Raw genomic sequence first — 72,089 nt, 5'->3', positions numbered from 1 at the left:
CTCAATGATGGTGGAGCAATTGGAGGGTTCTTTACAGGCTTATGAAGAAACGATCAAGAGGAGACAAGAAGTGTCACTGGAGCAACTTCTTAAAACTCAGGCATCCTTTAAGGATTAGGGAGGTAAAAAAAGTTATCGAGGGAATGGACGAGGACGAGGCCGTGGCGGTCATGGACGAGGAAGAAGTAATGGTAACAACTTCAACAATGAAGTCAAAATCCACCAAGCATTCAAAAGTTGTGCTCGTGGACAAAGAGGAAGAGGACGTGGCTACTACCAAGAAAATAATGGACAAAGGTACGAAAAATAAAAAATTGAGTGTTATAATTGTCATAAATTTGGCCATTACTCTTGGGAATGTCGTAGCAATGTTGAAGAGAAAGCTAACCTTGTTGACGACAAGAAAGGAGAAAATGAGTCAACGTTATTACTGGCACTCAAGGAAGAAGACAGGGATGATTGCAGCTCGTGGTATTTGGACAATGGAGCAAGCAATCATATGTGTGGATGCAAAGAAAAGTTTGTAGAGATCAATAAAATGGTGAGAGGTAATGTGTCCTTTGGAGATACCTCAAAGATTCAAATCGAATGGATAGGTACGATTCTGATCTCCTGTAAAGATGGTAGTCACAAGCTAATTCAAGATGTTTATTATGTGCCAAAATTAAAAAGTAATATTTTGAGTTTGGGCCAACTTCTTGAAAAGGAATATGATATCCACATGAAAAATATGCATCTTTGGCTTAGAGATTCAAGTGGAATAGATTATTTTCTCTAAATCTTAAAACAATTGATGCAAAGTGTTTGAAGGCTAATGTGCAAGATAAATCATGGTGTTGGCACATGCGATTTGGGCACTTGAATTTTGAAGCGCTCAAAACAATGGAAGAAACGAACATGGTGCATGGGATACCATCAATCAACCGTCCCAATCAATTGTGTGAAGCTTGTCTTCTTGGAAAACATGCAAGGAGGAGTTTTTCGAAGGAGGCCATGTCAAGATCAACCAAGCCGCTCCAGCTTGTTCACACTGATGTGTGTGGACCAATCAATCCACCTTCTTTTGGTAAAAGTAAATACTTTCTGCTCTTCATTGATGATTTTAGTAGAAAGACTTGGGTTTATTTCTTGAACCAAAAATCTGAAGCTTTTGCTGCTTTTAAAAATTTCAAAGTACTTGTGGAGAAAGAAAGTGGCTATGAAATTAAAGCTCTAAGGTCCGATAGAGGAGGCGAATTCACTTCAAACGAATTTAATGACTTTTGTCAGTCTCATGGAATTCCTCGCCCTCTAACGGTACCTTATTCACCCCAACAAAATGGAGTTGCAGAGAGAAAGAATCGAACGATTCTTAATATGGCTCGATGTATGTTGAAAGCTAAAAGTATGCCCAAGGAATTTTGGGCCGAAGCTGTTTCTTGTGCAGTTTATTTGAACAACAGGTCTCCAACAAGGAATGTTAGAGATCAAACCCCTCAAGAAGCATGGAGTGGAAGAAAGCCAAATGTCAAACACTTGAGAATCTTTGGGAGCATAGCATATGCTCACGTGCCACAGCAAGGGAGAGCGAAGCTTGACGATCGAAGTGTTAAGCATGTGTTTGTTGGCTATGATACGAGTTCAAAAGGCTACAAGTTATACAACCCAAGCAGCGGTAAGATGGTGGTAAGTCGCGATGTTGAATTTGATGAAGAATTGGCATGGATTGGGAAGCTCAGGAAGAAACTTCATATGATTTTCTTCCATATTTTGGTGATGAAGAAGAACCAGAGACCGTGGAACCTGTGCAGGATACAACTCCACCTCCTTCTCCAACCAATGTTGCATCTCCCTCTTCTCAAGAAAGTTCAAATGAACAGCCACAAAGGACAAGGAGTATTCAAGATCTCTATGAGGACACAGAAGAAGTTACTAATTTTGATTTTTTATGTTGTCTCTTTGCTGACAGTGAACCAATGAACTTTGATGAAGCTGTTACAAACAAAAAGTGGAGACAAGCCATGGAAGAGGAGATTGAGTCAATAGAGAAGAACAACACTTGGGAGTTAACAACTCTTCCCAAGGGTTATCGAGCAATTGGAGTGAAATGGGTATACAAAATAAAAAAGAATGCTGATGGAGATGTGGAGAAATACAAGGCACGACTTGTGGCTAAAGGATACAAGCAAAGGCAAGGCATTGATTATGAAGAAGTCTATGCACCTGTTGCCCGTATGGAGACGATTCATTTGCTGATCTCTTTGGCGGCGCAAATGAAGTGGAAGATCCATCAACTAGATGTCAAGTCAGCCTTCTTGAATGGCTATCTTGAAGAAGAAGTCTATGTTGAACAACCATTGGGCTTCGTGGTCAAAAACCATGAAGATAAAGTGTTGCGGTTGAAGAAAGCTTTATATGGATTAAAGCAAGCCCCACGAGCATGGAATAGTTGCATCGACAAGTATTTTCAAGACAATGGGTTTACTCGTTGTCTCCATGAATATGCTCTTTACCTTAAAGTTCATACTAATGGAGATATCTTGCTTGTTTGTTTTTATGTTGATGATCTTATTTTCACGGGCAATAACCCAAGTTTGTTTGAAACTTTTAAGAAAGATATGTCCCGTGAGTTCGAGATGACAGACGTAGGGCTCATGTCATATTACCTGGGCCTAGAAGTGAAGCAGATGGAGGATGGAATTTTTATCTCTCAAGAAAGCTATACAAAAGAGATATTGAAGAAGTTCAACATGCTCGATTGCAACCCCGTGAACACACCGATGGAGAGTGGGACAAAATTGTCCAAGTTTGATGAAGGAGAAAAAGTGGATCCCACATTTTTCAAAAGTCTTGTGGGAAGTTTGAGGTACTTGACTTGTACCAGGCCAGATATAGTCTTTGCAGTTGGAGTAGTAAGCCGCTTCATGGAAGCTCCTACCTCCACTCATTTGAAAGTCACTAGAAGAATTCTTCGGTACCTAAAAGGTACGACTGACTTTGGGTTATTTTATTCTTCTTCTAATGATTTCAACCTTATGGGATTTTGTGATAGTGATTATGCCGGAGATATTAATGATAGAAAAAGTACAACTGGTTTTGTATTTTTCTTGGGTGATTATGTTATTTCTTGGAGTTCAAAGAAACAATCCATTGTTATTCTCTCGACTTGTGAAGTTGAATATATAGCAGCACCATCCTGTACCTGTCATGCTATTTGGCTAAGAAGATTATTGAAGGAGCTCAATTTACCACAAATTGAAACTACAGAGATTTGTATTGACAACAAATCCGCACAGGCACTCGCGAAGAATCCATTGTATCACGATCGAAGCAAGCATATTGATACAAGGTATCACTTCATCAGAGAATGCATTGCCAAGAAGGAAGTCGAGCTCAAATATGTGAAGTCTCATGATCAAGTTGCTGATATTTTTACGAAGCTTCTCAAGTTTGATGACTTCCAGATATTAAGATCAGGACTTGGAATGAAGAAGAAAAATCAAAATTACGGGAGAGATTTGTGGGACCCATTTAAATAAAAGAAAAAGAAAAAGAAGACAACAAGTTGCTTAAACGTGCAATTTGCAAATCAGATTTTGCAAAAGACAAATCTGATTTGGAAAGATGCAAATCTGATTTTAGAAAGCCAAATCTGGAAACTTTTCCTATAAATAGAAGCTTTCGTTCTTCATTTCAGACACACCAAATCAGAGAGCGCGCAATAGAGCGTAGAGAGAGTAATCCACAGATTGTAGTCTGTGAGATAAATAGTGAGTGAGAGTAATATTGTAGTGAGGTGTTTAAAATAAAGAGTGTTATTTCTTTCGAAGTTGTAGTAGTCTCTTGACACTACTAAGTTGTAATATTATAGTGGTAATATTGCTCTTTACCCCGTTAAAATATTTGGTGTCGTTGTTACTCTCTTGTGTTATTGTTATTTACCGTGGGTATTATTTCTGGGCGGGATATTATTTTTTCATTCCCAACAGACATCATTGTGATGGTCACTCAATCTATATAAAACAGATAGAGAAAAGGTAGCCGATTCATAATGTCAACACAGTTGACAGTTTTCCAAAGAAATAAAAACATCAATCATTAAAGTAAATATTCAATCATGAGATTAATTGACATATGTACAAATCAAAACCAAATGGAGAATAAAGAAAATAAATCACCTCACAAGTAACATCCAGCTTATTGAATATTAACTCAAAATCATCTTTGGGAATTTCTGGTATCGTCCTAAAAAAGACATTTAAAACAAAATGTGTTTCAATGTCTACTGCTAGATTGAAAACTATGAGAGATATACATGAAACAAAAAGTCGATCACATGAGGGAAATGACTGCTCACATGTCAGTACTGAAAAACCAATGTCTAAAATACAGTTTCAGTACATTGTCAGCTAGAAAGCGTACATGCTGGTCCAGATTTTGCCAAATAACCTCATCTAGTTGCAACGTACAGTTAGGTCAATTTCAGTTTTAAGAATGGCAGTATGCCAAAGTAGAAAAAGAATACAACAAATGAGAAGAATTTTACCTGTATTTGTTAAGTTCTTCAAACAGAAGGATACATTGGTTTTTGTTGATGAATCCATTGTTCTGGCAATATTGGAACAACTCTATTAGGAGTGGAAACAAAAAAGATTTAAGGTTGCACATGAAATCACTTATACCGATAAGCTCTAAGATGGGATTTAATTTCCATGAGGAGAGACAAACAGTATGTGCATAACATTATATATATCTCTAGATAGAGGTAGGGGAAATAGGTTTATATAGTTTCAGAAAATGTACTTTACCAATTAAGTTTTTGTATAAATTAAAACAAATAAAAATCAATGGAAGTAATTTCTCTTTTACCATTCCTCCCCGGCCCCCCTATCACTCACTCGCTCACCGACACACATATATATGTAGGTATATATATATATATATATACATAAACCAAGCTAAAGGGGAACAACATGTGACTTACAAGGTGCCTATATGAGATATGAAAGAGAGATTTTTATTAACAGCTGTCTCTACTGGGAAAAAGATAGAACAAGGATATAAGCTTCCCTTCCTTGTTTAAAAGGAATAGAAGCATATTCTGCATGGAAACTATAGAAGCTTAACTGGAGAACATACAGGTTGTCAAGTGTCCAACTCACGGCATTATATATATTATCGATCACGGTAAATGCTTTTTTCAAAATCCTTAGCCTCATTTGTTCCTTTTCAGCCACTTAATTGTTTTTCAAGCTACAACGAGAAGAGAATAAATTAATTAAAAAATAAATATGCATGTGATCGAGAGGTGCAAAATCTACACAACATATCAGCGCTATGGCAAATATAATAACATGGTAGCAGTGCTTTCTGCTATAGCTTGTAGCTAAAAAGTAGAAAATGTTACCTCACTTATGAAGCTTGTATTGGGTGATACCCTTTTTGCTTGAGCCCGACCGGGTTGGGTCCGGTCCGGGGCAAGTCGGGGCCATCGAACCCGACCTGGATGCAAGGTAGAACGACGGCCACGTCAACAACCGAGGTCGAGTCATTTCGAGACCGTTGCAGAGCTCGATATGAGTCACCACCGGATGGAGAAACACACAAGGTCGGAAGCCGGACTCGTAACGGATAACCAAGCGTCGCCGGATATCTCGCCCAAACGTGATTTTCTCAACCACTTCAGGCCATTAAGGCGTAATTACAGGGATCCACGATTTACTAATTTACCTACTACTTTTACCTTAATCAGANNTAAAGAGGGGATCGGAAACCATTACACTACGGTACCATCTCTCTCAATTCTTGTACGCTATCAAGCACAATTGTTCTAAGCAATATTATATTTTGCGATTATTTACTTTAGCAGCAATTGTTGAGTCTTTATCTTTTATTTTCCTCAATCCAAACCTTTTGTATCTTTTAGTTCACGGATCCTTAAAACCCCATATAAATTCAATTGTTATCCGGATTCCAGGGTAAACAAAGCTGTCATATACACCGGCGAGAATTGAATTTGGTGACAATGTAAATGCTCAATAGCACTTAGAGAATAAAAAACAAGCAATACCAACGTGAGTCCCTGAAAGGAAAAAAAATACACAAATGCAGGCTTCAGAATCAGCGAGACTTGAAAGAATTAGAAAAAAAGAAAAAGTAAGTCAAACCAACATTTTTAAGAAAATTTATACAGACAAACATTAAGTTAGAGAATTTATACAGAAAAAAAAGGAGTCCAGCATTAAGATTAGTAAGAGTAAAAGGCTCAGTAAGAATGCTTGGCAACGAGAAAAGATGCATGATCTGCTCAGATTGTGAGTTATTATGGCCTTTTCTAGACTATGAAGGTGGGGTTCACTATGTTTTACTGTAACTATAAGCATAACCAAAACTCAGAGCTTTTAATGGCAAATTACTAGCTTATAGTTTATAGATTATAGATCTTGTCAAACTTCAATGGTTTTATAGAGAGTAAAAGACAGTTTTTCAAGCCAACTTACTTGTATGCAGGGATCCAGACATCTGGATGGTTCGATGCAGTAATTAAACAAAAGAAACATTTGGTATAATATAATGTCGCACCATATATATGAAGTAAACGTGGTTTCTCCCTGCCGTGTGTCTTTAAAGAAGGCGTACCCTAACCAGCTGCTCGAGAATAGAAGAAATAAAGTAGATAAAGCCTGCAAATTAGGGTAGATAAAAAGAGGAAGGCTTAATTAGGTCAACAAGATGATAAGAATTCAGGTGTTAAAACTTAAGTTTATCATATCAAATTGCATAAAATTAAATGTCTGTTATACACTACAAAAATGAACCATTAAACCCCGAAGATAACGATAACTAACCACAACATTAAGGTAGGTACCAAGCATTCCTGCAAGGAGGAGGAAGCCATCTCGTAATTCCCTATTGTCAAAAAATTGGAATTAAGATCAAATTAGCAACCACAGCTAAGAAAGAATTCTGACTTCATATATATGCATTGCTATATGATAAACAGCTAGCGGAATATATAGCCTACCAAGATGAACCGGCAGATGCATGGGTCCATATGAAACTTCATGTACCGTGTTGTCTAATTAATTTAGATCAATTTAAAAGGGGGAGTTGGTCTTTCCTGTACTATCAATATCTTTGACTTCATATGCATTTGTTAAAATAATACAGAAAACTGTATAATAGATTACAAAGATGCATCATCGGCATCCGAACCTTCATATTTTCATCAACTAAATGTAACTATAATTAAAGCATGCTATATCTGAGAGGTTTATTCTTATTATCAGAGGAAATTTTGTGATTACTAGCACCCATACAATGTAATATACGCAGACAATCAATTATATTCATCAGGCTTATTAGGAATGTACATGCATTTATATAATGTAGGAATCTCTTTTATTTCTTTCCTTAGTTAGCACCTGATGTACATGCATTTATATTGCTCACCCCTTAGAATGAGAACACAAGTTATTCTTTCTATTTCGTGCACATGGTATTAGAGCAGGGTATCCTGCTTTGTCAGACTTTGATAAAAAACAAATAAGTGATGGAGAATCCAACTGAAAGACCCAAACAGACTATATTCGAAAGCAAAATCAGTCAATACTTGAAAAAGACAGTAGCCAGCGCAATCAGAATAGCCAAACTCAAGGTTGCACTCAAAAGACAAATTTTTTGAAATCTAACCAAGCTTCAGATAACATCAAAGAGACAATATCAAATCACAAATTGGTGAGCAACAATCCAATTCACTATTCCACTTGTAGAAAACCTCAACTAACTCCCAAAATCAAAATAACAATTAGCAACTAATAAAAAAGTTTCAAACCTGACAAAAAAGAATGTTCACAGATTCACGTTTCAAGGCTCTTCTTCTCCAAAATGTGGTCCAATCACCACATGACCACCACAATTCAACCAAACTTCGAGGCAAAGTCGTAACGGGAAGTTAGACCAAGATTGGTCCACGAACGCGCCTCCACACGCAGCTTAAATAGAAGTATCTCCGGCAGTTTTGTCGGCGCGTGAGACGCACGTGCTTCTCCTCCGACCACCAGATTTTTGGGGTTCTGTAGATCGGGGGAGTTTCTTGAGTTCCTTCAATATCATAAATCAATTAAGGAATCTTTTTCAGCTACTGCTTTTGCCGGGTCAGATAAGACATGTCTTATCACCTCTTCAAATAAATGGGTGATTGACTCAGTTGCGACGAATCACATGACAGGTAATCCAAATATTTTTTCTAACTTTCGATCACACAAAGCACCCTCTTCAGTTACTGTAGCTGATAGAATAGCTTGTAGCAGTGTTGGATCTGGGACTGTTAAACCGACTTCCTCTATTACCCTGTCATCTGTATTAAGTCTACCAAACTTGGCCTTTAATTTCATTTTTGTTAGTAAAATCACCAAAGACCTTAATTGTTGTGTAGCGTTCTTTCCCAATCATTGTTTGTTTCTTGATCTTACGACGAAGCAAATTATTGGTAAAGGGTATTTATCTGGTGATCTCTATATCCTTGATGACTCGGAGCCACATTCTATTGCATGCTCTAGTGTCGTGTCTCCTTTTGAAGCACATTGTCGACTGGGGCATCCCTCTTTACCTTTGTTGAAGAAGCTCTGTCCTCAGTTTCAGAATAGTTCTTCATTGGATTGTGAGTCATGTCGATTTGCAAAACATCATTGCATCTCGTTAGGTCCAAGGGTTAACAAGCGAGCTGAGTCAGCTTTTGAGTTAGTTCATTCTGATGTTTGGGGACCATGTCCTATTGTTTCTAAAACTGGACATAAGTATTTTGTCACTTTTGTAGATGATTTTTCCCGAATGACTTGGATTTACTTTGTGAAGAGTCGCTATGAAGTGTTTACTCACTTTTATGCCTTTTGTGCTGAAGTAAAAACTCAATTCAATGCTTCGGTGTGTATTTTAAGGAGTGATAATGCTAAAGAATACATGTCAGAGTTATTTCAGGCCTACATGAGACAACATGGTGTACTAAATCAGTCTTCATGTGTTGATACACCCTCTCAAAATGGAGTTGCTGAAAGGAAGAATAGGCATCTACTTGAGACAGCTCGGGCACTTCTGTTCCAAATAAAAGTTCCTAAACAGTGCTGGGCTGATGCGGTCTCCACGGCTTGCTTTTTGATTAATCGCATGCCATCTACTGTGCTTGGAGGTAATATGCCTCACAGTATTCTTTTCCAAATAAGTCATTATTTCCTGTGAAACCTAAGGTGTTTCGAAGCACATGTTATGTTCGAGATGTTCGACCATCTATTACCAAGTTGGATCCCAAGGCATTGAAGTGTGTTTTTCTTGGTTATTCTCGTGGTGTTATTCTACTGAACTTGGCAAATATCTGGTGTCAATTGATGTGGTGTTTTCATAGACTATACCATTCTTCTATGCACCTCCCATTTCTACAAGTTAGGGGGAAGAAGAAGAGTGGCTAGTATATCAGGTTACCCGTACTTTGACAGAACAATCAAATGATGTTCCTTCATCTCCTAGATCTTCTATCGAGCACCAATCGACTATTGTGCCTTCAACACCTGCTCCAACTATGTTAGCAAGACCACCAATTGTTCAAGTTTACTCGCGCAGACGTGAGACAAATGATACGTCTCCTGCACCAGTTCCTTTGTCATCTATTCCTCTTCCGCCTGATTCTCCAAAAGACCTTGACCTTCCCATTGGTTTATGCAAAGGTACACATACTTGCAAATCCACATATTCTATTGCTAGTTTTGTTTCCTACGACCACTTATCCCCGCGTCTAGATCTTTGATTGCGTCTCTAGACTCCATTTCTATACCCAAAACGGTGAAAGAGGCTTTGAATCATCCTGGATGGTCTGAAGCAATGTTTGAGGAAATACATGTCTTAGAGGAAAAGCATACTTGGGATTTAGTGAATTTACCTAGAAAGAAATCAGTGGGATGTAAATGGGTCTTCACGGTCAAAGTTAATCCAGATGGCTCTGTGGCAAGACTTAAGGCCAGACTTGTGGCCAAAGGGTATGCTCAGACTTATGGAATGGATTATTCAGACACATTTTCTCCGGTTGCCAAACTTACTTTTGTCTGCTTGTTCATTTCTCTAGCAGCTTCTGAGAATTGGCCTTTGCATCAATTGGATATTAAGAATGTATTTCTTCATGGTGATCTTCATGAAGAGGTGTATATAGAGCAACCACCTGGTTTTGTTGCTCAGGGGGGTATGGAAAGGTCTGTCATTTAAAGAAGTCCTTATATGGCTTGAAACAGAGTCCTCGGGCTTGGTTTGGTAAATTTGGTGAGGTAGTTCAAGAATTTGGGCTAAAAAGAGCAAATGTGATCATTCAATCTTCTACAGGCAATCAACAGCTGGATCTATTCTCCTTGTTGTATATGTTGATGACATTGTGATTACAGGAAGTGATTATGTAGGAATCTCTTCTCTCAAGTCTTTCTTGCATATTAAGTTTCATACAAAAGACTTGGGATAACTGAAATATTTCTTGGGAGTAGAAGTAACTAGAAGCAAGAAGGGGATTTTTCTATCTCAGCGAAAGTATATTCTTGACTTACTGGCAGAAACTAGTAAGTTGGCTGCCAAGCCATGCAGTACTCCAATGGTTCCTAATTTGCATCTTACGAAAGATGATGGTGAGCCATTTAATGATCCAGATAGATATAGGAGTTAGTTGGGAGATTAAACTATCTCACTGTGACTCATCCAGATATTGCTTTTGCAGTAAGTATGGTTAGCCAGTTCATGTCCGCGCCCACAATCAAACATTGGGAAGCTTTGGAGCAAATCCTATGTTACTTAAAAGGAGCTCCTGGACTTAGCATATTATATAGCAATCACGGGCATTTCCGCGTTGATTGTTTTGCAAATGCAAATTGGGCTGGATCCAAGATTGATAGAAGATCTACTACTGGTTACCGTGTATTTGTCGGTGGAAACTTGATATCATGGAGAAGTAAGAAGTAGAATGTTGTATCTCGGTCCAGTGCAGAATTAAAGTATAGAACTATGACACAATCAATATGTGAGATAATGTGGATACAACATCTTTTAACTGAAATAGAGTTGAAGCATCCTACTCCATCAAAGCTCTGGTGTGACAATCAAGATGCGCTCCATATTGCCTCAAATCCAGTGTATCATGAAAGAACCAAGCATATTGAAGTTGACTGTCATTCGTGAGAAAATTCAAGAGAACTTGATTTCCACTGGCTACATGAAGACAGGAGAGCGACTAGCTGATTTGTTCACTAAAGCATTGAATGGTACTCGATCTTGGTTTCCTTTGTAACAAGCTGGGCATGATCAACATATATGCTCCAGCTTGAGGGGGAGTGTTACAGAATGAATCTAGACACTTATTATAGAATGAATGTAGTTTGTAGGAATCTCTTTTATTTCTTTTCTTAGTTAGCACCTGATGTACATGTATTTATATTACTCATCTCTTGGAATAAGAACACAAGTTATTCTTTCTATTTCGTGCACAAACATAAACATGAACAAAGAGTCAAAGAGATCATGACTAAACTTGGAAAGAAAAAGAGTAGGAATCCTACTATTGCGTACCTATTGTTCAAAATAAAGAACGCCATCCTGAGATAGGGTGCAATACCGAATGGGAGATAGTAGTTTACGCGGAAAAGAAAGTAGACGACAATACAATATCTGCAACCAAGATAAACAGCAAAATGACCTGAAAAATCAAGCTAAAAATGAAAGAAGTTACTAAAGAAAATTAACTATAGTTTCCGTGAGAGTTTTAAGCAAATTGATTCACCAACTCCAACCTCTGGAAATTCTTTTCTCAAGATGCTTTATGGAAAATCCAGTTATAGGTCAGTTTTTTATAGAAAAAGTGCAAGCAGCATACCTAGAGTTGACACAGTTGACTTCGTGGGTTTATCAGAGAACTTTTACGTGAGACTTACCCTCTGATTGTGGACGAATTGGAAGGGAAAGTAGAAAGTGTTAACAAGTGAATCTGGAAAAAAATTCCACAGCGATGAGTAGATGAAGAACTATAGGATATGTCCGTAGAGAGAGAGAGAGTTCGGAGAAAATTGTAAAAATCTATTATTACTCAAATATGTACAACTAATACAAATGGGTCTCTCATATGTACATGATAACATTGGGCCTCTCACTTAATGGGCCTCAATAAGAATAACATAATTACAATAGATGGGCTGGCCCATCTTGACTACTTAATACTACTAACTTTACTATCTTTAATACTGCTAACTTCAGCTCCAACACCCGCAAGCTGGAAGGCCTGGCCATTCCAAGCTTGGGAAGAAAAGCCTGCTGCTGCACACCAAGCAAAGATTTAGTGAAGATATCAGCAAGTTGAGCAGAGGTAGAAATAGAATGCAATGAGATCAAACCAGCAGACAAGGCATCCCGTACAAAATGTCAGTCCACCTCGATATGTTTGGTCCGCTCGTGAAAGACAGGATTTTTGGCTATATGGACGGCAGCTTGATTATCGCAGTACAGAGCAACAGGGCTGAGATTATCCACACCCAGCTCACCCAGCAATCGAACAACCCAAGTAACTTCAGCTACCAACAAACGAAGAGCTCTATACTCTGCTTCAGCAGAGGACAAAGCAAGAGTAGGCTGCTTCTTGGACTTCCAAGAAACTGGGCAGCCTCTAAGGAACAGCACAAAACCAGAAACAGACTTCCTACTATCAGCATAGCTAGCCCAGTCAGAGTCACAAAAACCATGCAAAGAGAAATCAGGAGTGCTAGAAAGCAGAATACCCAAATCAGATGTGCCGGCTACATATCTAAGAACATGATAAGCAGCCTCCAAGTAAGGGACTTGAGGAGCAGACATATATTGACTCAAATGTTACACTGTATAGGAAAGATCAGGTCTGGTGTGCTGCAAGTAATTGAGTTTGCCTACCAGTTTTCTATAAACGAATGGATCAGGTAGTAAATCCCTAACCTCGGCTGACAACTTGACATGAGAGTCTATGGGGGCTACCACAAGTGTAACTGCAGAACATTGAAAATCAGAGAGCAAATCCAAAGCAAACTTATGTTGACTGATCAAGTATCCTTGAGGCAATTTAACAATCTCAAACCCAAGGAAGTAATGAACCTCACCAAGATCCTTGATCTTAAACTGAGAATCTAGGAATGCTTTCAAATTATTCAACTCAGACACTTCATCCCCAGCCAACAATATGTCATCCACATAGACTGCTACTACAGTAAGATGAGGTCCATTCAATTTCCTGAATAAAGAATAGTCATTCAAGCTAGGTTGAAAACCCTTAGATTGAAGAGCAGAAGAAAGCTTAGCATACCATTGCCTCGAGGCTTGCTTAAGGCCATAAAGGGACTTATTTAATTTGCAAGCTAATGAAGAAACATGAACAGAGGTAGGGGTAGAAACAGTTAAGCCTTGAGGGATTTTCATGAATACCTCTTCATCCAAATCACCATGGAGGAAAGCATTGTTGACATCAAGTTGATACACTACCCAATTTCTTTTAATGGCTACAGATAAAAGACATTCAATAGTTGTCAATTTAACTACATGAGAGAAGGTTTCAATAAAGTCTACCCCTTCTAACTGATTATCACCCCTAATGACCAACCTAGTTTTGTATCTTTCAACTGAACCATCAGCCCTCTAGTATGGCTTTCTTACCAGGAGGCAAAGGAAGAATATCCCAAGTATTGTTGGCTTCCAAAGCTTGAAATTCTTTCATCATAACCTCCTGCCAAGCAGGATTGGAGGCAGCTTGATGGTAAAATTGTGGTTCTTGCAAGCAAAGATCAGAGGTTGAAGGAACCTTAGAACTAGAAACAAAGGAGCAAACATAATCATCAAGGTAGGAAGGAGAATTGTGAGTTCTTAGAGATCTTCTCAGAACAGGAGAAAGAGCATGAGAAGGAGAGGAAGGACTAATAGTATTGCTAGGCAAATAAGAAGGATTAGGAGAGCTAGGAGGAGAACTACTATTGTTAGGATGACTAACAGGAGTTGGAGAAGAAGGAAAGACTGAAGAAGGGGTAACAACAGAAGGAGGAAATAAATGAGTAGAATCAGGAGAAGAGTAAGGAAATACAGTTTCATGAAAAATAATATCCCTGGAGTGGAAAACACTGGAATTGGATAATGACAGTAGTTTATAACTCTTCTTCCCAGCACTGTACCCAAGAAAGATAGAAGGAATGGATCTTGACTTGAATTTGTCTCTATATGGTTTAGGGACTGCAGCAAAACAAAGGCAACCAAATGCCCTAAAGTGAGTGACAGAAGGAGCAGCACCATAAAGTAACTCAAAGGGAGTTTTGTTATTTAGCAAAGGTGAGGGAAACCTATTAATGAGGTAAGTGGCAGTCAAGATACACTCACCCCAATATTTAACAGGGAGTTTGGACTGAAATAGAAGTGCCCTAACAGTTTCAAGAAGGTGTTTATGTTTCCTCTCCACAACACCATTTTGTTGTGGTGTATGTGGACAGGAGGTTTGGTGTAAAATCCCATGAGCAGAGAAGAAGGACTGAGCTGCTGAGCTAGAACCCAGCTCAAAAGCATTATCAGACCTTACTACTTTGACCAAGGCATCAAATTGAGTTCTAATCATTTGCACAAAGGATTGTAACAAGGTAAAAGCATTTCTCTTTGAAGATAGTAAAAGAGTCCAGGTAGCTCTAGAGAAATCATCCACAATAGTCATGAAATATTTGAACCCATTATATGTTTGTGTGTGATAGGGTCCCCAAAGATCTATATGTATTAGTTGAAAAGGAGAAGCGGAATGTATTTTACTCTCAGGAAATGGATGTCTTTGTTGCCTAGCCATGGGGCAAATAGGACACAAGAATGTTTGTTTCTTTGGCAGTTTATCAGACAAGAATGGGGACTTCATTTTATTAAAGGGCATGGGTCCAAGCCTCAAGTGCCAAGAATGGTCAAAAGACAACTCAGGAGATTGGATAGCAGAAGAAACATCAGCATTCACAGATACAGAAGATGCAAGATTAGAAGTAGAACTACTGCTCTTATTCAAATCATATAAAGTGGAGGCAGTAATGGTATTTACAAATGAAGGATGAAAATTAGACTCAGAAGTAGCAAGATTTGCAGGATTGAGAATGTAGATCCCATTCTGAAGACTACCAAGACCCACTGTCTTCTTCAGAGAAGGGCCCTGCAAAACACAAGCAATAGAAGAAAAATAAGCCAAACAATTCAGCTGTAAAACTAGTTGAGCAAGAGAAATGAGATTATACTGGAAGGAAGGCACTAAGAGAACATGAGTAAGAGATATTTTAGAGGACAGGGTAAGAGTACCTGTACAAGTCACCTTTACCTTATAACCATTTGGTAAAGTGACAAGATAAGGTAAGACTAGAGGTTTAATGTCAGTTAGAAAAGAAGAGTTTGGGGTCATGTGATGAGTTGCCCCTGAATCTATGATCCAAGTGCTATCTTCTACCCTAGAAAAATTGCAAGCAAGCAGACCACAAGATTTGAAATCAGGATTACCTATCAGACCTGCAAAATTAGCAGAACCAGCAGAAATCTCTTGTGATGTTCCAGAAGCTCGAGAATGCAGAAGGCTCAGCAATTGATCAAATTGTCCTTGGTTATACTATAATTCCCACCATCAGATTGAACTATTTTGGTATCACCAGCAGAATTTTCAGAATGTCCAACAGGTGGAATATCAGACACTTGAGCAAATGCTGCAGTCCGTTTGAACTTAGTCTGAAAACTAGAAGGGTAACCATGAAGCTTGTAGCATTTCTCAATCTGATGACCAGGCTTCTTGCAATAACGACAAGCAATGTTGTTATTTCTGGAAGGGTCAAAACTAGCTCTTTGAGTGTCAAAATTAACTCTTTGAGAGTATGGCTTCTGAACACCAGCAGAGAAAGCAGTAGAATCAGAACTAAGAGAAGGCACATTAGCTTGAACACTAGACTGGCTCTCATCATTAACAAGCATCGAGTACACACTATCTACATCAGTAGAGGCTTCTTCATAAGTATGTTCCTCCTAATAGTGAAATATGATTCGTTCAAACCCATTAGAAATTGATGAACCTTCTGTTCTTCATCTAACCTTTGGTAGGTATCTTTGCACCCACAAACACAATTAGGATATGATACAGAAAAGGAAAGCTCATCCCAAAGCTTTCTAATTCTATTAAAATATGATGAAATGCTTGATGAACCTTGGCTAATCGAGGAAATTTCCTTACGAATCTGAAAAATCTTAATTCCACTAGCTTGACCAAATCTGCGCTCAATCTCCTTCCAAAGTTTCTCAGCACTTTCAGTGTACATCACAGTCTCCCTAATCTCCCTATCCAAACTATTCAGAATCCAAGCCACAACCATGTCGTTACACCTAATCCAAGGTTCGAGTAAAGGAGAGGTGGAATTAGGTCGTGCGACTGTTCCATTGATCAGGCCTAGCTTATTCTTGCATGAAAGTCCTAATAACATTCCTCGACGCCAACTTCCATAGCCAGTGCCATCAAAGGTTGTGGTGACCAAAATTGTACCAGGTGAATCAGAAGGAAGTAGATATAGTGGAGATGAAGGCGTTACAGCAGAATTATCAGTTACACCAAAACTACTAGATATATCTTCGACAGTCGAACCTGTAGCAAAGGTAATTACAGGAGAATTCGATATGAATCAAAAATTAGGGTTTCAAATTAGGAGAAAAAGTACCAGATCTGCCTCAAATCTCTAAAGAACAAAAGCTTTAACAGAAATCAAACCAGATAACAGCCGAAAAGTTTACCGAAATCTCAGAAATAGAAAAGACACCAGAAAATTGAGTAGATCGCCGGAAAAATTGAAACTCCTCCGAAATCAAAATGCGAACAGGTCTGACGAAATCGTAAATCAAAATTCATCGATGTGTAACGTAACTAACGCGATTAGCTCATCCCGCGGCTCTGATACCATGTTAACAAGTGAATCTGGAGAAAAATTCCACAGCAATGAGTAGATGAAGAACTATAGGATAGAGAGAGAGAGAGAGTTCGGAGAAAATTGTAAAAATCTATTATTACTCAAATCTGTACAACTAATACAAATGGGTCTCTCATATGTACATGATAACATTGGGCCTCTCACTTAATGGGCCTCAATAAGAATAACATAATTACAACAGATGGGCTGGCCCATCTTGACTACTTAATACTACTAACTTTACTATCTTTAATACTACTAACTTCAGCTCCAACAGAAAGGGGGAATTTTAACGTTCGAACCTTGCAGCAGGGCGCAGGCAAAAACTTGGTATTTAAATGAAGGGTAGAGGGGCGGGCCAGTATCCACAAAGTTTGGAACCGTGCGCCACTGGCCCTCGAGGTTTTCTCAGTTATCAAAAAACATTTATCTTCACAAACTAGTGATACATTTACGAGGAGGAAAAATGAGTAACATTGAAAAAATATATGAAGATCATAAGGAAAAACGCGGAAGTTTGGTTCCAAATACCTTCACTCTGTTAAGAAAACTTTTCCAGTAGAGATGGAAGCCTTCATATGATATTGGAAATAAAAATGTGTATCACAAGAATTAAAAGAGTAACACCCTGCAGAAGACAGTTTGAAAGGAAAGTCAGCGAAGCCAGGAAGAATAATGTAAGCTAGCCAGCTATACACAGATCTCTAGTGCTAATGTTTTTACATTTTACACCAGTCTCTTATAAGTCACCAAAGAAATGCCTCTTCATAAGATACTATACCTCGCCAAGTACATATATAGCTTTAGTAATATATGCGTCCAAAGTAGGCCGCTATTACTTAATAATGGACCAATGACTTTTCCTCGTCTGGGAAACCAGTAAGCAACAAGAATAAGAATGAAAAGGAAGAAGCTCATGGCGCATATATAATAGAACTGTCTATACTTTTCGTGTAATGATAATTCATGAGCCATGGCTTTAAGCATGAATTGAAGGGGAAGTTCTTAATTTCACATTTTCAAGCTTCCTACAGCAAAGTGATTTCAGTTCCATGCAGAAGCAAATAAGAACTCATGAATTAAGGCTAGCTCTTAAAGTAATAAAATTCACCATAAATTAGGAAATTCAGAACCATCCATCGTTTTGTTTATATAATAGATTAGCTTCTAGCTTTAGATACCAAAGAAGAGTCTAAATATAAACCAGCTTCCAAACCTTACTTCGTATATAAGGGACTCGGTACGATTCAAGTATATGGCAGCTCTCCTAGTAGTAATAATCTCTGTTAACGCTGAAAACACCACAATGGTTTCTGAGCAAAATGAAATAGAAAACCAATGAAAGTACAATCATTAGTTCTTACATCCGAAGAACAAGTCAATTTAACACGCAGAAAGAAAAATTGAACCAGGAATAGGCAGTAAGGTAAATGTACAAACCTCAAGGAAGTTTAAAATGACTAGTGCAAGGGAATTAAAAGTCCCGATAACTAAATGAAAATCTGTAAACATGAAGTACAATGGTGCTGCCTTTTCAAAGCTCGATCCCTCAATAATTTCCTCTGGCAGACCAACGCCATGCATCCTCAGCCTGCGTGCATGTATAACTCACTGAATTAATTACTCACCTAATATTACTTAACAGAAAACATCAACAAATTTCGAGTCCATTACTCAAATAGTCACTGAACTATCCCAAATTATCTCCTAAAGTTACTTTTCTTTCGTTTGTAACAACAAAGTCACTGAACTATGTCTATTGCACTCAGAAAGTCACTCAACTAGATTTTCCAAATTTTGAATTGCCAAATACCTATTATACCCTCAAGATTATAAACATTTATCTTCTTTTTATTATTTTTAAACTTTTTAATATTGTAATCTTTTTCCTTTTAATTTATATGGACTTACCTATAGAATAAATAAATATTATTTATAAATTAAAAAACTAAAAAGTACTGAGCATGGTAAAAAAAATTAATTAGAATAATTTGTTAGTAATAATAATTATAGTATTAACAACAAAAGTTCAAAAATTTATTTACACAATTCAGAATGAAAGAAAATAAAGGTTGTAAAATATATATTTTATGCACGTAATATAAAAATAATTATTCAAATAAGGTATTTTTACAATATACATTATATATTCTTGAAAATTATNTTATATTACGTGCATGGAATATATATTTTACAACCTTTATTTTCTTTTATTCTGAATTGTATAAATAAATTTTTGTATTTTTGTTGTTAATACTAAAATTATTATTACTAATAAATTATTCTAATTTATTTTTTTTACTATACTCATTATTTTATTATTCCAACATTATATATGCTTAAATACTTTTTATTTTTTAAATTTGTAAATAATATTTATTTATTCTATAGGCAAGTCCATAATATAAATTAAAAAGGGAAAAATTATAATATTAAAATGTTTAAAAATAATAAAAAAATAAATGTTTATAATTTAGAGGGTAAAATAGGTATTTGGCAATCCAAAATTTGGAAAATCTAGTTGAGTGACCTTCTGAGTGTAATAGACATAGTTCAGTGACTTTGTTGTTACAAACGAAAGAAAAGTGACTTTAGAAGATAATTTGAGATAGTTCAGTGACCATTTGAGTAATGGACCCACAAATTTCAGTGCAAATGTTAAGAAAGTGGACCTTGAACCTAACTTAACCATGTAAAGTGTCAGATGCGGATGCAATGATGTTTTCAGTACCTTCTACATGGAGCACAAAATTTATGTGAGAAATTACTAAAATTTTAACAAATACTAAATTTTTAACCTATAATTACAAATATTGCAATAGATTCAGTGGTGATAAAATAAATATTTGAACTCATTAAATTTTAACCCTGGATCCACCTTTACAGATTTTCCAAGACATCATGTAAGGAGACAAACGCGATACCTCTACTAATTGATGTGGGACACTCAACACGCTCAAGACTGGATATTTAGAGCTTGGAGAACATAACTTGAGGTCCAACACTGAGAAACACAATAACAAGGATGAATCTAGGTTTTGGGTATGCGAACAAGTCCTACAATGGCACCTGGAAAGATTGGGAAGCTACATATATAAGATGTATGGATACTCGTAATAATGTGAGACATTTTAGAAAAAACTGTGCGGGCTTGGCCCAAAGCAGACAATATCACACCATCTTAATATAGTATCTTTGGGCCGATTTAGCCTAACAACTTGTATCAGAGCCGCCGATGGTTTGGCGGGACGAGTAAGAAAAAATGATAGACTGATGGTGTAAGGCTCGCTTTACCATGCCAGGGCATCTTGGAGATGCATGCGCACAAAAAGAAGCTAGCTTTACGCTTCAGCGGCCATAAATGCTCGATTATGTGGGTGATAGTGACGTGACATACAATGAATCGAAAAAATTGACCCGTGGATCGTGGTAATGGGCCACGTGGAACTTAGTTCGAGGGGAAGACCTGTGGATCGTGGTTACGCACCTTGTGGAACTTAGTTCAAGGGGAAGAGATTGTTGGGTATGCGAACAAAGTCCTACATTGGTAGTTAAAAAGATTGAGAAGCGACATATAAGGTGTAGGGATACCCTTAATGGTGAGAGACCTATTAGGAAAAATTGTGCGGGTTTAGCCCAAAGCACAAAATATCACACGTTGTTAAGTGTATCTTTAGGCTGACTTAGCCCAATAGTGGTAAGATTAACAAGTAAATGGTTTCAGTGAACGGAAAAAGTTTGATATTGAAGCTGTAAAGTGATGCATAAGCTTAACACACTCTGACTTGGGTTCTCACTCAAATGGAGGGAGACATTGCTAGGCAGCTTTTGGAGTTTAGAAGATAATCTCTGTTATTGCAATCTTTGTGATGAGGAACAATTTCTTGAATTTAATTTGTTGATTGACTTTCACTTAAACCAAAGTAAACACCGTTAAGATAGCTTCACACATATTATGAGAGGCTAGCATGTGGCTTATAATTGTTAAAAGGAAAAAGGGCCAAAATTGTCCCTAAACTATTGGAAATAGAGCAATTTTGTCCTCCATTACATTTTGGCGTCAAAAATGTCCTGCCGTTGACAAACCAGCTCACTTATACCCTCAAAACTAACGGTTACTCCACATAGGCACAAAGCATCTGAAAAATATTATTTTTGGCTGAATTGGATCTCCACATAGGATAGATATTATCTTCTTTTAATTTTGGAGGATAATCATAATTATTCGAACTACTCCAAAAATCACCATTGTTGATGTTTATCCACCAAGACGCCACCAGGCACTCTCTTTTATTTCATCTTCTCTTCCTTGCACGAATCATCAATTAATACAAGAAAAAAGGGGCAGCAACCTAGGCGGAAAAAGATGACTCTCGCCAGAAAGGCCTCGTCCAGATCTAAAGGTTTTCCAGTAGGTTTTTGTGCTGAGGGCGATACTGCCAGCCAGATCTGAAGCTTTTCTACAAAGAAATTTAAGGTCTTAAAAATGGGTTTAGAGTGTAGCTCATTGGTATAGACGTATAGTGTTTTAGAGGTGCTGGAGCAGATCGACACCTTCAATGTTCTGGTGGACTATTAATAATGAAAGGTTACCTTTTTCAGCAGAACAACTCTGTGGCGATGAGGTGTCTTATTGTAGTGGGTGTTATTTCTTTGTTTTTCATCTATATCTGTGGGTAGGGCGGGCGTGAGTGGCTCACTGGGTTATTCAATACCATTTTTAGGACGAAGGAGATGCCAGATGAATGGAGATGGAGAACGATGATTCCGTTGTATAAGAACAAGGGGGATGTTCAAAATTGTAACAACTATCGGGGTTGTCACAATCCAAGTTCGCCCTTCGTGAACATGTCGTGAACGCACATAGTCCCTACGACTAGGTAAGCCTAACAATTGTGGAAAAAGTAACAAATGCAGAAAAACTAATAAAAAACCGAAGATAACAAATATAAAAGTGTTTAAGATGTCGCTTGGCATATACAATACAAAATCTCAAAACCGAACAACTCCCAAAATCCGGAATCCCATGAATCACAAGCTATGAATACAACAACATGCTCTAACTCCGGAATGTCTAAATCAAAAGAAAAGATAGAAGGGCTATCACTAAAAGAGAGAATGGAAAGGGACTCCTCGGTCTGCGGATGCGGCAGAGATACCTCGAAGTCTCTGGAGAATCGCCTCGCCTCAAGGGTAGTAGGGATGGGTCGAAGTACCTTGATATGCACACGAAAAACATGTGCAGGAAAGGGCATGAGTACACCACAGCGGTACCCTGAAAGTGCCAAGCCTAACCTGGTCGAATAGTGACGAGGAAGGTCAGGCTCTACCGGTCATATACAATAATATATAAGGAAAAGAAGCAGTATTAAAGTAACACAGGGTAATAAGAGTAGCAACAACTACAACAGAGACAAATAATTACAGAAGGAATACAGCTCAACACAGATATAACAACCGTGGATCACCCAGGATACCCTCCTGTAGTCCCCAACTATAAATATCCAGTGGATATCCCGGGTGTCGTCCCGTAGTCCAACTCATAATGCGCTGCGGATCTCCCGGAATACCACATCCGTAGTCCCAAATGTAAATACTCAGTACTGGGGAAATCTGCCAGGTGCAGTCCCGTAATTCCAATTTAAATGTGCAGAGGGATCTCCCGGAATACTACATGCGTAGTCCCAAATAAACAAGCAAGGGGGGATCTCCCGGGATATCGCCCGTAGTCCCAAAGTAAACACACAGCAGCTACACGAAAAATATTCAATTCAATCAAATCTCATACCAAGGTAAAATAGGTATATCTAGCCTAGCATGCTGCACAAAAATCAAATAAGGCAGTTTGAGCAAGTAAAGCAGTTAAGTCACTGAGACATGCTTTCCTAAGCTAACAGTAGGCTTAAATTGCAATTAGTAAAAACAGGGAAGAAAGCGCAGTTATAGTTACTTAATGAAAACAGGATTTGCAACAATTAGCACATGTATGCACTTGTCACCTCACGTACAAGGCATTTCATATATCACAGTACCAATTCCTAAGGGAAGTTCCCCCATACAAGGTTAGGCAAGCCACTTACGTCGAATCAACTCAATCAACTCAATACCACGTTCTTGCCACGAGTATCCGACTCCAAATGGCCCAATCCGAAACACCTAGGTGAAAATCTCTCCCAAAATCGCCAATCTCGAGCTCCCAAATCAATTTCTAAGGTTTTGAGACTAGACCCTCGTTTATGCCCTTTTTCTGACCAGTGGAACCGCATCTGCGGCTCTAGGACCGCACCTGCGGTCCCGCTTCTACGTAGATCAAGTCGCACCTGTGACTTTTTATTAAACAGCAATTTCCGCACCTGCGACCTCCCTTCCGGAGATGCAATACCGCTTCTACGGTGCCTGGGCCGCATCTGCGGCCAAATCCAATCCCGCCTCAGACCGTACCTGCGGTCCTTCAACCGCTTCTGCGGTGCCGCACCTACGGTCCAATACACGCAGGTGCAGTTATGACAGGTTCAGCCAACTTCATATTTCTCCTAAGTCCAATTCAACTTCCGTTAAGCACCCGAAACTCACCCGAGGCCCCGGGAACTCAACCAAACCTGCCAACCAATCCTAAAACATCATACGAACGTATTCCAACCCTCGAATCACATCAAACAACACTAAAACCACAAATCGCTCTTTTTGAATGAGGTTACTGTATGGGTCAAAATCTGACCGGACGAGAATCGGCGTGGGAAGGCGAAAAGTTACTTGAGGCAGCCGTATCCATAGAACGCTATAACGACACGCACCTCGGCCATGGCCGAAGTCATGTATTCAGAACGCTTGGGAGGCGAATTAGATGTTATGGCATTTCAAGGGGTCAACCCGTAATACAGTCAAATGATACTATGACTGTTAGGTAAAAGAGAAGACCTAGTATATAAACTAAGTGAGAAGAAGAAGAAAAGGGGCCGGAAACAGATCCACACATAGACATGCTCTCTGAGAGGAGAAGGGATCTTCATCTCTCTCTCTCGGTAGGAGGAAGAAGCAAGGAAGCTCATATCCTCAATTCATATTGTTAGTCTCACCATAACAAATGTATGGGGTTGTACCTCGTTAAAGATCGATGACCCTCTTCACCTATGTATTTTTCATGGTTGTTCAATGTTATGAAAATCATCTTCTTCTTCTTATATAATGGGAATCGATGTTATAGTTAAATCTTATGCTTGCTTTGTTCGCTTACTCATATCTTCTATCTCAGATCTAGGGTAAATTATCTTTGGCTAGAATTTACTTAAAATCTTCATATTTAATTAGTTTAACAAAAAAACTCAACACTTTTTGGTCAAAAAGTTACTTTTGATGTAATTATGTTCCTCATGATATATTATTGCATGCTTTTTTTTCCTTCTTTTTTTCTTTGCGTGGACGGTGGAACAATTTGACGACCTCAGTAGTTTATCACATTTGCTGCCATGCTTTGCACATTCTCTCGGCATGTATTTATTAGAATGATATAAAAAGCCGGCGCTGGTAAGGTAGAAAGGTGTATCCCTTTTCACTAAGACTGGGGATCTATTTCAGGGTAGTAGTTAATTTCCTTTTCACAAGGAATGTTGCAAAGGGTTGTTCACGGTTTCGTGTTTCAGCCTAATCAAGGATTGTGTTTAAATTTTATAATGACGATCGCAAAAAGTTGTTTTTGCTGAATCTTCGATTTTCAACCATTAGAACACCTCATTTATCCAAGCTTTTTTGGTGACATTCACAATTTGGTGTACATGTAAATTCTATTACATGTAGGTATATTTTGATATTTTAGTACTGCCTACTACTTTTCGGAATTATATGATCCTTCCAACCCTATAATATGATTAAAGTTAAGCTTTTCCCTCTGTGCTCCTGCAGAATTCCTTTTCTTTTTCTTAAAAATGTTTTTTTTAGACATCTTCAGCTGCGGAATCTTATAGTTCTGCTTCCGCTCTATCTAGATACATGATATATGCAACCAACCTTGTATGCTTTGATTAAAATGCTGTGAAATAAATATCCCTCCAAAATTTGTAAATTGGTACAGGCTTTTTAGCTATATTCTCCAATAAAACAAGAACAGAAAAGCATTTTGGCTATATAGCTTAAAATTCTGCACAATTGGTTCCCAAGGTTTATTTTGCATCACTTAAACAAGTAACATAAAGATATGCATCAATGAAACAATAGACTGCACAGAGTGAAATTGAAAAATTGTTGAGTACATCATGTTTTAACTTGAATGTTTGAGCAGTAGACTGAAAAACTACAAGCAAGCAACGTACAATATTGAGAAATACAGCAGCGTGTGAGTTGTTCATATGTGCGACAAGGGCATCTTTCCCTTGCATCCTGCCCCAAAGGTGTGTTTGAGTGGAGCAGCTAAAATTTTGTTTTAGGCTCGATGGAATTTATACTACAGAGCACACTACAATTCACGATACACACACATAATTAGTTGGAGATGTACATTGCAATTTCTCTTCACCACCAAAATAACTCAACTTCTGATGTCCACACGACTGCAGAAAGCTGTAATTACGGAAGCATAATAGTTAAGAGCCAACAGATTGACACCTAACATGCAAGCATATCTATCAAATTTACAATCAAAAATGTTTTTGGACATATTAGTGTATGTCCACATAATGATGAAGGATGCAATACTAAAGAAGGTTTTTGGAAAAAAAAATAATAGGATTCAAATTAAACAAAAAAAAAATGAAGTTACCAGCATGGAGAAAGGAGCAAACTTATGGATTGTCATTGGAGCATTCTGTTAGTTCAGATCTCAACATGTGATGGAGAAGGAAATCTACTCGCTGGCTCCGAGTCTTAGTGCTGTGCAATGGAAGAAGTTGTCACTCAGAAAATCAGTTACATCCTATATGCGTTAATGAAAATTTCTCATAGTTTAAAATTAGTTAATCACACATACCCAACATTACGTCGCCGCTCCCTTTTTGCATCCTGAATTATAGAAAGAGAATTCAGGTTCACAAGAGTACTTAGAAATAAAGTGTATAAATAATTGTTATTCAGCCAAGAGAACACTGTTAAGTAACGAAATCAGAGATGTAGATCTCCAAGGTTAGTACCAATTGGTTTGTTTAACGAGGACTTGGTACAAAACTAAAGGAGCAAACCAGATGGTAGGCTGTTTGAGGATTATATAGTGATGAAAGCTGAGAATACAATTTAGTATGTTACGACAACTGCTGCAGAAAAAGATGTGTAATGGTTTGTTTAAATGCAGAGAGTTGGGGGATTTAACAATAGGAGGAAGTGAGGGAAGAAGAGTGGAGAAACAGGTTTTATAGGGTAGAAACTAAATATAGCTAGAGTTTAGGTTTGCACCTAAATATTTGTTGGTGTCATTTCCATGCGCTACTACATTTAGCAATGATATTTTATCATGATTTGAAAAAAGCTTCTGTTCTTCTCCTTTTAAGAGTGGCCTATCTGGTAGCTCATGAAGGAATATTTCTCTTTCTAAGTTTGCTGGCTACAATTTTCATGAGGGTAAATAATAACAGAGCATTTCTATGATGAGCCAAGAACTCCAACAACTCACTAGAGTCTTTCAAGATGTCCCTGTCCGCAAAGGAATAGCAAGAAATATTAGTTCTGCTGTTCATAAAACTAACCTTGTCATCACCATCCACACATCTCGCTGATGCCTCTAGATCCATTTCTGCTTGAAAAGCTTCCAGGACAAATGCTACAATCTAAAAAAGTCCAAGCAAAGGTGAAGTGTTAGTTAATTGTTTCAGCACTGATACATGCTATAGGGATAGAGGATAAATACTTAGGAAAGAAGAAAGTGTCCGAACACAAAGGAAAAGCAAAACTGATAAGATCAACTATAAAAAACAAATCATTAGCTAAAAGTTTCTAAAAAATATGCAATATTACAACTTCTGTAATTTAATGAGCAGGAGTAGAACAATTAAGCTACCTTGTGTTGATATAGAATATAGTCGTACACACAAACCAGTATTACTACAAGAACAATAACAATTAGGCCTCAATCTTAAACTAGTTGGGATCAGCTGTATGAATCCTCGGTATTCATTTTGCTCCATTTGGACCCATTTCATTCCAATATTCAAATGTACCAGTATCACTACCAAGAACATAAATGTTAGGCACTTACATTCATGCATTACTTCTTACTTATATCATTATCTGTGCATACTTAACTAAGCTTCTGAGACCATGTTGACAGCCATCAGAACAAATATAGCAATTCTGAAAAAAGCAGATGCCTTATCATTTACTTCAATCTATTACTCCTAGCGCTACGATCTAAGCAGGGCTTGTTTTCTGATTGACCCATCAGGAGGGTCGCAGATGGAAAGTCTAAAGGCTAGTGATGCTAACATGGCTGGGGAAGGCCATGAAATCTCCGGAGATCTTAAAGGTCATCAAGAAAATGGCAAGTCGACTCGTGCATGAATTATCCAGTGGTGATAAATGTCCAACTTCCCAATTAATGGCTCTAAATGGGCAGTCAACTGTATAGAATTCTTTAATTACTCTGTAAGAAAAAAAAACTGGTACCTATCTGTTCTAACATTTTCTCATTTATGAAATTTTTTAAATTGAATAAATATAAAATAAATATGAAGATCCAGAAATATCAGCAGCAAAACACGGAGTTAGCTTGAATAAGACTGCATGAATATATATATATATATATATATATATATATATATATATATATATATATATGTCAGATGTCCGTTATATGGTGGGTAAACATATTTAGATTATATCTTCTCAGATGATTCATAATCTAAAGGAACTAAATCCTTTCCACTTAGGTAGGAGGAATCTTCCTGGCATGGGTTTAAAACATTTTGAGGTCAGCTTTGAGTGGTTTAACTTTTCCAAAATTCCAACTTCCGTATCAATCATGGAGAGAGAAATCAAAGGTCTTAGGAAACATCAATTCGGATACAGAATATGTCCAGTCATCAAAATAATTAGCTTCAAGGGAATTTAAAGGCACATAAATTTTGCAGACAGCAGCTCATAAACATGTTGAATCACAAATAACACAATATAACAGTCTGTTTTGTGCATTAAGAGAAGATGAGGGATCAAGAGCAGGCACATAAAACACAGATAACAAACTGGATATTGATGTAGTATACCTTCAAGTACCTAAAGATAAAAAAATGGGTAGCCACTGGTGAAGTACCCTCATTTTATGCAAACAGACACATTACCAATGTAATTATGTTATCTGGTATATTGAACTCATGGGGACTTATCTCAACAATGAAATTGACTTTTTGGTTTGCCTTTATGTTTATGAAGAGCTTCAGTGGAGGTATAGAGACCAGACTTTGCAAAGAGTAGACATGGATGCTTACCAAATTTAACAGCCACAAAACTGAGATAAGATAGAAGCTGACAAAGTAGGCATAAGTCCAGGCAGTTCCCGTTAGTTCCTTGTAGCTCTGAAATGTTAGGAAATTATTATCAGCTACTTGGACCACCCATTGTAATAAGATACCTCCTTAAATTCATCAAGTTAGGAAAGCAACTAGGTCAGAACTGTCAAAATGGCATTAATCATCAAAACTCTTTATATTAGCACGATAAAGCAAAATGCATGAAAGATGCAAAAACTGCAAATAGTTGTAACAGCTAACATCTTACTACAGGTTACTCAAAGTTAATAAGTTCCCACGATTCATTGAATCCCCAAATACATAATTTAAACTTGTAAAGAAAGTCCACTTTGTTCACATACGGGCTAATACTCAAAAAAGCACTAAGAGAAACCAAACCTATGACTTATCAAGAAAAAAGAAAAAGAAACCAGATTTGTGATATTGATAGAACGCCGGTCTTTTAAACCACAAAAAGAAGGATGAGCAATGGTGTTGGCATTTCACAAACCACGCAAACATCAGAAATTTTCCAAGTGTTTTCGACTTCCATCTCTTTGGTGAGTACTCATTAAGCAAAAAAGAGAAACACTCTCCTCTCTCCACTGTACATAATAATCACCATCTCATAGCAGAGGAAATGTTCCTGAATAACAGAAATACCTCCCGTATATGTACTTGTCAATATAAACATTATGAAAGAATCTGAGCATCAGCCTAATGGCGGGTGCTCAGCCTAATGGTCAAAATCTTAGATCAGTGTAAAACATTTGAAAACCTTACATAGTCATCTAGGATATTGCATGTCTCCAACATAACCTGATTATAGAGTTCATGAAGCAGACTTACAAGTGTCTGTCCGGGTCTACCAAAGGTTGGATCAGATACATGCTGAAATATTTGAGCATCCAACCCAAAACTTTAAAGTAATGGGTGCGGCTACGAAAATGAACATTGGGCCTAATTCAACCCTAAAAGCTAGCTCATGAGGTGAGGATTTCCCAAAACCTTATCAGAAGGGAAGGCAATGGGATACTTAACACCCCTGCCTTCCCCATGCATGGGACTGCGCATTGGTGCGTGGACAATATTAATTGGGGGCCCCATATTTGATTAAACAAAAAATAGGAATAGGTCTAGCTCTAATACAATTTTAAAGAATTTGAGCATCAAAATCCTAGAACCTTAAGCCAATTGGAGTAGTTCAGGATCATTTGAGCTCCTTTGGAAACCCTTACACAACCAATGAGGGACAAGTGTAAAGTTTTCTAACAGGTGCAGTTCTAGAACCATTATACTCTTTCGGAAATCAATCCAAGTGGTGTGTGCACTGTATAAGTGAATGCACATGGATAATTGAGATGAAAGCTTGTCTTTTGGTTTTAAGAAAATGAGAATCTTACAGACGAAAAAAGCAACATTTTCGGAAACCCTAATCCAAGTGATGTGTGCACTGTATAAGTGAATGCACATGGATGTTACTTTTTTCGTCTGTAAGATTCTCATTTTCTTAAAACCACAAGACAAGCTTTCATCTCGATTATCCAGGAGAATTTTTCCTCCAAAGGAATTAATTCACACTCTGTAAAGACAAATATCTATCACAGCATTGACGAAACACAACAAAGTTAGAATGCAGCCACTTAAGGATTGGGCTAGGCTCCAGTCACCAAAGTCATCATCCCTCATACCTATTTTTAATGTGTCCCACTGGTTCAGTAAAATATTACTTTAAAAGTATGAAAAATACAGGACTGATTTATGAATATTTCAATCATAAAAGACGACCCATACAAGTAAAAGATAGTTATTCTAAGCAGATATAGTGGTAATTGAGGAAATCCTAAAATCAGGATACCTGCATCCACACTTGCCAGTTTCCCATCACCAGTATATTGAAAAGTGTGACCATGCCATTTGGATAGTCATTGAAGTTAAAAAGCAAATAGCTTAAGACTGTCAAGAAAACAAAATTGACTTCCAAGTGGAGAACAGCACAAGAATATGCAACAAGAAAAAGGGATCTTGATATTATATGATAGATAGGATAAAATAGGTTCTTCCAGGAAGATAATTATGAAACAACAAAAAGATTATCCCCTTGTCGTTTGTTGAGAAAAATTGTCCTGTAGAATGCTCTAATTTCACCATTGACAAAAGGATACTCATTACCAGCAAGATCAGTTTGGGCTAAATTGGGGTTTCCAGTGTTGACAATCCCCCCAAAGATCTGCACAAGTTAAAAGAAGAAGCTAAGGATGAAAAGGCAGAGGAAGCATAGGAAAATAGTAGACACACAATACTGTAATATCAATAAAGAAAATGACGAGGAAAAGATATTTCAGTTTCTTGTATGACGCCATATTGACTAAGATCTGCACCCAAAGGCAAACTAACAGAGAAAAAGTCAATTTAAGGACAACGAGGTCTACTTCAGAAAGATTAAAGACAGAGTTCACCATTACTTCAGGACAAATTTTTTGAAAGCTACTTCATTTAATAAGCAGAAAATGAGAGGAATGAAATCCTAATGGAGTGATTAGCATAGTAATAGGCTAATAGCAATAAAAGAAGTCAAATGTACCTGTAAACCAAGAGAGCAATAAAAGCATAAGATGCAGAATATGGTCCCCAAGTATGGCACCAGACTTGGTATAAGGGTCAAAAATGTGGCAACAAAAGCACGATAGCGCTCAACGTGCATCAAGAGTCTTATTAATCGTAACATTCTTGCGATAAGAAGATATCGAATCCTGTAAGAAACATAGTTGTCAGCACACAGAAGCATTTAGTCTAACCATAAGACAGGAGCGGTAAATTGTAAAGCATCAGAAAGAAAAGACACGGAGTAAACTGTGCAAACATATTCCTGTTTAGTGTAAGCACCCAATAGTGGGTTTCTCATTCTCTTGCGGTGACACACATTCTATGTACAAAAACATACTCTAAAAGTTTGACGATGCTATAATCTTAGGCAATCACATGAAGATGTGAATGTGCATTATACTAGGACTTGTGACCACTGTAAGTACTCAAAAGTACATATTTCATTCTTTTACAGTTTCAAACATTCTAAGTTAATTAAAATACTCTAAACTTGACAATGCTAGAATCTCAAGCAATCACATGAAAATGTAATTTAGAACATAGGATATAAACTTTTGATTTCCTTCCAGCTAATGTATCATTCTCGTGAACTATTTTGATTTTCCGTCCTCCTTGTAAGACCTAAGCTAAATTTCCTCATTGCTGGGATGCAAAACATGCTCAACCTACTTGTGAAAATAAAAAAACTTTTTATTGACTTATTAACAATGTACAAGAGGTGTTCCTTATATGGGAGTCTTAGGTTATGTATCCTATGGTAATTAATCCCAATACTAATAAGGTAAGCAAAATATTCTATAATTACATGTGGAATATCCTTTAGAATATTTTATATGATTTCCTTATTCAAGTATAACGAATCTAGATGTGTATGAATCACAAACATATTCATTTGGTATTCTAACATGTCCCCTCAAACTCAAAGTGGGGAAACCAGCTTGACTTTACTTATTTTGAAAATATAGACAGGTGACCCTGGAATCACGCTGGAATAGTACACGATCATCAGAGGAAAAGCAGTACGAGAACTCTTTCCTTGGAGAGCCGTGGGTAACTGCACAGCTCGAAAGAAAGTGCTTCTTGCACTACGCAGAGAGAGGAATCTATTCTCAATCACAGAAAAGAGATTTGGGGTTGAAAATCTCCAAAAAATTATCAAAGAAAGTTGAATTAACAGGACAATGACAGGAATTTTGAATTTTAGATGAGGGCGTCGGTTGCGCAAAAAGTAGCAACATCGGTCACCCCTTATCGGTTGTTGGAGATAGGAGCACTGGTTGCCGGAGAGAGGAGCATCATCAGGCACCAAAAGTAAATAAAAGAAGAAAACATTGGCTCAACGGGCGGCACACATTGGTCGGTACGGCCCGCTGGTAGCGGAAGCTATTTGAGTCTCTACCAAGATCGTAAGCTCTAATACCATGTGAAAATAGAAGAACTTTTGATTGACTTATTAACAATGTCCAAGATGTGCTCCTTATTAAGGGTCATGGGCATGTATAACATGGTAGGTAATCAATCCCTATATAATAAGGTAAGTAATATATATCGAATATCCAAAAGTATCTTTTTGAATATTCTATAAGATTTCCTATATATAAACGTGTATGAATCTAGAAACAGATTCGTTTAATATTCTGACACCACTCATCCTCCTTCTAGAGACCATAAAAAGCAAATAATGTTATTAAGATCAATGCACGTTCACTATCATTAGAAGCAAAGGTTATACAAGCTGCAAAAGGATAATTAAGAATTTTTCTAATCATTCTCTAGCTACAACACCTAAATCTTATTAATACCTCACTTTAAGAGTAGCATACAGACCACAGCACATAGAAAGAAAAATCAAAACTCCATCCTATTGAGGAAGAAAAACAGCAATCAAATCATGGAGACAAGCATCTATTTCAGTGCCTCCAAAAAGTCTTTCGCTTGTACATGGTAATATATTCAGAAAAATAATTAAAGTACTCAAGAAATGCCAGAATTGCAAGAGTAGAAAATTTGGCAGTCCCTGCAATATTTGCTATAGAGGCCTTTACCATTCTCCGTTGGACAAGAAAGTCAGACCATCAGGGGCTACAAAAGTAGTTGTTTCTCCAATAACTGTGAAAATTGAATTCATCCATAAAATGAGTTAGAACCAGTAAAAGCAGAGAAAATGATTTTGCAATCCCACTATGTCCATAGAAGTGAGAAGTGCCAATTAATGCAAAGAACTTCACAAACCGTAGCACTGATGAATGAGTTCACATAATTATACGTGTTTATTAGAAAATAAGATTATTCTTGAACAGCCAGACTCCACAGAAGTATTGGCAGTGGTGCACCATATTTTAGCAAAACGACAAACAAACCTCTAATAAATGAATTCAAATCATGGAAGTGTGCATATCTTTCAAGTAAGACACAGTACTTCACATAAACTGCCATTTCCCAACATGACAAAATTGTATCCTATCTTTCGATTGAGTTTTTCTCTTCGGGTGGGCTGATGGGTCCACAAGCAAGGTATATCACCAATAACCATCCAAGTAACTACTTCATTTGAGAGTTGTGAAGTCCTAGTAAATTAAAAGCTATAGAGGATCTCTTATCTCTTGTCTTTTCTCTATCCTTGACATAATATGCGTGAAGATATGATGCCTGGCCTTAACTCAACCCCAAAATCTAGCTCTTGAGGGGAGGATTGCCCCACACCACAACCACAACCCATTTATTCAATCAATGTGGGACTTAATGCTCCCCTATACCCTCAGGACTCAATTGGAGCATGGATTACCGGGGGGAGGGAAGGGGGGAGAGGGACCAACATAATGAAACACAACAACAGGGATCAATGGGCCTGGCTTTGATACCATGATAAGAAAATGGGCCTTGGACCTAACTCAACCTGAAAAGCTAGCTCATAATGTGAGGATTGCCCAAGACCATAGTCACAACCCATTCCCTCAACCAATGTGGGACTTAAAGAAACTGAAGCATTATCAAACAAAGGTGTAGTAATATAGTGCATTTCAAAAGACACTTTCAGATACAGCCTTACATATGTTATAAACTGAATATGAATAGAGATCAAGGAAATAAAACTATGAGCCAAACAATTTGAAATGTCAATACAAGTGCTACTGCAGTACTTGATATATAATTTAATTAAGAGAAATCAGGGTTTAAAACATTTGAAACCTACCAATGACCCAAGTGACGACAAAATCAAATCGATTTTGACCATCCCTCCAATAGTTCTCAAAACCGTAAGTATACACTTTTAGTGCCATCTCAATAACATACAGCCAGCCTGTGCAACAAAGTAGAAAATGGTAAAATCCCAAATATGCTTAACTCAAAGAAGTAAGCATTGCACCACAATTTTAAGATGAGGGTCTATGAAGAACAATACGCCTGTAAATTTGAAAATAATGTTTTGAAGTCAAAGGGGCACCATCAAAATGATAGCAGAAGAAATCTAAATATTCTTATTAATTACTCCAAGTGTACAAGATCATTACGCATTAAATTGACTGTAGAGGACAACTGCCAAGTCTAAGGAAAAGAAGACAAAGTATCTAGGTCTTTAATACCAACACACTTACCCTTTCCCTAATATCCTTATACCTTAAGAGAAATTTCATTTGTCTTTCCAAGTTCTAAGCAGGCACAGAACGGCATAACCTCTACATGGTACTCTGAGTTATAAGTAGGATTATTTGGTGGTCAAAAGAATGTAAAACTTGCTTCGGCTACAAGAATATAAAGAAGTTCAGATGCAACAAGAGACTGCCTAAAGAAGTGAATAACTGTTGCTTATTTGCAGATAGAGAGAAAACAAAAACTCCTTGACAGAAAAAAATGACTAGCGAGGTCTCTTTTCGCCAATCTTTTGGGTAATAAAGACATCAACATAATTTTTTTATGAAACTTTCTAGAAACCTTTTGTTGGGTATGATCATGGCAGGTAGACAATGAAACTTTTTCAGAATAAAGAAATGGGCCACTTTCAGTATAGCAAGTTTTACGCTCTTTTGTACTTTGCTATATTGCCGAACTTACTGGTGTCTTGCGCTTTTTTATGATTTCTTTTTAAAATGGTACTCCCTCCATCCCAATATATGTGTCGTACTTTCCTTTTTCAAGTAACATAAATGCGTATTTGAACAAAAATCCCAAGCAGTGTAACGGGGATTCGAACCTGGGTCCTCCAGGTTTTTCTCTCATACGTCTCAACTAGTTGGTGCTTCATGTGTAAACACTCGGGAGAGGACGTGGATCATCTCTTACTACATTGTCAGGTAGCGTCACGTCTGTGGTGGGAGCTTTTTAGATGGTTCGTACAATGGATCATGCTGGGTACTGTGAAGGATGCTTTACTCAGTTGGGCCTTTAGAGGACGAAGAGAAGACGCCAGGTATGGGATTTTGCTCCATTAGCACTTATGTAGATCGTATGGAGGGAAAGAAATAGGTGAACGGAAAGAGCATGATTTTGTACAGCTGAGGGATAGCCTCCTACTCTAATGTCTTTTTGATGAAATTATGAGCTTCCTATCTGTATAGAAGACTTGGTGTGTCTAGTAGAGAACCATATCTTTCTGTAGATTCTCTACTTTTTGGTATACTTCTTGCATACAAAAGCTTTTCCATTATTAAAAGAAAAAGTATAAATAAAAAAAAGGGTTGATGCACTCTTAAGTAAGGATCTAACAATATTGAAGTCAAATCTCAAGAACTTAAAGAAGTCCTCAAATTCAACAGAAAGAACTGTTAGGGCAAGAAAAAGTTTTAACATTTGAAATATCAAATAAAAACGCAAAATACAACCAGCACAATTCAAAAGCCATATATTTATATCTCTGCCTAACAATGAAACCTCTACTAGGTATGGTAATTGACGTGAACGGCAACAAGAGTGCTTACCACTGACATAAAACCATCTGGATAACTTTCTACCTAATGGGGTCAAACTATAACCACAATCTCATGAATGAAAAAAGAATATCTAATTTCTAGAAATATTGGTACCAAGCCCTGAAATTCATTATGCGACTTACCAAAGGTGAACTCCACCTTCTGCCAAAAGGTTTGACCTGAGTTGTTCTGTATATCAAGCTAGAATACACCACCAGAAAAAGTCAGTGAGATTCATCCTGAACTTAGAAAATATGTAACCAAAAACAATGAGAAAAGAACAGGATATTTCTTCAGTCGTTAGTCCTTGTCTCATGTATTATACATACAAGCACAAAACTCACCACCCAAACAAAAGCTTTACTCATTGACATCCATGAAAGAAAAAAAAGCTGAAACCATCACAATATCATAGCATATGAGGATCTTGTCTTTTTTTTTTTGGGGGGGGTGAGAATGTTGACACTTTCCCCAAAAGCACTAGACAGTAAACAAAGCACCGTATCAAAAGCACTAGACAGTAAACAAAGCAGGAAAAGTTCCTCGGTTGTTCAGGATCAATATTCAGCTGCATGTTTGATGGAATCAGGAGGTACTCATTCTTATAAACAGGGGAAGGATGCCACCAGGCGGAGCTACCCTTGTCCAAGGGGAGTCAATTGACACCCTTCGCCGGAAATTTACACTATATAGATAGGTCAGATCTTTTTTATGTATGTATACCATATGTTGAATCCCTGGGCTTCTTTGTGTGTTTACTTCTTTATCTTTTGAATCCCCTTAATTTCCTAGCTCCGCCACTGGACGCCACACTAAAGCTTAATTCAAGATCACAATTGTAACAATTAGGGTGGTAGCTAGTTAAGACTAGTTTGGGGGATCAGTTTACTTATTAGACATGATTGTTGAACAATTAACAGATTAGATACTAAAAGGAGTTAATATCACTTCACAAGTTCAAATACCACTAACAGATCTATATGCTGCGGCTACTTTTGCAAATATTATTTATTTGCATCCAAAATCCAATTAGAGATTGTACAGAGTTTGATTCATACCGTAGTTTCAATAATAACAGCAACAAGATTGACAAGGAGAACGAACACTATTATGTACTCAAACGTAGCTCCACGGACGAAGCCTCTCAACTTCTCTGATGCTGGTGAATGATAGAAATTTGGACATGCTTCAAAGATTGGCAGCTGCAATAAAAAACAGAACATGAAGGATTCTCTGGTGTCACCTTCAAACTGTAACCAAAAGGGTAAATGGACTCACTGAATCTTCTTTCTGAAATCTTAGTCCAATGGCAGTGCACAGATCAGCAAATTCATCCAAATTTATCTGCATTTGAAAGAGAGGAGTTTATGAGAAGTGTAAGAACAAAAATGAAGATGAAATTTGGTGATTAAGAATAGACTTCTTTCAAGGAAAGGATCTAATCCTATAATTCAGACACCCATCTGGTTCCATGCATAAATATGAGAAACTTGAAGTTCTTAAACTTAAGAAGATCTAACAACTTGAAATCGTAAGGTACTAGACAGATGTGCTTATTGCTTAACATCAAGCTCTGGTGCTAAGTCATTCAACTTGATCACCCATTCCGATAACACACCAAGTATTGATAGGATAAACCAAAATTTTGACTTTGAGAAGCGATGGAAAATACGAAATTGGTAGTTTAATCTATCACATAATTTTTCATAATTTAAAGGTAAAACTCAAGTTTGAGACTGAAAAAACTAAGCTAGCGTTTGGACATAGATTCGGCTGAAATTTGAAAAAAGAGTTTTTGAAGTTGTGTTGAAAAATAATTTTTGAAAGCTGAAGTTGTGTTTGGGCATGCATTTTATTTGAAAAAAAAGTTGAAGTTTTGTGAGTGGAAGAAAAAATTTTACCCAAAAAACTGCCCTAAACCGGTTTTTGGGAACTTGAAAATTTTTGAAATTTTTTTCCCCAAAACACGATCATATTTCATAAACAAATAATCTTTTCAAAAAAAAATTAAAATATGAAGTCAAAATCTATGGCCAAACGGGAGCAAATATCAATGACACAAGTTAAAAAAGAAAATTTGTTTTCCATGTAACAATATTCCTGGAAATGTTTGGCAACCCTATTGGGTGGTCAAGATCATCAAGATAAACTGTAACAACGAAAACAAAGCTAAAGCATAACACTAAGACAGGATCTACAGTAGCTGATAGCATTGGCGACAATGAAAAGTTCCACCAACAAGGGCTGTGGTGGAGTGGTAGGTACTCCTTCATCCTTAACCAAAGGTCTCGGGTTCGAACCCTGCATATGGAGTCACCTTTATTAGGAAGCGCTTTACCCTCCAATGTGGGACTTTCCGGCGCGAATCCGGATTAGATCGGACCCCAATGCGGGTACCGGACACTAGGTGGGGAACCCAAAAAAAACAATGAAAAGTTCCGCTAGACCCTTTACAAATGTAATGGGGCATCATTGTCACTATCCAAACGATATATACAGAGAAAAAGGTAGCCAACTCACACTATCAAAATATTTCAAAAATTTCCAAAGAAAATAATTAAAACATAAACTGTTAAAGTCGCTATTCAATTATGAGAACAACTGAAATGTGTACAAATCAAGAGAAATGGAGAATAACGAGAATGAAAGTACCTCACTGTATCAGAGAATTAAAAAAGATTCTTAAGTACCTTAAAGTCACCAGTATCATCCAGCTCACTGAATATTGACTTAAAATCATCTCCTGATATTTTTGGCAACGTCCTAGAGACATTTGAAGATAGTGTGTATCAATGTCTACTGCACTGTGGAAACTTGACTGATGTACGTGGAAGAAAAAGTGCATGACATGGGGTATATTCATGTATCCAAAGAGAAGATAAGATAAATCAATTCAAATGCGGCAGTATCTGAAAATAGGTACAAACAGAATTTTAATTATATCATCCTCAAAGAAAACCAACAGTAACTACTAGTATAAAAAACAGAAGAGTATAGAGGGTAGATTTATTCCTGAGCATCAAATCACTAATCACGACATTGACTGTTCTGCTTATTTTTTTTTTTGCAGAACCCATTTTGGTTTTGTATTTCCGTACATGGATCTGTTTAATAGTATGCTTAATAACAGAAGATTCATTTTCATACCCTTAAGACACTAGCTAAACTTATATCATAGGTGCTCCCAGCTTGCCATGAAACTATTTTAATAACCTAAGGTGCGCTGTCAAAGTGACTTCAAGTTAAAGCGAAGTTTGCTAAACTTCCAAAATGATCGTCAAGTCCACAGCTGATTGTCAAATTACAATGACCAGAGAGAAGCTTAGTCAAAAGGTATGAACTGAATTTTATCTAGAAGAGACTAGCAGCTAATCAACTGTCCTCTTCCTTCTCAGTCTGCTAGCTCACAACCAGGATCAGCTTTCACAATTCAGATCAGGCATTGCTGTTTCACTAGTGTCCCCTTGGCTAGTAATACAGAAATGATTACAAAATATGAACTAGCTGTATCACAAGCTAAATCCTGGGAAGCAAACTGACACATGTAGTTGCATGTACTAGTACATGAACAACCAGCAATTTACACGTGAACCATCAAATACAAGTTTTTAGAAATGCCTTTTTTTTGTTGCACTCCTAAAGTATATTAGTATCAAAATTTGAATATTCCTTTCTCTCAGTTAAATGGAAGAGAAGATATATCAAAATTTGAATATCCTTTTCTCTCAGATAAATAGAAGACATTTGAAGGGGAGCCTTGATGTGACTGGTAAAGTAGCTGCCATGTGACCAGAAGGTCACGAGTTCGAGCCGTGGAAACAGCCTCTTGCAGAAATGCAGGGTAAGGCTGCGTACAATAGACCCTTGTGGTCCGACCCTTCCCCGGACCCCGCGCATAGTGGGAGCTTAGTGCACCGGGCCTTTATTCTTTCTTTTTATAAAACTTAAAGGTAAAGGTTTCTTTTATTTTCTTGCTCAATTGACCTTGCAACAACAAATGGAAGAAGGTCTACTCACGTAACCACTACTTAGAAGCGAGAAAATCTTCATATGGTCATACGTTGAAATTCCAATTCGTGGGAATGTCCCAAGCACCTTTACCGAAACACTTCTCTGTCCTACTTTCTAGGACTGAAGAATAACCTTTTCGGGTGTGATTCTCCACCGGAATTCACCCCCTCACCTACTGTGATTATTGTTTAAACCCCAATCGTGTTATTCTATTAATATGGATAGTGACAGGATTTATTATCATGCTGGTTTTAAATCCTTTGACATTACGAAAAATTGTTCTAGCTCTGAAGTTTGGTTCGAATGGGTTGAACGTAGCAGGAAACTAGCAGGAACCTGATGAGGAAAGCAACTTTAAGCCTTAAAGTCATGAAGTGGGTCGTAGAGGTATTTAATGTGGCCACAAAGGAGCATGGCAGGGCAATAAGGAGGTGGAATATGAAAGATCACTATGCAGAATTTTATTGCACTCTTAAATACAATGAACATGGAAGGTACATCAGTTTCATTGCTGTACAGGGGCAGCAGGTCTGTCATTATTACACCAGAAGTTACATTAAAGGCAGGGTGGGAAATAATAGCTCAAAAGATACAAAGGTTCATAAATGTCCCAGAAGAAGAGAAGAATGTCCATATTGTCAGAAATCCAGGAGTCGTCCTACAACGAAGTAATCAGAACCAGTAGATGGCCATCAGAAGGGACAAAATCTTCTCCGATCAAATCCAACAATTCCAAAGTCATCATCCCTGGGGTTCAGAATTATCATATAAAGATGTGCTGAGAAGGTGCATAGTTGGAAAAGTTCTGACTCCTGTGAAGGAGACTCCAACTCTGAATGATATTAGGAGATGGGCCTGTAACACATGGAAATCTACCTTTGGTGTAAATGTGTACGAGATGAACGATTCTCAGTTCTTGTTTGAACTGCCTTCAACGAAGGATGCAGAACATGTTCTTAAGGGTGAATGGCATTGGAAGAAGACCAAAGTGATCCCTTGAATAGTGGAAACCTACTACTGGTTGTTGGCCCGAAGAGGTGGAGCGTAATTGGTTTGGATTAGGCTCCTAGGTCTTCCCATTAACCTCTGGTCACCGAAAGTTTTCAAAGCAATAGGTGATCAATGTGGCGGTTGGATTGAAACTGAGGAGGAGACAACACTAAAAAACCATTTACACTGGGCTAGAATCAAAGTGAAGGGAGATGGAAGTAAGGTTCCGAGATTTATACAGGTGGACAGCAATGGGTATCTATACAAAATTCCTGTATGGTATGAAGTCCCGGCGACAAGTGATGGCTGCTTCGATTGCCAGTGTAGATGGGAGGAGAGAAGATCTGCTAGTTAATAGGGGTAGCCTGGAAGATGGGACTTATTCGGCGCAGCAATACCTAGGTCACGTGGGCACATCGAATGAAGGGGAGAATTTTAAAAATCTTACTCATGTGCCTGAGTCACGTGAGGTGGATGCTGAATTCTTTAAACAAAAAGAAGTTCTGGGCCACAAACAATTAATTCGTGTGGGCCCAATTATGACAGATCCATCAATTGATTCTAGGTGCAAAGGCCCAACCCTAGTTGAGGAATTAATTAGTGTGGGTCCCAATTCTTTTAATTCTTTTGACCCTTTATTGCAGATGCAGATCCAAGAATTTGAGGGACCACATGTGGCTATCTCTAAAGGCCCAACTGATGAGGATTCTAATGGCCCAACTGCGAAAGACTCTAATGGGCCTATTATTAATAACCTAATAGACATGAGGCTCTCTAATGGGCCTATTATTAATAACCTAATAGACATGAGGCAAATTTCTGGACCTCAAATGCCATCTTTAGAAGCATCGATGTTTCTGTCTTCGAAGGAGCAGAAGAAAGAGATGAAGGAAGACCATTATGATCCTATGCTTTTGGAACTCAATTATTCTTCTCCTTCTAAAGTCTCTACTATGGGCATCGAAGAGGACTTGGCTCAGGTTCCTCTAATCTTGCACTCGGTCCAAGAAGGTCAACTCATTAAAGAAGGGGATTCTTTGCATTCGGATGATAGTAGCAAACAATTGGTTATTTTTGGGATCCATCTGCATGTATTGATGAAGAAGCTATTCCAATTGACATGCAAATTCAAAGGGCGGAAGAAGAAGCTTCACTGTGGGTGCATATGAATGTTCTCAAACTAAGTAAGCAATTTGGAGTTGATTTTGAAGGATGTGAAGGGGATGCCATGTCTTTATTCATGAAGATTGACAGTAGAAGGCATAAGAAGATGGAAGATATCACTACCCAAAGCAACACTGCAATTAAACCAAAAGGTCAGGAGCAATTAGAGAGGTTAAAATCAGGCATTAAATATAGGGAGAATTACATCCTCACTTGGCCCAATAACCCATCAGAAAATGGCCCATGTTTGAAGCCCTTACCCAGTATAGCCCAGGTTGTACATAATCTGAAAATTAATTTTCGCCAGTTAGTCCACCCCTTATTTCTTTGTTCCCCTTTTTTCTTCGTTCTTCTTCTCCGTCCCATGTCAGCCTTTACACCACAAAATTTCTCTACTATTGTTATTCTCCTTCAATTCTTTTCTGGATTTCAATGGTTAACTAAGGATTTGAAAAATAAAATTCACCATTACAAGTGGTTCGAAGATTCGATTTCAGAAATTGAGTTTTCCGATTTGTTAGAGGATGCCCAAGGAAGAAGAAGAACACGTGAAGCTCCATTGATAGAATTCATTTGTATAATAATGTATAATATTGTATAAATAGTATATAATAGTGTATAAACACAACTTATACACTATTATATCCAAGGTTGATACATTATTTACACGTATTTGGTGAATTTCTCGCATCTTCTTCTTCTTCTCATTCTTCTTATACACCTATATACATAGTGTATCAAGAATATTTTCACTCTGTGATTATACATCTTTATACACTTTTATACAACTATATACATATTGTACCTCTTTGTATAAAAGTGTATAAGCATCGCTAACGAAATTTTTGTACGATTTTCACTTGCAATTCTTGTATAAAACTAGTCCAAATCTCCAGCAAATAATTTCAAACTTTGTATACAACCTACTTAGACTATTTCTAATAAGTTCAAACAATACCCACTACAAATTTCTCACAAAATCATAATCGAAATTTAACAAGATTAGCATTAAAGGAGATGAGATTTTAGGTTTCTCGCGTCTGTTTTTGCGTTTTGTAGTTGTGATAGGTATGTATAAACCTGAAGATATACAAAATTTAAAAAAAAAAAAAACAGAGAAGTATTGGTTATGGAAGAAGGCACGAATGAGTGTTGACTGAGTGGGGAACTAATTTTTCTTTTCAGTTTTGTTTGCATATGATTCTTTTTCATTAATTAAATTAAATATTTATGGGTGAAAAATGAGGAGAGAGCTACAATAGGAATAGGTAGGAATAAATGAGGTTGTTGTAATTAGAGGGAATGAGAAAAGAAAAGATCTTATTGATATTTGGCTACACATTTGCAAACTTGTAACTGGGCTAAAATAGTGCAAGGTCAACTTATGGAGTGCATTATTCCGTAATTTTGTCTTAAATATAAAGATGGGCAAGCTAGGGTCAGGGGGAGAGGCACCCTCAAAGTTGATTAATGAAGATCAACATGCTGTCATGGAACGTGTGGGGATTGAATGATGGGGAGAAAAGGGGACTTATTAAAACTGCTCGGATGTGATGCGTAGTTCTTCAACAAACAAAGATAGAAGGTGATATATCTGGTGTTGCCAGACACTTATGGGGGAGTAGATGGGTGGATTTTGTCAATCTTGAAGCCATTGGTACTAGTGGGGGAATTCTTATCATGTGGGATAAAAGGATATTAGAAGGGGAGTTGATTATTTCTGGAATTCAGAGTATCATTGACTGCAATAGACCAAGATTTCTCATGGTTCATCACAGGGGTATATGCCTCAAATTCCAGAATTGAGAGGCAAGACTTATGGTGGGAGTTGGTAGGCTCAAGAGGACTTTGCAATGGGCCATGGGTAGTATGTGGGGATTTCAACACAACCAAACACTCAAATGAAAGAAGCAACAATCACCGTCTCACCAGAGCTATGAGAGATTTCTCTGACGCAATCAATGATCTACAGTTAGTAGATCCACCACTTTTTGGGGGTTCCTTCACTTGGAACAAAGGGAATAATCAGGGGATTGCTTCGAGAATTGATAGATTTTTGTTTTCCATTGAATGGAATGAAAACTTTAGGAATATTAGACAGTCTACTATGCCAAGAATCACTTCTGACCATTGTCCTATTAAGCTAACTTGTGGCGATTGGGAACAAAGGAAACCATCATACTTTGAATTTGCAAATTGGTGGTTGGAGGTTGATGGCTTCAAAGAACTGGTTAAAGCCTGGTAGTTATCTTTTGCAGTACAAGGACACCCAGACTTTATTTTAGCAACAAAGCTGAAACTCTTTTTTTTTTTGATTTGCACCGGGTGTCCGAGTCTCTTAGAGCCCCGACTAATCCCGGGGTGCACAGGCCCTCGGCAAGGAGTTTCCCGCAAGTGCACCACGGTTAATTCAGGTTTTACCCAGTCCGATGGCCCTCAGAAATTGTTTGCACCCAGTGGGTTTCGAACTTGAGACCTTGAAAGGGAGCAAACCCCTTGCTCAAGTCAATTGCCACCAGGCCAACCCCTAAGGGTTACAAAGCTGAAACTCTTGAAAGCTAAACTAAAGGAGTGGAATCCTCCTGGAGGCAAAAATCTAGAATTCTATGGTTAAAGCAGGGTGATAAGAACACAACATTCTTTCACAAGATGGCCAATGCACATAGGAGATTCAACACCATAGACAAGTTGGAGATTAATGGGATTGAAGTCACTGATCCAGTAGAAATTAAGGAGAAATCATCTCTTTTTATAAACAGCTATACTCTGAGACAGAAGCTTGGAGGCCTAACATTACTCCTCAGAGTTTTGCTTCAATTACAGATGAGGAGCAAAGTTGGCTAGAGAGACCTTTTGAGGAACAAGAAGTTCTCCATAGTTTAAAGGTATGTGCCATAGACAAAGCGCCAGGTCCTGATGGTTTTTCGATGGGGTTTTTTATTACATGCTGGGATTTTTTGAAGGTCAATATCCTACAAACTGTAGCCAATTTTTACTCCCTGGGAATTTTTCGAGAAGAGTTTAAATGCCAACTACGTGGTGCTTATACCCAAGAAGAGTGGAGCCAAGGAATTAAGAGACTTCGGACCAATCAGTCTGATTGGGGGCATCTACAAGATTATTTTTTTTTTGATGAAGTAATAAGATTCATTAATGGCATCAAGAAGATGCAAGATGATAAGTACAAAAGATGAGTGTTAAAATTATTTCCAAGACTCTAGCAGAAAGACTTAAGAAGGTGGTAGATAAAATTGTGAACAAGCATCAGATGGCTTTTATCAAGGGAAGACAGATCATGGATGCTGCCCTCATAGCTAATGAATGTGTTGATAGTAGACAGAAGGAGAAGAAACCGGGGATCCTATGCAAACTAGATATCGAAAAGGCTTTTGATCATGTTAATTGGAGGTAGCTGATCAACATTCTGAAAGTTATGGGTTTTGGAAATAAATGGCTTAAATGAATCTTTTTTTGTATCAGTACGGTGAAGTTTTCTGTCTTGATTAATGGATCTCCTGAAGGCTTCTTCTCTTCAATGAGGGGTTTAAGGCAAGGAGACCCTCTGTCTCCTTTCCTCTTTATTTTAGCCATGGAAGGGTTGAGTAGCATGATGAGAGCCTCTACAATCAGTGGTTGCTTGAAGGGATTTGAAGTTCAGAACAGAATTAATAGCATGGAGATTTCGCATCTGTTGTATGCAGATGATGCTCTGGTTCTTTGTGATGCTGAATCTGCCCAGCTAATGCATTTGAGGCTGGTTCTCACAGTCTTTGAGGGTATCTCAGGCCTTCATGTTAACTGGAGAAAGAGTATGTTGGTGCCTATTAATGCAGTTCCAAACAGTCCAATTCTAGCTGGCATTCTGGGTTGTGAAGTAGGAAATTTACCAACTAAGTATTTGGGATTATCTTTGGGTTCCAAGAACAAAGCTGCAGATATATGGGAAGGGGTACTTGATAAATGTGAAAAGAGACTTACAAGGTGGAAAGCACAATACTTATCCCTAGGGGGAAGGATCATTTTAGTGAGCTTTGTCCTAGACTCCCTACCCACCTACATCATGTCCTTATTTCCTATCCCAGCCAAAGTAAGGAGAAGAATTGACCAACTGGGAAGGAATTTTATTTGGGAAGGCAACAGAGAGTCCAAAGGCTCCCATCTTGTTAACTGGAACACTCTCATCTCTAGCAAGAGAGCAGGCGGTCTAGGCATTAGAAACTTAAGTTTGCATAACAAGAGTCTCTTAATGAAATGGTTATGGAGATTCAACACTGAGAAGCAAGCCTTATGGAGACAAGTTGTCAACTGCAGGTATGAGCAATCAGGACACTGGAGCACCAAACCAGTGAGAACTCCTTATGGAGTTGGCAATTGGAAAGCCATCAGGAACCTATGGGAGGACTTTACAACAAACACAGGTTTTAGGATAGGAAATGGGAGGATGGTATCATTTTGGCGTGATGATTGGATTGGTCATGGAGCATTGAAAGATCTTTTTCCTGATCTGTTCAATCTCACCACTTCACCTAATGCCACAATAGAAGAAACTTGGAGCTCCCAGGGCTGGAACCGAATTTTCGGAAGGCTTCTCAATGACTGGGAAGTCACTAGAGCTACTGAGATTCTTCTCAAAATGCTAGAAGGTTTTGCAGGATTAAGTGAGGCGGAGGATTCTCTTACATGGAAAGGAGGCAAGGGCTCTAACTTTACAGTCAAGGCAGCATACAACTATCTATCATCCAGAGGGCACCCCAACTATCCTTGGCCTTGGAAAAAGATTTGGAAGATCAAAGCACCACTCAAAGTTATTTGCTTTTCATGGTTAGTGGTAAGAAAAGCCTGCCTCACTCCAGAAATTCTCCAAAGAAGAGGTATTCAGACCAGGTCTACATGCTATCTATGTCAACAGGAAGATGAAACCAATGAGCATCTTTTCTTACATTGTGTTATTACTAAACAACTTTGGCAGCTCTTTATAGCATTAGCTGGTATTGTTTGGGTAATGCCTAAAGACACCATTGGCCTGATATGCAGCTGGAAGTATTAGGGGAAGAACCTGTCACAAGGAATGGTGGAAGATTGTTCCAGCTTGCATATGGTGGACAGTTTGGAAGGAGAGGAATGCAAGATGTTTTGAACGCAAGAGCAGTTCAACACAGAAAATCAAGACTTCTTGTATTTCTCTTTTTCATTTTTGGTGTAAAGAACAGTTGATAGGGGATGTAGAATCACTATTAGACCTTTTTGATTCTCTGTAAGATTTTCAGGGGCTGTACTTGTAAATATTAGATACCAGCCCCGTTTTTTGGGTGCTGAAGAATATAATTGTTACCTTTTTCAAAAAAAAAAAGTTCTATGATGAATGGGGCCACTAAGCATGATGTCTCCGAGAATGCAGCTATTGCCTATTACGGTGTGCGCAGCCTGGACAATATCCTAAGTAAGCCGCTAAATCAATTAAAGCTTCATGCTTAATGGCCGTGGCAACATCGGATTGCTCTCATGCCAGTACTGGAAATGCTGTGTCCCAAAACACAGATTCACTACATTGTCAGCTTGAAAGCTTTACAGCCAACATGTTGATTTGGATTTTATCAAACGGCCTTATCCAGTTCAAGTTGCAACTGTTAGGTCAATTTCAGTTTCAAGGAATGGAAGTATGAGCCACACTATAAGACAATTAATGAGAAGAAGTAGTGTATAGCAGCAGAACTGTACATGTCTGAACGTTACCTGTATTTGTTAAGTTCCTCAAACAGAAGGGTACATTGCTTCTCGTTGAGGTGCCCATTGTTCTGCCAATGTCAAAAGAAGACAACTTTAAAAGGAATGGCAACCACGAGATTTAAGGACACAAAAAACCCTTCCGGAAGAACTTCATAGTAAACCAAAAAAAAAACCTACCTTTTAAATTCTTGACCACAACAGAAATCTATGAAAGTACTTTCTCCTTTTCCATTATCTTCTTTCTATCTTCACCCTTGGTGTTGCTAGCTATGCATACTTACATACAGCTATTCATGTCAAACGGGCCGGACCAAATTTCAGGCTGGTGCATAGCGGGCCGAACTCACTTTTTTGGGTTAAATGTGTTTTACGAATTATTAATAGTAAATCGTAATTTAAACATTTAATGCAGATACCAAAATTTGAAGAAAACGAAGATCTCAAATTTCATTAAATATGAAAAAGTTGAAACTTATAATTACATGAAAGTTGATAGTTAAAATTTGAATTTCATAACACAAACTACAAAAATTTGAAAATAACTACTCTTTCCTACCCGGCCAGGCTAACTCGTATATTGGTCGCTGGTACCAGGCTGGTTCACTTAAAGAGAGGCCCAGATCGGGCCCATTTAAAGACAAATTTGACCAGGCTCTTTATGTATGGCGCCAGACTGATTATGGGTGGAGCTGCCCACTTGACATGAATAACATACACACACACACACACACACACACACACATGTAAACCTGTTTGGAATCATTCAGGTAAGGGGAGCAAGGAGGAAGTATCTTCAAACTCTATTATGTCTTTTAAACACCAATGCAAATTTGATCTACCTGTTTCTGCGTATGAGAATACCAGAAGGTGTTTGTCCTAGTCATCGGAACTGTATCAACTGCCTCTTTCAGTTCTCAATATAATCTATCTTCTAATACTGTAAGTTTTCCCATCACATTAATGGAATTATTACTTTATCAAAAAATATAATCCCTCTTCTTGTTGGTGCTAGATTACGTTCTCTCTAAATTTGATCTGTGAGCAGAAGCAGGCAACTACATACAATATACAAGATGCCTACATAAGATTTGTGAGGGAGAATATTCTTATTAACAACTGTTACTGCCATATTTCTTCTGGAAAAGGAAAGAACAAGGATAGAAGCTTCTCTTCCATGAGTAAAAGGAAGGAAGAGAAGCATATTAAATGCATGTAAACCACAGAAGATTAATTGGAGAACCAGTTGTGACGTGTCCTACTCACGGCTTCATCAATCAAGCTAAATGCTTTCTTCAAAGTCCTTAGCCTCAAACGATCTTTATAAGCCACTTGTTTTACAAGCTACAACCAAAAAAGAATAAATAAATATATACGTGCAAGGTGCAAAATCTACAGGAAAAGTACGTGCTATGGCAAACACTAACATGGTGGCAATTATTTGCAACAGTTTGAAGCAAAAACGATGGAAGACATTACCTCACTTTTGAAGCTATCATACACAACAGCAAGAATTAAGTTGGTAACAAAGTAAACGCCCAATAGCACGTACAGAACAAAAAACAAGCAATACCAACGTGAGTCCCTGAAAGGAAAAATAAATAATACGGGTTTCAACTCAAAAGTTTACATAGAAATAAAAATTAACTCAAAATTTGAGTTTAATAAGAGAAAACACTCAGTAAGAAAGCTGACGATGAGAGAAAGATGTACGTTTCTCAGATTGCTCTCTTGTTATGAAGGTGGGAGACGCTATCTTTGATTGTAACCATAAACATAACCAAAACTCAGAGCTTTTAATGGCAAAAACTATCTTACACATTCCAGATTTAGGCAAACTTCAACGGTATTATACAGAGTAAAAGGGGGACTTAAGACAATTTTCTGAGGCACTCACTTGTACGCAGGAATCCAGACATCTGGATTGTTTGATGTTGTGAATAAGACAAACATTTGGTACAACGTGGTGCCGTACGAAGTAAACGTGGTCTTCCCCTGACGCGTGTCTTCAAAGAAGACGTATGCTAACCAGCTCGAGAACAGAAGAAATAAAGCAGATAGGGCCTGTAGAGGGGAGGAAAGAGAACATAGATAAAGAGAAGGGCTTAGGTTAACTATCAGTTGGGGAAAGGATGCAAGATGATGTAATTCAGGTGTGAAATTTTTAGTTTATCTGGCATAAAGTGTCAGTTGAAAACTATACTATGAAAATAACCATTAACCTTCAAAGATGAGGATAACTAACCACAACATTAAGGTAGGTACCAAGCATTCCTGCAAGGATGAAGAAGCTATCTCGTAATTCCCTATTGTCAAAAATATGAAATCAAGATCATATTAGCAACAATAGCTAAGAAACCAAGTAAATCAAGAAAAATAAACGACAGGATGTGGACCCAACATGCCATCTATCTGAAACTTCGGAACGAAGAAAAAGAGAAGGAACCTCTAGTGGATTACAGTGCTTAGGCTTCATTTGTTTGCACTTAATGGACATTCAGATTCAGCCTATTAAGTGCATTTGTTTGTTTTTCTTTAACAACTTATTAGCTCTTAATAGGTCTGAATTATTCTGATCTTGTACAGAATCTCAACATTAGGATGTTCCCTTCAATATTCCTAAGAGTGTAATTACTACTGTATTTATTACCACTCCCAACTACCGCCACTGCCGCCTCCACTACCACCACCAACCGCCACAGACGCCAGCCGCCAGCCGCCACCACCACAGCCTGCCATCATCACCAGGCACCAACCACCTCTACCACCAGCCTCCACCACACAATCACCACCACTAACCACCTCTACCACCAACCACTAGCTGCCACCGCCAACCACCTCCACCGCACACCACCACCACCACTAGTCACCACGACCAACCATGTGCACTGCACAACTACCACAAAAATGCAGCACCAGCTGTAGGGATCCATGGAAAATTCATTTTCTTACCTAAATGCCGTGCTCTATAATTTACATCAATCGAAAGGCGGTGGTCTTTCTGTACAATCGATGTCCTTGACTTCACATGCACTAATAACATGATACTGATAAACAGTGGAAACACTATGGAGATGCATCAACATGAATAAGTCCATATGAACCTTCATAAGTTTAAAATGAGTATATTTATAACTAAAACATACTCCTTATACGAGACGTGCATTCTTATTATCAGAAGAAAAGTTGTGATTACTATAACTTATGCGGAAATTTGAATTTTATACATCAGGCATACTGCTTGTCCAAGACATACTTTACACATTTGAAGCTCATACAAGTCGAAGATGGCAACATGACCACAAAGAGAGAAAGAGAGAGAGAGAGAGAGAGAGAGAGAGAGAGAGAACACTGAATAAATTCATATCTGGACAGTAGACACTGCCATTCATTTTAAAATTTGATAAAAGCCATCCATTTCACAGAACCACAGAAGATCAGCCCCCCCCCCCCCCCTTCTTTCCTTGGTGGGGTGGGAGAAGGCGCGAAAGCAATATGGACAGTGAAAGAACATAAGCATGAAACTATAATTGATTAACAGCAGTTAAAACACAATGCTATTTGCTTAATATTTGGGGCGACAACAACAGAAAAAGCTCACTTCTTTAAATTCCTTCACAGTTCACATATAATACTTAAGTTACAAATTGTGTACAAAAATCATATTCCTAGCAATGATTATATGGTTAATTAAAAGAAAAAGACAACTAGAAAAGAAAAATGCGAGACCACTTGGCGGGAGAAGTCTGGGTAAAGAAATTTAAAACACAAACATCAATACGAGGTTGTGACTAGAGTTGGAAATTAAATAAGTAGCGATCCTACAACGGCTTACCTAATGTTTAATATAAAGAACACCACGCGGAGATAGGGTGCAATACGGAGTGGCAGATAATAGAAGTCTGCTAGAAAGAGAATGTAGACCACAATATCTGCGACCAAGATTAACAGCAAAATGACCTGAAAAATCAAGCCAAACAAGAAAGAAATTGTCAATAGCTAAAGTTAACTATCAGTATTGGAGCAACCTAAGATTCATCAATATTACTGAACCTTCCAACAATTTCTTTCCTCAAATCATTATGAAAAATCTAGGGGCAGGTTAGTTTTGAACATAAAACAGTTTAAGCAGAACCACAAGAGTGGCTTTTACCTTGTGGGTTTTTTAGAGAGAGAACTTTTTCTTGAAAGTTTTTTTTTTTTTGATGAAGTAATGAGTTATATAGAAAAAGGCATCAAGAAGATGCAAGAAGTACAAGAGGGGGAAAGAGTCAGCTTTGATACAAAAAAGAAAAGAAATACTAGGCTAAAGCAAAAGAGCTGACAAAATCCAAAAAGTTAATATGGCAATCTACGGGGGCTAAATACTGCCAACTAAATAACCAAAGGAGACATCTAGCTTTGAGTGTGTGTGTTGGAGTTGATATCCCATCAAAACATCTGCGATTCCTTTCCGTCCAGACACACCAAAAGATACAAGCAGGGATCATCTGCCAGACTTTTCTGATGGCTCTATCAACTTTCCAACCAGACCAGCATTCATAGACTTCTCTGATGCTTTGTGGCATGACCCAACTGAGACCAAAGATAGAAAGAAACATGCACCATATGTCTGAGGCAACTGGGCAATGTAGCAGAAGGTGTCTGTTGGACTCTGAATGTTGCCGGCACATAAAACATCTGTTAACAATTGGCATACCTCTTCTGTTAAGGTTGTCCGGTGTTAAACAAGTTTCATTAAGGGCTATCCAGCTGAAGCAAATGATCTTTGGGGGAAGGCTTGTCTTCCATATGTACTTCCAAGGCCATCTATCAATGATTTCATTAGTTGAGCATAAATGAGAGTACCCTGCTTTCACTGAGTAGAGGCCATCCATCCACTTAATATTGTCAGCAATGTTGTGGTTGACTGAGTATCCCTCTAATTTAGCCAGGAGACTCAACAACTGTGGAATTTCCCAGTCTTGGAAATCCCTTCTGAATTGGATTTGCCAGCAATTGTCTTGCCAATTCTGAGAGATAGAGGAATCTTGATCATTACTATCTGGTAGAGGTCTGAGAATTCATTCATTAGGACAGTCCCTTGTAACCATCTATCCTTCCAAAACTTGATGTTGATGCCATTTCCTAACTTGAAAGAGGTATTCGTAGAGAATTCATTCCAAAGTTTCCTGATAAATTTCCAAGGCCCTACTCCATATGTCAAGATCTTGACAGATTGGTGCACCAGTGGCTTTGAGATCCATGAATTGCAGTCACCACCTGTTTCCATAGCGTATTCCCTTCTTGACAATATCTCCATAGCCACTTCATAAGCATGCACTTGTTACGTATGTTGAGGTCCCTGATACCTAGTCCACCAAGTTGCTTTGGCATGGTAACTTTTGACCATTTGACTAAGTGAAGTTTGTGACCTTTACTGCCTCCTTCCCAGAGAAAGGTTCTTCTCATTTTATCCAACTGCTTGACTACCTTGTTCGGAATTGGAATCAGAGACATGAGATAAGTAGGAATACTATCCAATACACTATTAATGAGTGTCAATCTTCCCCCCATAGAAAGATATTGTCTCTTCCAAGAGGCTAACTTTGTTTCAAACTTCTCGATCACACCACTCCAAACATCAGTTGATTTAAATTTGGCACCAAGTGGGCCCAAATATGTAGTTGGTAGTGCAGTTATATCACAAGATAAGATTCCGGCTAATTCATCAAGGTTGGGGACATTGTTGACTGGATATACCTTGCTTTTCAACATATTGATATGCAAGCCTAAGATAGCCTCAAAAAGTTGTAAAGTGAGATTGAGATATAATACTTGAGATCTCTCTGCCCCGCAGAAAATGAGGGTATCATCAGCGTATAAAAGATGGGAGACAGAGAGAGAACTCTCAGGATTCAGGCTTACATGAAAACCATTAAGCCACTGTAGTTGTTTGGCTTTGTCAAGCATCTTGCTCAGACCCTCCATGGCCAAAATAAAGAGGAAAGGTGAGAGGGGATCACCCTGTTTCAAACCCTTCTGTGGAGAGAAAAAACCCACTGGTCCCCTGCTAACAAGAACTGAATATTTTACTGTAGTGATGCAAAACTTAATCCACTTTAGCCACCTATTTCCAAAGCCCATCTTCTTGAGAACTGCTAAGAGATAAGACCAGTTTAGCTTATCAAAGGCCTTCTCCACATCCAGTTTGCATAGAATACCCGGCTTACCACTCTTAAGTTGACAATCCAGAACCTCATTTGCAATGAGGGCTGCATCAGTGATCTGTCTGCCCTTGATAAACGCATTTTGATACCCTCTGTTTGGGAAGGAATTGAACGGAAAGTACAGAGAGGACAAACAAAAAGTGATTCTGTTTTTTCAAAATTACATACACATATATAAAAAACATAAATATTTTATCGCTTATGCTCTAAATACTCTCTACATTATCTTCCCTCCCAACATGAGAGAGAAAAGGAGCCCAAAATGAAAGCTATTTTCCTTTGTCCAATTTCATTCCACTTTGTTCTTGTCAAACCAAAGCAGGAAATGACTATTAGTAATTGCTTTCCTCAGTTACAAAACAAATTAATTACTATTAGTAATGGCTCTCTAAGTATGCTCTTTCCAAAGCAAAAGTTAAAGCAATAGAAATGCTTTAAAAAGATGAATTGGAGGAGAAATTTTAAGAGAAGCACAACATAAAGAACCTCCCCGACCAAAAATGTTTTCCTTATGTAGCTCTGATATAGTTCCACTTCCTCTATGGAGTACAGAGTTCAAGTGAGTTGATATCTCTAATACCTCATTGCTCTGTCATGTTACACCATATGGGAAAACACCACAGAAGAACGTGCAACAACAGAGGCAATGCATGAGTAGTCATGCTAAGGTGGAGTATAACAATTCATTATTCAGACACCTATGCATCTAAAATCTCTTATCACAGGTCCACAGTCACAGTCAAGTAAAATTCCCACAACCAATTTGCTTCATTATCTATCGCTATTCTTTTGGCAGATTTCCAACACTATAAAGAACCACGATCTCAAATCCATTCTATGTTCCTTCATCAAACCCAGTCTGCACATGGTTGATTAGTTAGATGCATCTTCTTATTGTCTTTCCTCTCTCTTTCAGTGAGGCGAGAATGTCCCCATATTTCAATTGTAATAAAATTTTATGTTTTTCCTTTTTCAATTAATATACTTTATATCCCCCGTCCAAGAATATTTAGTGCCATAGAGTTACTCTTTCTGGTGTTTGATCTTGAACATAGAATTTGAGGAAAATGTGGAGGGAGAGGAGGAGGAGGAGGCGGAGGAGGAGGAGGAGGAGGAGACTAACTGCAGGCTCAGTTTGATGTCTTTTCTCATGATTCATTGGATGTCTTTATTTCTGTATCTAGGTAAGGTGCTAAAGTCACTCTCGATTTTGCTTCGACTTGTTCTTTCAGTCATCCATTGCTTACTGTTGTATGAAATTTTAAAAAATTGAGTTTCCTATTATGCATGATTCACCTTAGCATGTTTTGTTTTCTTCAATTGCAGAAATGTGATATATCACAACCAAGATATTTCACCTTCTACTCTTAGGGAGAAGAGTGACAAGAACATCAATACAAAAGCACTAACTTCAGACTATCTTCACAAACAAGCTATCCTTTACAAGGAGGAATCGAAATTTATGAATTATTTTTAAAAAGATCACCATTCATAAGGAGAGAACATAAAGGACTGGTAGCAAATACCTTCACTCTGTTGAGAAGACTTCTCCAATAGAGATTGAAGCCTTCATATGATATTGGAAATAAAATGTGTATTATAAGAAGCAGAAGAGTAACACCCTGCAGAAGACAGTTAAAAAGAAAATGTTAGTGAACCCAGGAAGAATAAGGTAGTCTACCCAGCTAAATAACCGCTGGTGCTAATGTTTCTGCATTTGATACGAGTCTCCTACGGCCTAATAAATGACCAGAGTTCCTTTTCTGAAGCTACCTAGCTAACTACATATGTGTGATAGTAATGTTTATGCATCCAGAGTAGGCCCCTATTATTCAGTGGACCAACGGATTTTCCTCTTTTAAAGCTACCTAGTAAAGAATATGAACAAGAAATCCTCACAAGCAAAGTAAGAACTGTCCTTATTTATCGTGTAATAATAATGCAGCCATGGCTTTAAGAATGAAATGGAAGTCCTAGTTTCCTTATTCAAGCTTCCTATAAACAATACTCCCTCCGTTTCAGTTTATGTGAACCTATTTCCTTTTTGGTCCGTTCCAAAAAGAATGACCCCTTTCTAAATTTGGTATCAATTTAGCTTAAACTTACAATTCTACTCTTAATGAGAAGCTTTTATAACCACACAAATACTTTGGGCCCCTTTTAACTTGTTTAGGACCACAAATTCCAAAAGTCTTCATTTTTTCTTAAACTCCGTGCCCAATCAAACGGGTTCACATAAATTTGAACGGAGGGAGTAACAACTATGCTTTAATTCCACGCAAGTTGGAGTCGGCTATATGAATTCTCACTATCCATATCGCACCACTTAAGCTCGTGTCACAATAATAATAACAACAACGATAACAATAACTATAACAATATCAATAACAAAAAGTAACAATAACAATTAACAATTATAAGCTTCTTTTGTACAAGAAGTTCTCCAAATTTTCTACTGGCATAAAAATCTTTTGACAGAAACTAAAGGACTCATAGCAAACGCTGGACCTAGAGTAGATGTCCTAACATGACTAAAATTAACACCAACTAAATAATAGTGCATTCATAGATCTTTTGTCTTCCATTATGCCCAACTTTTCGCTAGGTCTGCATGAACACCAAGAGATTTTAGGTCTTTTTCTTCCATGTGATTTTAGGTCTTTTTCTTCCATGTGATTTTAGGTTTACCACATCTCCTTCTAAACACCTTCATTCACTAGATGGTTATACACCTACAGACTGATGCATCTAAAAGGTCGACATAGGACATGTTCAAGCTATCTCAAGCAACTTCTTTTGATTTACCCTTTATGATGCTACTTGCACCTTTTGCCAAATATGATCATTTTTTATCTTGTCTAATCTTTTACAATTATCTTCTTCATCAATAAAACTTTATTAACATATGACTACACATTAATCTTAACAACCACTTATCTGTGACATTCATCTTGTGGATATGATGGACTTTAGAGGGCCAACATTCACTGCCATAAAACAATGTTAGTCTTATAACCGTTTTATAGAGTTGCCTTTTACTTTGGTAGGTACCTTCTATCACGTAACACTCTGTTAGCACTTCTTTATTTCAACTATCTTATTTTGATTCTGTGTAACATCTTCATCTGACATTCCATTTAATCGAGCCTAGGTATCTGAATTGTTTGCATTTAAGCACCACAATCCCGACTAATCTCATCTCAGCTTCACACTTCTTATGCTAGCTAAACTTGCAGTGCATAAATTCAGTCTTATTTCTACTTATTCTAAAACCCTTACTTCCTAAAGTATTTCTCCATAGTTCAAGCTTTTGGTTGACATCCTCTTTAATTTCGTCAATTAGTACAATATCATTTGCAAACATTATACATCATGGGACCTCATCCAGTATAGTGTTAGTTAGTTAATCCAAATATAGGATAGTACAGGCTCAGTGCTGATCCAGCAATCCTTAGTTCTTTTGTATCTCCTAGTACTATTCTCATACTAGTGGCATCTCTTTCATACATATCCTTTATGGCATCTTATATATTCAATATGAGTTCCCTTTTTGTCTAACATCCACAGAATGACTTTTCTAGGCACTCAATCATATGCTTTCTTTGGGTCAATGAACACCATGTATAGATTTTTCTTCCTCTAGCGATAAACTTACATTGATCTTCAAAAATATAGCTTCCATTGTAGATCTACCATGCATTAATCCAAACTGGTTCTCTATCACTCTTGTAGTATCCTAAGTCTACACTCTTTCTCTCTTTCCCAAAGTTCATTGTGTGGCTCATACATTCAATGCCACGCACAGTTTTGAATATCTCTTCTGCTCTTATATATTGGAATCAGGATACGCTTTCTCCACTCGCCGGGTATCCTACCATTTCTTGGTATAGCATTAAATAGCTTGGCCAGCAAACTACTCCAACCTCCCCAAGACACTTCTAAACCTCTACAAGAATACTATCTGGACCAAACGGCTTTTCTAATCCCCAAATTTTTCATGGCATCCTTTAATTCTGCCTGTCTAATTCTAGGAATGTAGCTAGAATTTCTACCATGCAAAGTTGTGTAGATCTATAGAGTTATCCTCGTGATTCGACTTGAACAATTGATAAAAATAGCGTCTCCAGCTCCCCTTGATATCATTATTTCCTGTCAACACTTGTTGAGAATTCGATGGACCCTCTTTAATGCGTTCATCTAGCTTTCTAAAGAAAGTTAATTTAAGTTTCCTTGCAGAAGCACGTGCATCAGTCCTGAACCCTGGGAGGAAACAATCTCCTAAGGCTCACCGAAATAACTAAACTTGAAGATAGCCTAAATCAATAAAATTCACAGGAAATTAGGAAACATCCGGAACCATCGACAGTTCTGCTTAAAACATTTGCTTCTTCACGTATTAAAGACTCGTCAATTTAACAAAAAAACCAGCCACTTACCTCAAATATAAGGGACTCGGCACCAGTCAAAAATGGCAGCTCTCCTAGATAGTAGTAGTCTCTGTTATTGCAAGACTCAGCTAAATGCTTAGAACACCACAATGGTTTCTGAGAAAAATGTACAGGAAATCAATGAAACTATAATTGCCAGTTCTAAATTCAAAGAACAAGTAGGAATTATGAAGTCAACTTAACATATAGAAAAAATACAAAGGGCTGAAGCTGGAATAGACAGCAAGGGAACTGTGCAAACCTCAAAGAAGTTTAGAACGACCAGTGCTAGATAATTAAGTGACCAGAGGAAGTCAAAACGAGTAAATATGAAGTACAACTCTGCTGCTTTCTCAAAGCTCGCTCCCTCAAGAATTTCCTCAGGCAGACCAATGCCGTCTTCAGCCTGCAGGAATAACTTCCAAAATTAATATCTCACTAAACCACAGCTAAAAGGAAAACGCTGAAATTTATCAGTCAAATAACTATTTCACCATTTTCACAAAAATAAATTAATTAATTAATATTTCACCATTTCACATCAAAAACCATTATTCTCAATGCTTTTCTACTAAGTAACTCAATATGGCAATATATTAAAACATTTTATTGCTAATAACCGTGAGGGTCAATCGAGGCCTATTCTATAGACAAGGGAGTATTTTTTTGGACGCAAACATCTAGGACATTCAGCTAGCATCTTTCAGTACAAAGGTTTTCTCAAAGTGTCTGCTTTAAGTTCTTTCTGGAAAAAAAATTGTATAAAAAAAGGCAAAAAAAAATGCAGTACGAGAAGAGTTATTTCCTTGTGAAAAGTGAAAAGTTCTCAATAAAACCTGCCTCAATTTTGTAGGTTGGACGTGGAATTAAAAATGACCTTCATTTTCACAAGAATGGGACCAAAAAGAAAAAGTTCAGCCTGAAAACATTTGAGCGCACCCAAGGGTGTGGCCTAGTGGTCAATGAAGTGGGTTGAGAACCATAAAGTCTCAGGTTCAAATTCTAATAGAGGCAAAAATAGTAGGTGACTTCTTCTCAAGACCTAATACTTATGTTGTACCGCCTTGGTGGACGGAGTTACCTCAATTCCTAATACTTATGTTGTAGGACATAGCATCCGACGAATTAGTCGAGGTATGCACAAGCCGACCCGGACATCAATTTGGAAAGAAAAAAAACATTTGGAAGGCACACACTTCTGTGGCAAAGTCACTAAGTTCCTCAATGTCTTCTCTTTTTCTTGTCGTCTCACACTGTATACTACAAGAAAAATAGAAAGATGATGAAGCCCAGATTTTTCACACTCTTGGAGTCTTTAATATTTCCTGAATTCTAATTAATTTCCTTGCAATTGCAGACACCAACTAGTGTGCTTCATCTCATCTCAGATCAGATTGACTGAAAATTCTCATTTTTCTGGCATGATGGTGTTAATTTTTTCTTGAACTGGACTACTAGACATGACCCCCATTTTACCATTCAAAGCATCTGATTTCAAAATTCGAATCTCTCAACAACCCAAATACTACAGTACCCCATATTACAACTCCACTATTTGTTTGCTGCCAACCTACTAAGATCTCTACTTCAGGTGAAGCATTAGTAACAAAGAAAGGGATAATTCAGTTCAAAAATGAAACTCAGGCCTCAGCAGACAATAAGTATTGAAGTGATGCTAATAACAGTAAAGAAACAGCAAAAGGGGCGGGACGTACTAGATCAACCAAAGCAGCAGCCTTTTGATAAGCTGATCCATAAGCAATAGCGTCTCTGCGATCAAATATCGAGCCACTTCTCCTCCGAGCCCGACCCGAATTACCACTCTCTCCTGGCAGTAGATATTCTTCCATAGCTTTTTAACTTCCAATTTGAAACAACGAGAAGACAACAGGAGAAGAATGAGTGTATTATATATGCAGTAAAGAAAGAGGGTCGTTGTTATCAGTTAAGATTCACATACAGTAGTTGGGAGAGAATTCCAAAAAGAATTTATGTGGATGTTGAGTGGTTTTAGTCAATGTCAAGAATAGTACTAAAAACGAAGACCAGCATACGTGTGAATGGATGATACAAAATCGAGAAAATTGTGGCATGAGATGATAAACATTGTAGGTGTTTGATCAAAAGGTGTTAAACTCTTTGTTAAATTAATTAGTCATGAGATAGAGGATGAATCCTAGTTAAATATAATCACATCTAGATAAAAAATTTGGACACATTCGTGGAGTCGGACCACGTTTAAGAGTAACAAGATGAAGCATGTGTTCAACGTTTATTAATGAATATTGTAATAAGAATATGCAATAAATGTAGACGACGGCAATAAATGTAATAAAGAGGAATTTATCACCCAAATATTAGACGATTTGGGTGACTCTCCTTCCTGACAACAACGTGGAACAAAGATAAATGCATATGGATAAGGAATCTCTGGATCTTTTGAATAAGGAATGAATAGCATGAGTAAAGCTATAGAATCATTGAACAAGACAATATTTGTATATTCTTTCAAGTCAACTCTTTACAAAGTGCTCTTATCAAGAAGTGAAGATCCACTTTTTGTTCTCTATCTCTTCCTATTTATAAGGGATATCCCCGAGAAACCCTAAAAAGTACAACCTAAAGAATATCCAAAGGAATATTCCTTATGGCTATTTCTAAATCTATCCTACTGTTACTTCTTCACTCCATTTGCTCGTCCTTAGTGATAATCCTTCTGAAGACGACTCTCGTTATTATGCCGTAGTCGACCTCGTCCTCGACCTTGTTTATCTGCAGTTATCAAGTCGTGCAAATTTAGACCAATACAGTTAGTCCCTCCGCTTGTTGAGGTCGTGATCTTGCACGTCCTCGATAAGTGGACCCGGTCTGCATCCGTTTAGAAGAAATTTGGTCGTGTTGATTAAATCGAACCGGCCTAGGTCATAAAAGCGGTGTGGCCAGCGAGGCTGCAATTGGTATGGCTAATGTGGGGTGACGTCATGGCCACGCGCGTCATCATTACGCATCTTCCTGATGCTATATTTGTGCTTCTGTTGTTTCGATTTCGGTTGACGGTCTGCTCCTTCGATTCTGGTGCCACCCAACCCTATAATAGACCGGGGGGTTTCATTTTTGAAAATTTTCATCATTTCTCATTTCGCTTATGCATTGCTCTTATTTGATCTTCTTCTCCAATTCTGCTTTCAATTCCTTGCAGCTTCTTCATTTCTAATCCCTAACTTCTCACCCATTGAATAGTCAATACCTTCTTCAGATTTTGTTGCGTACGTTTTCTATGGAAATATGTCAGAATCCCCTAATATTCATGACGAGGTCTTCGATGCCACTCCTTTATCGGTGGCTCTTCCTCCCGGTGGCGAGGAACTCTTAATTGAAGATAATGACAGGTTCCCCACTATGGAGGAGATAGTCTCCAAGAATGCTTTGGTCAGACATGACTTCCCAAAAAAACCTGCTCCTGCTCAGAGACTTTCTGAGATGCGGCCGCCTTAGATAACAACCTCCGGTCTAAACATCGCATTCCTACTCACGTCGAAATTGTTCCGGCCAAGGGCGACATCGTAGAGGTTCACCGACCCGGATACTGTGCTTTTTATGTTTACCCATTCTTTAATTGGTTACTCTCTTCCTCTCCCCCCATTAGCGGAATAGTTTTGCCGATTTTATAACGTTTGTCCGGCACAGCTTTCCCCTTATTTGTATAAAGTATTTTTGATGTTGGCGAAGTACGCTTGGCCGGCTGCGAGGTCAACGTTCGTCACCTGCTGCATCTATTTTCGCCCAGTTTTTATAGAGGTACGTTGATACACTTGCGTCATCGTGATAAAAGGGTTGGTGGCTGAGATGGATGATAAAGCGAACCGGCAGTTCTGGTATAAGTATTTCTTCATCAAGACCGAGCACCTAGTGGCGAATCCGACCGGGTTTCCCGAACAATGGAACTATAATCGTAAGTATCTTGCTGTACACTCGTTATTTTCTTTCTTCTATTATGGACTCATTTGCAGCCTTCTTGTTATTAGCTGAGAGGCGTGCACCTTCTCCCGTTTTTGACATTGAAGACTGTTCGGCTCGCGTGTTACCCACACCGTGGGGATTTGCGATTAGGCGTCCTTTCACAAGCGCTTTGGACCCAAGGTTCCGTCCAGTAAGTGTCATTTCTACTCAGCTTATTGTTGTTCACCATTGCTCTTTGAGGCGACCTCCTTTTGGTGCCAGGTCGGCGAGTTTCCAAAAAGAAGGCTCCAGTGCCAGCATTTTGTCAAGCTATCGCGTCGGCTGGGATGCAATTTGCTTTAGCCGAGTCTGCTCGAGGAAGGCGGACTCAAGCTCTGCCAATGAGGGACTTCGCCCCTCAAACTGTTGTTGTGTGGGATGAGATCTCTTCCCAGCCCATCTATCATCTTGTAGACAAGCCATCTAATAGTGAGGAGACACCGTCGAGGAAAAGGCAAAGGGTGGAGACCGGGAAAGCCGTCGTCGCTGACATTGAGCCAGAAAATTCATTGCTTTGGAAGCGGAATCTGCGCTTGCACCAGACGTAGAGACCGTTTCATGGCAGGTGCCGTTATGGAGAGGAGGCCCCTGGGGTTGAGGCGATTTGTGGTATCGGAGAGCTTACACGGGTCGCAGAAGGTGGTGCATCATCGGTGGCCGGGGAAAGTAGGACGGTCCATGCGGGGGGCAACGACTCTGAGCTCGGACGTCGACCCTGAGGAGGTACGGGCCTTTCTGGAGAGGAATACTCGTGTGGAGGTAAGGACGGAGGGTCTTAACCGGCACATAGTCATTCCCGTGGACTACGACCTCTTGCCAAACTCAGAACGGGCAATGTCGGCCTTTGCTCCGCTATGCGTGACTTTTGAGAACACAGCTCTACAAGCGATGAACGATGTGGATCTGTCGTTGGGTATATCCGGCATGGCTCTGCGAGTAAGTGTGTTTTTTTATGTTAGGATTTGTTTTGCATGTGTAATTTGATTCCCACTGACTCCTCTCTTTTTGCATGTCGGACTCTTATCATGGGGATCGAGCGTGACCGGCGGGACGAGCGGAGGATGACCATTTTTAAGAAGATGACCTCCAAGTACAAGGAGTACCGCACCAAGCACCGAATGTTCGCCGATTTCCTTAGCCAGGATAGCGAATTTCAGTCGCTTAGCGATGGGCTTAAACAGAAAGATGATTAGCTAAGGGAGAGGGACGATGAGCTAATGAGGGCCATCGGTAGGTGCAGCGAGCTTGAGGTGGCTCTAAAGGCCAAAAAGGACAAGCTCGAGGTGAGCAAGGGGGTGATGGCTGAGAACGCTGACCTTCAAACACAGGTGGCATCCTTAACGGCTAAACTCGGGCAGAGGGAGGCAAGGGTTGTCGATCTAAGGGTGAGTTGAGTGCCAAGGTCGAAGAATTAAGTCATGCCGAGAAAGGCAGAATGGCCGCTATGGCTGAAGTGGCAGCCTTAGAAAATGCCCTTCGCGTTTGTAGGTCCGAGTGGGCTAATGAGGTGGAGACATTGGCGCTTAAGGTGACGAGGTTAGAAGAGTGGATCCAGGGTTTGGAGGCGGAGTTGTTTGGGTTAAACGAGTAGGTCGTTATCTTGAGGGTCGAAGAGGTGCGATGGCAGTCACAGCCGTCCGCATCTCATACTTCTGCTGATCCCGGTGTGCCGCGGGAGTTGTATGAGATGTGGGTTCACCCCGGGCTCAACTTGACATGTATAAATCTTTGAAGGTCGTCGGGAAAGTTTCCGAAGCAGATCTTGAGAGCGTCCGTGTCAAGGCACGTGCAGCCTGTAAAGCTTGTGGTTATGACCCTGGTATGCCTGGTAGGGATGAGGATGACGACGCCGCAGATAGGCTTGCCTTTGATCCTTGGTATGATGATGAGTACGCCGATGGGGATGATGTGGCGTGAAGCTGTTGTACTTAGTTTTTGTTTTGCTTTGCTATTTTTGTGAGGGCGTCTTTGAGCCCTTTGTAAAAAGTATTGTAATTTGACAGTTGAAATGGAATGGTTCCCTTTTTGTTACGTATTTCTTGATTTCCGTTCTCTTTTATTTTTGCTATGTGGGGAAGTCCCTGATTTTTTGATGAGATCGACGTTTGATGCAGTCGAACATCAAATAATTCGAGCGAGGTCAAATGTGAAGTAATTCGAGCGAGGTCGGATGTAAAATAATTCGAGCGAGGTCAGATGTAAAATAATTCGAGCGAGGTCGAATGTAAAGTAGTTCGAGCGAGGTCGAATGTAAAATAATTGGTGCGAGGTCGAATGTAAAGTAATTGGAGCGAGGTCGAATGCAAAGTAATTGGAGCGAGGTCGAATGTAATGTAATTCGAGCCAGGTCAAATGTAATGTAATTCGAGCGAGGTCGAATGTAATGTAATTCGAGCGAGGTCGAATGTAAAGTAATTTGAGCGAGGTCGAATGTAAAGTGTAAAAAGACTTGGTTGAGTGTAAAGATACTGCTTTATTTCATTCATTGGAGAATATTACATGTTTTTGTTTGTTTGATACATATATTAGAGAAGTTCCCATGTACCTAGTCCCTTCATCGTTCGGCCTGGAGAAATAGTCGGCAGGCAGGGCGATGAATTATACTTGTACTTCGAGACATCCCCTTCGTCACCTCATTAAAAACCTCCCCGAGAAAACCCAATTGGGACAAAACCCGGGTGAGGGAAAACGAGTACAACTTGGAGGGCTTCTGTTTTCAGAAGTTGAAGTATTTGAGGTGGGCGACGTTCCAATTGTTTCGTAGTAGCTTTCCCTCCATTTTTTCTAGTTGGAATGATCCTTTGTTTGCTGCTGCCGTGAATTTGTATGGCCCGTCCCAATTAGTTTCTAGTTTGCCTTTTCTTGAATCTTTGCTCGCCTGTGTTTTGGCCTTGAGTACACAGTCTCCAACTTTGAGTGGTCGTACTTTGGCTTTTTTGTTGTAGTACTGTTCTGCTTGTTGTTTTTGGGCTATCATTCTTATGTAACACGTCTCTTCGCTCCTCAGTTTCGTCGAGACCTTGTTTCCTGTTCTCGTCATTGATGGGTCCGCTTTCATTGGAGTATCTCAAACTAGGTTCCCCGACCTCGACTGGTATCATGGAATCTATCCCATAGACTAGTGAATATGGCGTTTCTCCTGTGCTTGCTTTTGGCATGGTGCGGTATGCCCACAATACTTCTGGTAGCTTTTTCTTCAAGATATTTAGTATTGTTTTGTTGAAGGATTCGGTCTGGTCGTTACCAGCATGGTGATATGGCGTGGAGAGTATTCTTGATGTTCCATTTTTCGAAGAATTCGACGGTCTTCTTTCTAGTGAATTGGGGTCCGTTGTCACATCTGATTTCTTTGGGATCCCGAAGCGGCATATGATGTTTCTTCATATGAATGTGATAACTTCCTGTTCGCGTATTTGGGCGAATGCACCTGCTTCTATCCATTTGGAAAAATAGTCAGTTAAAACCAAAAGAAATCATATATTACCTCGCCCTGCTGGGAGGGGTCCGACAATGTCCATTCCCCATTTATTGAACTGCCACGACGATGTAATAGAGTGAAGGTGTTCACCCGCTTGGTGTTTCATAGGAGCGTATTTCTGGCACTGTTCGCATTTCTTGACGTAGTCGGCGACTTCCTTCTTCATTGTGGCCCAATAATAACCTGCTCGAATGAGGCATATGACGAGGGTCCAGTTGCCGGTATGGGCACCGCAGTAGCCTTCGTGTACTTCCTTGAGGACGCGTCTTGTTTGGTTCGGCCCTTGGCATCTTGCTAAGGGGCCTCCAAACGTTCTTTTGTATAGGTCGTGGTTTATGATGTTGTACCTGGTCGCCTGCATTCGAAGCTTTTTGGCTTCCTTTTTGCTGATAGGAGTACTCCCTCCTGCAAATATGTTATAATACGGTTGCGCCAGTCCCAAGTCAAATTTATAGAGTGTACCTCAACTTGGTCTATCGACGAGGGGAGGAGGGTGACCACGATTTCTCTTGTAATGTTTTTGGTGGTCGCTGCTAACTTAGCGAGGCCATCTGCCTCGATGTTTTATGCTCGAGGTATCTGATCGAGTCAATATTCGTCGAATTCTGGTAGCAGTTTATGAATTTCTGCCTGGTAGCTTTGTAGCCTCTGCTCTTTGATTTGGAAAGTCCCTATGACTTGGTTGACAACGAGTTGTGAGTCGCATATGAGGACAACTTTGTGCTCTGTATTTGAGAGCTAGCTTTAATCCTGCAATTACAGCCTCATACTTCGCCCATTGTTAGTCATATCAGGCACCGTATGGATTGGCGGATGACTTTTCTTGTTGGGACCTCGAGTACGAGTCCCAGTCCAGATCCTGACGCGTTTGATGCGCCGTCGGTGTATAGGACCCATAGGTCGAGTAGACTGGGTGAGGTCAGATCCTGACGCGTTGGATGCGTCGTCGGTGTATATGACCCTCAGGCATTATTTTGGCATTGAAATTGGCGACGAAGTCGGCGAGTACCTGCGATTTTATCGCTGTTCGCGACTGATATGTTATATCGTTCTCGCTCAATTCTATGGCCCACTTGGCCAATCTCCCCGATAGTTCGGGTTTATGCAGGATGCTACGTAGGGGAAAGGTCGTTACCACTGATATGGGGTGGCATTGAAAATAGGGTCTGAGCTTTTGTAAAGCTATAACCAATTCCAAGGCCAACTTTTTGAGGTGAGGGTACCTCATTTCGGCGTCGACCAAAGTTTTGCTAATATAATAGATTATATATTGCAACTTTTATCTTCACGGACCAATACTGCGCTTACCGCGACCTCTGATACGGCGAAGTATATCAGAAGGCGTTCTCCGGGTTCTGCTTTGGCGAGTAGCGGGGAAAGGACAAGTACTCCTTTAGTTCTCTTAGGGCCTCGATGCATTCTGCATTCCACTGGAGCCCGTTGTCCTTTTTGAGCACGTTGAAGAATTTGTGGCATCTGTCGGAGGATCATGAGATGAACCTCGACAGGGCAGCTATGCGGCCTGGCAATTTTTGCACTTGTTTCTTACTAGTTAATAGTTTAGGTATTCCCTCGATGGCCTTAATTTGGTCGGGGTTTACCTCGATACCTCTTTGTGATACCAAGAAGCTGAGGAACTTGCCCGAAGTTACGTCGAAGGCACATTTTTCGGGGTTCAGCTTCATGTCGTATTGCCTTAGTATACCGAAGGCCTCTTTCAGGTGATCGATGTGGTCTTCCTTCCTTTTTGATTTTACCAACATGTCGTCTATGTAAACTTCCATTGTTTTGCCGAGTTGTCCCTTGAACATCTTGGTGACCAACCTTTGATAAGTCGCCCCTGCGCTCTTCAACCCGAATGGCATGACTCTATAATAGTATGTTCCTTGATGGGTGATGAAAGTAGTCTTTTCCTGGTCCTCCTCCTCCATATGGATTTGGTTGTAACCTGAGTAGGCGTCCAAGAAGCTCAACAACTCGTGCCCTGCTGTTGTGTCTATGAGCTTATCGATATGAGGCAACGGAAAGGAGTCATTCGGGAAGGCCTTGTTTAGGTCCGTGAAATCCACGGACATCCGCCACTTCCCGTTTTTCTTTTGCACCATGACTACGTTGGCGACCCATTGAGGGTATTTTGATTCTCGGATGGAGCCGTTAGCGAGTAGTTTATCCATACATCGCTGACGGCTTCGTTGATTGCGGCATTGAATTTTCTTCTTACTTGTCGTACTGGAGGGTAGAGGGGATCGACGTTCAACTTGTGTGTGGCAACGTCTTTCGGTATACCTGGCGTATCTACGTGGGAAAAAGCAAACAGATTGGCGTTGTTAATTAAAAACTTATGAAGTTTACCTGGCTCGGAGAGTTTATGGCCTATGTAAGCCTTTTTGTTGTTATTGATGCTGTCTTTGATAACGTCGGGGTCCTTGATAACGTCTTTTTGTTCGTTGACTTCGGACCCCGACTTTGATAATTGCTATGCTTCTGAGTCTGTTACTTTTAGCTGTTGAGTGTATGTACAAGCTTGGGCGATGCGATAGCTTTATTGGGTTGTGCGTTGTTCGCCTCGGATGCTGAATATCCCCCACGGAGTAGGGAACTTGATTACTTGATACAAGCTGGACGGGATGGCCCCCATGGCGTGTATCCATGGTTGTCCTATGATGGCATTGTAAGCTGTGTCCTGGTTCATGACATGGAACGTTGTTTCTAGGGTGACGCCCCCGGCCAAAACGGGCAGCGTTATTTCTCCAGAGGTTCTCTCGACTGCATTGTTAAAACATGTTAGTGTTATGCAACGTAGTACTATCTTGTCCTCGAGTCGCATTTGTGCGAGAACTCGAGGGTGAATAATACACACGCCACATCCGTCGTCTACCATTATTCTTTTCACATCAGTATCTGAAATATGTAAAGTAATGACAAGAGCATCGAAGTGAGGAAAAGTCAAACCGTTGGTATCTGACTTATCGAATATGACACTTTCTCTGAGGTCATCATACCGTTCGTGTGTGATTGATCACTTCAGTTTATGTGTGGTGGTAAACTTTACGTGGTTGATTGCTACTTCGTCGCCTCCACCGATGATCATTTGAATGGTGCGGGCAGGGGAGGGTGGCTTTGGAGGGCCTTGATGTTGCTCTCATATGCGACCAAAATTGGCTCTTCCTCGGTCGCTCATCAGCTCCCTTAGGTGCCCTTGGTGGAGCATGTTCACTACTTCTTGCCGCAGGGCTATGCAGTACTCAGTTTTGTGACCTCACTCCTGATGAAATTCACAGAGGACGTTCGACTTTCGAGTACTTGGGTCGGACTTTATCTTCTGTGGCCACTTCACCTTCAGGCCGAGCTTCTCTAGTACGTAAACTATTTTTGAAGGGGAAACACAAAAATTGTGAGCAGATAAGAGTTGAGGAATACCTCTTTCGTTTCGTTGAGTCCCTGTATGCGGTCCGGACGGTCCTTCCGCATGGTGAGGAGATGGTGGGATGGATGTTCTAACTTCTAACATAAGGTTGATGCCTGTCTCGGTTGAGGCGTGGAACTGACTGGTCTCTTCGACCGTCATTACGACGGTCTTTCCTTGGCTCTGTTTGGACCGACATTAACCGTTGGATTGGACCATTAAGGTCGTCCTCGTCTGCTCTCACCTCGGCGCAGTAGGCGTTGTTAATTTCTTCCCAAGTGGTGGGAGGGTATTTCATGAGTCTGCTTAATAGTTTTCTTTTTGCTCTTGACCCATTCCTGTTCAATCCATTTTGGAAAGCTCCACCGCCATCCCTTCGATACATTTGGTAAGCTCATTCTTACTCTATTAAACCGAGCTAAACAGTCCCTGAGTCCCTCACTAGGGGATTGCCTAACGGCAAATATATCATTTACCCTGGCTTCCACCTTCTTAGCCCCGGCGTGGGCGGTGATGAACTTGTCAGACATTTCCTCGAACGTAGTTATAGATTGTGCTGGTAATTGTGATTACCAGGTTAAGGCTCCCCCGGTTAAGGTCCCGCCGAACTTCTTTAGTAACACTTATGGTACTTGCTCCTTTGAGAGGTCGTTTCTCTTTACTGCTGTAATGTAATGAATGATGTGATCTTCGGGATCTGTCGTGCCATCATATATCTTCAAATATGGTGGCATCTTGAAGGTTTTGGGTATGGCATGTGGGGCTTCCTCCTCATTGTATGGTTGTTCGACGAATCGGCCGACATCCCGTTTTGGTAGTAGTTTTGGGGAGCCCGGTATCTTATCGACCCTTTCTTGATGTTCCCTCATCTGGTCGCGGAGTTCTTTGTTCTCGTTTTTTATTTTTTCCATTTTCTTTAGAATGGTTGCAAGTGCATCATTACCTGCGTCAACAGTGGTGTGAGTGTTACCTGTTGGGGGAGTGGGTTGCTCGTCGGTGATTGTTGTGATATCCGTTTGTATGATGTTTCTATTCGCCCGTTGAGCGGGTTTGTCGAGTATGTTGCTTAGAGTGCTCGTCAGCCACGTCTCGAATATTGCAGGTGGTGCTTCCTCAACTGTGGATGTGGCGGCTCCCCTTTCACGTGAAGCGGTTACACTTTCATAAGGGGGAGGTGAGTCGCTCCGCCTGGGCGTAGCACTCGGCGTCGTGTTCTCTTCGCCTTCTCTGTCAAACTCGTTGATGGTGTTCAAGAGGTTGGTAATGACGTCTACCACTGCTTTCAGTCTTTCATCTCATTTTCTTGCCATTGTTAGTTCGTGCAAACTAGGAAAAGATGGATGATGTTGTTGTTATTTGTTTTTTTTATATCTAGAAAGAACTAAAATTTTAACTAGAAAGTCCCCACAGACGGCGCCAAATTGTTTGATAAAAAAGTGTTAAACTTTTTGTTAAACTAAATAGTGATGAGATAGAGAATGAATCCTAGTTAAATATAATCACATCTAGATAAAAAAACTTGGACAGATCCGTGGAGTCAGACCACGTTTAAGAGTAACAAGATCAGGCACGTGTTCAACGTTTATCAATGAATATTGTAATAAGAACATGCGATAAATGTAGACGAAGGCAATAAATATAATAAAGAGGAATTTATCACCCCAATGTTAGACGGTTTGGGTGATTCTCCTTCCTGACAGCAACATGGAACTAAGATAAATGCAGATGGATAAGGAATCTCTGGATCTTGTGAACAAGGAATGAATAACGTGGTAAAGCTATAGAATTAATGAACAAGACAATATTTGTATATTATTTCAAGTCAACTCTTTACAAAGTGTTCTTATCAAGAAGTGAAGATTCATCTTTTGTTCTCTATCTTTTCCTATTTATAATAATATAATCCCCAAGAAACCCTAAAAGGTACAACCTAAGGAATATCCAAAGGAATATTCCTTATAGTTATTTGTAAATCTATTCTACCGTTACTTCTTCACTCCATTTGCTCGTCGTAGCGATAATCCTTCTGAAGACGACTCCTAGCTATTATGCATAGTCGACCTCGTCCTCGATCCTGTTTATCTGCAGTTATCAGGCCGTCCAAATTTAGACCAATATAGTAGTATAAGAAAATGCAAGGCACTACTACTACTTAGGAAAACCACTTTTTTCATTACCCAATGTGACCTATCTAGTATTTTTTGCTATTGAAAATTATTAAAAGTTGACTCAATTGGTGAACATGTAAATTATTGATCTTTTCGGAATAGGGTAAATAAGGTATGTTTAAAAATTCAGGAAAAACTATGTATTCAAATTTTATGTAATATGATATGACTTCTGCCAATTGAATTTTTCTTATAAACTATGTAAAAAGACAAAAGTAATGGAAAAATTTATAGCATCCAGGAGTATGATCTCATGCTAAATGACATGGATGAAAATCATGAAAGAGCAAAGTCAAAAATTTCTACAAAAATAAAATATATTAATTTATGATTTCCTTTAATTTACCTAAAGTTTTACTAGACCAAAAAATTGCGCATTAGATGTATGGGAATAAATACAAAACTTTGAAACAAGAAGATGTGTATCAGCTACCCAACGTGGGATAGTCAGGAATGATGATCGGATCAACGAGATAGCGACAATGTTAATGTAAAATACAATTTAGACCTATTATATCTTCCTTGCCGACAGATCTATCACTTGTAATAATGTATTAGATCTATTCAATATAAAAGTATTTCTAAATATCATTGGTACGCCTTTTGATTCCCGCA

At 38.8% G+C, this 72,089-nt stretch overlaps 1 protein-coding gene across 1 annotated transcript; it reads right to left on the bottom strand.

Annotated features, from left to right (window-relative positions):
- Positions 1-25,134: 25,134 nt before the first annotated feature.
- LOC109238516 (two pore calcium channel protein 1A) lies at positions 25,135-60,531 on the bottom strand. Its single transcript, XM_019404991.1, has 24 exons — positions 60,139-60,531; positions 58,686-58,829; positions 58,433-58,540; positions 55,523-55,618; positions 51,623-51,747; positions 50,033-50,093; positions 49,685-49,851; positions 49,267-49,372; positions 49,054-49,131; positions 47,797-47,858; positions 38,589-38,661; positions 37,177-37,242; positions 36,957-37,100; positions 36,042-36,099; positions 34,185-34,292; positions 33,037-33,100; positions 30,969-31,137; positions 30,550-30,614; positions 30,243-30,333; positions 28,364-28,450; positions 26,630-26,710; positions 25,921-25,952; positions 25,714-25,823; positions 25,135-25,514 (listed from the first exon to the last, which is right to left on the bottom strand). The coding sequence occupies exons 1-23, from the start codon at positions 60,271-60,273 to the stop codon at positions 25,736-25,738; spliced, it is 2,208 nt and encodes a 735-aa protein (XP_019260536.1). The 5' UTR covers positions 60,274-60,531; the 3' UTR covers positions 25,135-25,514; positions 25,714-25,735.
- Between the last annotated feature and the right edge of the window lie 11,558 nt (positions 60,532-72,089).

Source organism: Nicotiana attenuata, unplaced genomic scaffold (assembly GCF_001879085.1).
Source record: "Nicotiana attenuata strain UT unplaced genomic scaffold, NIATTr2, whole genome shotgun sequence".
Classification (NCBI taxonomy): domain Eukaryota; kingdom Viridiplantae; phylum Streptophyta; class Magnoliopsida; order Solanales; family Solanaceae; genus Nicotiana; species Nicotiana attenuata.
Note: the sequence above shows the minus strand (reverse complement) of the source record. Positions and strands in the feature narration are given on the sequence as shown.

Coding starts and splice junctions, on each gene's coding strand:
- LOC109238516 (XM_019404991.1), bottom strand. CDS start 60,273: ATGGAAGAATATCTACTGCCAGGAGAGAGTGGTAATTCGGGTCGGGCT. Junction 47,859..49,053: donor TTAGCTTGATTGATGAAGCC/GTGAGTAGGACA, acceptor TGACATTGGCAG/AACAATGGGCACCTCAACGA. Junction 37,243..38,588: donor ATGATACTGGTGACTTTAAG/GTACTTAAGAAT, acceptor TTTCAAATGCAG/ATAAATTTGGATGAATTTGC.